A 72089-nucleotide genomic window follows, 5' to 3' on the forward strand; every position below is an offset into this window, starting at 1 on the left:
GTATCGCATTACTGAACATGTGTTCCCTTTGGGAATAGTTGAGAAAACAACAAAATCGGTGGTGAGCTATTTTTCACATTTTATTTATTTTGATAATATAAACACTGATTTTTTTTTTTTTTTTTTTTTCGTCCTCTTTCCATTCAACTTCCCTGTGAAAGAATGTTGCAACGTTTTGAGCGCATGAAATTCTTTCTCGCGCGTATGATGTGCGTGTTCGGTTATATACAAGGCCAGACGGTAATACAATCACTCACTATACATGTACATGCAATGGTCTCAAGAGAGCGCGGTGTAGCCCTATCCAGCTCTTTTATATCGATGGTACAAACCAGGGGCGGATCAAGGATTTCCCAAAAGGGGGGCACATTTTACCGAGGAAAATTTTTACAAGCAAAAAAAAAAAAAAAATTTACCAAAAATTAAGAATATTTCGTCCCCGAAAAAAATTGACCAGCAAAAATAAAATTGAAATAAAAAAAACTTTCAAAAGAGCGGCGGGCACAGTTCTGGTTGGACGCTCGGGTCGGCTGTGCCCCCCCCCCCCCCCCCCTGGATCCGCCAGTGTTACAAACCTGGTATAAAATTGTCACAAGAGAGCGTTGGTGCATTGAATGAGATGTGGGTGTGAAGCCAAAGGTGTATAAACATCGATATCGATTTTTTTATTATTTTTTTTAGCAATAACCCTCTTGATTGAATCACAATTGGTTACAAAAATGTCATTTTTACATGTTCAGGGAGGATTCAAACAAGTCATATTAAAAAATGGAAAGTGAACTTAATGAAATATTCTCATATAACATTGTACAAAATATAGTGCTTGCGAGGCTACAGGCTTTGTCAGACCGTCATCTGAGATGGCCTAGTTGCTGGTGATTCGTCGTGCTGCATTAGCTACTAAGTCATTTCGTAGTTCCATTCTGCGCATGATCAGGAGAACGTCATTTGGTACTAAAGTGACATGGTGGTTTAATATCTAATGAGATAAGCACCAACTCTGCTGTCTTGATTATTCATATATTTTTGGGAATTGTGTTTTCATTAGATCCACAAAAAACAACAATACGTTCACTTGCGACTGGTATTTCACAGTTGGCCAAGTGCACTGTTATAACAACATGCTAATGATGTTATAAATGTGTTTATGCTCTTTGGTGTTTATTTAAGAGGCATAAATTAAGTTCTCTTGAAAATAAAGTTTACTCATGCATAAGACAAATGGTAACTTGAGATTATTACCAAAAAAAATCCATATACCATATATACACCAAACATGATCATGAAAACAGAAGTCGAATAAAAACTAATTCTGTCAACTATTCAATATGCCCATTTCTAAAATTTGGTGCAATCCCTTTGCCACCATTGAGAAAAAAAGGGATCAGTACTCGCTGAAAACGAACGATTACTTGTTTTTTGGTAATATCTGCTCCCGAGTGAGCTAAAACAATTGCACCTCAAAATTGACTAATAATGTAAATTTCGGAATAATTTTGTGCAAAATTTATATAATGTGATTTTTCGTGACAAATTTCAATAAGAAAAGTAGACGTATCACCATAACTACAACCACAACCCACTCCAATATCAATTTATGATTTAGGTAGGGGACCGTGAGAATAACCAAAACTAATTGACCTAAGGGACCTGTTGCATAAAATAAAAACTGTGGCTTTTTGCCAGAGTTCTTCATGTGCTGAGTGACAATGGCATAATTTTGTTTGCCAGAGTTTTGTTCATTTGTCAGAGTTTTCTTTGCAAGGTTCAATTTGTTTAGATACGAACCAGCAGCCATCGATCTCTCGTCCTAAATTACCCAACAGTCTATATAGACAGTGTATTTATCCACAATACAGCATTCTGATCAGTGCATATAGTCTTCGAATGTATGCCCGTTTGAATCATAAAACACACATTTACCAAATTTATGCCACATTAGTTCTGTTACCAAGTAGGTACAACAACAAGTATAGGCCTACTTTTCCCCTCAAAACATTTATTGTAAGCTCATTTTACATTCCCCGTATTGTAGGTATCTTAAATTGTGTATTTTAAGACAAGCTTTTTATAACTCGTGGTAAAAGATAAATTGATTTTAAGATCCTCTTGCTAACATTCCAATGTTTGAAGAAATCAGCTCCAGTTTATCTACAATAGCTGATATCAGAATATTCACTCTCCCGCAACTTGTGCTCGAGAAACAAATCGTTATCAATAGTTCCTGCCACCAATACCATGAATACACAGTCTTATGGTTCACGATCTTTTCCCTCACCTCTGGAACAATCTACCACAAAGTATAAAGCAAGCAGATTTAACAGAGAAATTCAAATCCATGTTAAAAACCTACTTTTTTAAATAGCCTTTCCCTTCGCACGTGAAGCCCCTCAGCTGTCTACAGTCTACATGGTCTATACTGCGAACTATACTTTAATGTGTGTTTTTTTTGCTGAAATTCCTTCTCTCTTTCTAATTTTTCCTAAGCGCTTAGAGACATGTTTTGTGATAAGCGCTATACAAATAATCTTAATTATTATTATTATTATCATTTTTATTATTAAATGATAAACAGAACGCATTGATTATCAGCTCGCTCCACCGTAGAATAATAGACTAATACAATATTGCAATCAATTTGTATCGGTGATGAATATCGTCATTGGTACTCCGGCTGAAGACGAGGAGTACGCACTCCTCAATCGGACTGAGAAAGCAGCTTTATACGTTGTCAGATCAAGGAGTTGTTTTGGTCGTCCATCCAAGATTATGTAAATGGTTGACTGGATAGTAGCCAGACAAGGTATCTTTCCGGTTTCACCATGTAAGGTGATGTTCCTAATCGCAGGTGTGTCCAGGTTGGTGTGCTGTACGGCGGCGAGGCGATCATGATTATTTGACCAATAGAGACGACGCTCTGTGATTAGAAACAGAGGGGGCGGGGGCATAATGAACAACAGCGAGTTTTTGCAGCGCCGCGCGGAACGAATACTAAAACACGGTTAATGTATTGAAAATGCCCGTCAAGTCACCATGAACAGCTGACGGGTCTTCGTCGAAAATTGGTCAACCGGAACGGGCAGTGCGTCCTGCGCTCCGGAAGTGACGAAACGTTGCAAATTATGTCGTTTGTCCAGAGTCCAGGACGAAACAGCTATTTTTGATTGACCAACATTCGACAAAGCCGCCCTAATTGCCATGAATGGCACGTTACAATACATTCCCTATGTTTTCGAATCCGCCGTGGGTGCGAAAACTCGGGTCTGTACAGAGAAAGAAAACCTACATGATTATGATGTAAATAAAGCTGTAATTAATGAACATTTACACTCTAAAATAAAATTAGTGCTAATTTTGAACGTAAGGATCTTGTATAGTGACTGCGCTTCGAAGTGCTGATGTTTAGTTCAAATTTTAATTACTGAATCAGCACTCTGTAGTGCAGTCACTATACAAGCTCTGTAAGTGCTAAATTAGTATTTCATTTTTTTTTAGAGTATAATAAAGAATATGAACGGAGAACAGGGCATCAACCTGAACGATCGGCGACATAACCTCCACCAGACATATCCTGCTTTTTTGCAAGAGGGCTTATTATTACTACATACATACATCCTCGTGCAAACACACCCTTACACACGCGCCCACATACGCAAACACACAAACTCAAAATGCCTGCTTACATACAATATGTATTATGTTAATACAATTTTTACTTTATCAATAATGTAGAATAAACCAAATTCAATGCAAATAGTATCCTTAAAATCAGGAAATGAATTGATTAATCTACTCACATGAAAAAAATGAAAATGAAAATCCATAATTTATTGTTCGAAATAGACATGAAATGAAATACTCCGAAAATTTGCTTTGCCCAATTGATCGTGGGCCCGGCAGCCGCTGTGCAGCGCCAGATCGACGAGGCTCTATCCCTTTAATCGTTGAACGCCAAACAGGGTAGCAGCAACTCCCATCTTTTAACGTCTTTTGGTCTGACGCGGCCGGAGTTTGAACCCCCGACCTCCTGGTTGTGAGACGGACGCTCTACCAACTGAGCCAAAACACCGGTGATGCAATGTCAGCATATATGTTTATAAGTTAATATTATAGCCAGTGCCTGTCCTCAATTCCTTCAATTGGTGGCACGGCGCCTGGATATTAGCCTATTTTTGCAATTATTACGCAGACGCCTTCTACAACGCACCAATTCCTGTGAAATTGCAAGTCAAATAACAATGTTCTCATTTTGTCGAAAATCGGTGGACCGGGGCAGCAGACCGTCAGGGGCCAGTTGCAGAAAGAGTTGCAATCAATCGCAACTCTTAGAATCACTCGCAATTTGATTTTCAACCGATCAACATCGCGTATTTGGGACTTGCGATTGATTTCTTGGCTTGCGTTTAAACGCAACTTTTTCTGCAACGGGCCCGTGGGTTCAGACCGGACGACAAAATGCCAATTGTGTCATTTGTTCAGAGTCCTGGGGCCCGTCTTACAAAGAGTTACGATTGATCCAATCAATCGTAACTCTATGGAAATCCATCAGTGTCATAATGTTTTCTACGAAAAAGTTTGCACCATGTCCTTTGTTGGCAAAGAGAAGCGCAGTGAATTCTAAAGAAAACAAAGAATGCATGACTATACATCATAGCTGGAAAAATATTTTGAACAAACGTGCATAATAGATCTTCACGTTGCTGGCCGTCCATAGTTGCGATTGATCCAATCAATTGTAGCTCTGTGAAAATCCATCAGTGTCATAATTTTTTCTACAAGGAATTCGCAAAAAAAAAAGGAGAACACACCAAATTGTCAAGAATCAATGAATTTATGGATATACATTCATATCTAGATTTTTTTTGAACAAACATGCATTTTATATGTTGACTTTGCTGGCTTTCCATAGTTGCGATTGATCGGATCAATCGCAACTCTTTGTAAGACGGGCCCCAGGACGGCACTGCTGTTTTTCTTTTCATTTACCGATTTTCATTAAAGGTCTTTGGCAAAAGATTATCCGCGTTATGAAAGTCGTCTGCGTAGTAGTTGCAAAAATGCCCTATAACGATCGGGAAGGGGTTGAACATGTTAAAGGAGAATGAAACTCTTGGAGCAAGTTAGCTTTTGTGAAAGCAGAAAAATCAAAGAATAAGATCAACAAAAGTTTGAGTAAAATAGGACTAGCAATAGAAGAGTTATGAGCATTTGAATGTCGAGATCACTAATGCTATGGAGATCCTCCCATTGGCAATGCGACCAAGATCTATGATGTCACAGATGAACAACTCTCCCCCTTTGGACACTGAAAATATACCCCAAAAAAACTCTTTTTGCTCATTCTAATCATATGACAAACGATTCATCAATGATATAATGTTGTGAAACCTCTGTACTTGTCCTCTCATAAAGAGAACACCTCACCTTGTGATAGACTCTATAAAAGTGAGAATATAAGTGAAATAAGTACTAAAGTAATGAGGGAGTTGTACGTGTGTGACATTACATATCTTGGTCGCATTGCCAATGGGAGGATCTACATGGCATTAGTGATCTCAATATTCAAATGCTCATAACTTTCTTATTATTCATTCAATCGTCCTCAAACTTTCAACTGATATGTTTCTTTGATTTTTCTCTCTGATATGGATTCAGCTGGTTTCAAGGGTTTCATTCTCCTTTAAAGGCGGGGGCAAGATGATCAAAATATGAGGTTACTTTTTCTCAATTAAATGTTAGGGGTATTAAAAAGCTGCACCACCTGTGAGGGAAAATACTTTCCTTCTTTGTTATGTTTTGTTCTCGTCATTTATTTTCTTTTAATTTAAAAATCCGATAGAGGGTTGCCTACTGACTCCATTACATGCCCAACTTTGGCAAAAGGAAGCAAGTGACACTCACTTAAATTTCAGTTATTGTATGTTGCACGTTCGGGCAAAATTTGGGGAAGAAATTATTGTTCTATGGAGAGATATTGAAGATAATGTGCTGTTGAATTGCATTGACGCCTACGTAAATTATGAACACACATTGCTTATTTACAACAAATGATACTTTTGTAACTTGCTTTCTTTTGCCAAAGTGCGGAAGTATAGACCTTACCACGTTTGTGGAAATATAAAAACGAAGCACGGGTATCGTTTAGAAAGACTTTGGACTGGACGGTTTGTCCGCTGACATCGATTTGAATGATATTCTCCGATCCTCCGAGATATACTTTTCTGTGATTTCAAAGAAAAGAAAGTTACTTTTAAAAATGCAAAATATCAGAAGGTTACAGCCACTTCGGCGTATCCAGGTATATTTTTTGTTTATTTATCAGAATTTATTTATTCAGGTACAAAAGAACAGTAACAAGTTGTTTTTCATCAATGCCCTGATGAAACAAGAAAGTCACGATACTTACAATCAACTTAACCGTTATACATGTAAATAAGATGTGCTAAAATTCATCATTATCTAGGTAAAGCTTAATGAAATAAGTAAATATATATATTTGCATAAATGATAACAAGAAAATTAATGTTTAAGCTATTACAACGGAATTTCTCTTAACTGAAAAAATCCACTGGAATGAAAGTAATGAAATAAAAATGGAAACTTTATTTTTTTCGTATGAAATTAAAGTTTACTTCCCTTCGTGTTGTATTGACTAAAGGTGATACACAAAGGATAACATTAAAGTAGGGCACCGCCCCCCCCCCCCCCCCCGGACAGCATTAAAGTATCTCTGTTGTGGAATTGGCAAGCTAGGTACAACCACCAATCGTAAACATTCAATTTACATTTTAATATGTAAAAGGCAATGTCTTTCGTATTTTGAAAATGCTTTCATATAGTCTCCTCGTCTTTCTTATTCATTATTACGTTGTTCTTACATTCTTTTCAGTTACATGCCTTCATTTGTTTTATATTCTTACTTACTCTGTTTGTTTTTCATGTTATCAATTTCGAAGTTCTGTATATTAAAGTGTGCATGTTAAGAGAAAAGAAAGACATAAGTTTGAACTTTAAGATGAATAAAATGTTTGTTATTTACATCGGAATTGTTAGTACATGATGAAATCCTCTGGAATGAGAGTAACGAAATAAAAATCCTAGCCCTAGCCCTACGCCTACGGTATTAATTTCGTTCGTATGAAATAAAAGTTTATTTCCCTTATGATTTATATTGAATAATGATGATAGACAAAAACAAATTTTAAATATTTTAACAATTACTGTGTGATTCATGTTGTAAACAGCTGTGTACCTGTTTCATATGAAACTGGCCTTATGACTGCTTTCAATGTTTTTTTTTTCTTTTTTCTTCTTCTTACCGTCTGTAACTGTCCATGGCAAAGCACTCCCAGTCATTGGTTGGATCGATGCTCAACGTAGAGGGCGAGCTACCGTCAAGAAATGCCTTTTTGAGGTGTTTTTCAGTTCCTTTATCCGACAGCCAATATATTTCGCGCGTTTCTTCAAGCACGTGAATGTATAGAGCTCCTATGACAGATAAGGAAAGAAAGGGAATGGAGGGGGGGGGTATATGTGTATGTGGGAAGAGATAGAGAGGGAGGGAGAGATCATGATATACAGTGCGAATGAATAAAAATTAACATTTTGAAAAAGTCCTGGGAATTGAAAAATATAAAACATGGGGATAATTTTCAAGAATATATTCTTGGGTTTGGGTTTCATCTATCATTCAATGAAAGTAAAACTTTTGACAGAACGATACACTTTAGTGAGCACTGTCCATTTTTGTAAAGCTCGCAGAAATCGGTTTTCGCTGAAAATCCGGGTGAAAATCTCATTTTCACGCTGTGTCAAGGAAAAAGGGCGAGAACAAACTGACCGTAGGGTACTTTCTCATACATTTATCTGTTTATTTTGCATTGTAAGCCAATGAAAATAAAACAGATACATTTAAACGTTGAACTTTGCCACCCAAATTAACACTTTAACCCTAGGTAAGCACAACTTTTACATTTTGTGCCAGATGCACCTAAGGACATAACTGAAGGTAAAGTTAACAGATGTTTATATCTCCAGCAGTTTTTTTTTTTCACTAAGGTTTTATCATTTAAAGTGGGTTTACATTTCATATATCATTAAATACTAATTGTTTCTCCACACTTTTCCCAAGCTTGACAATGATTAACAGAAGGAGAATCAAGCCTGAGCCATTTCATTTGAGTCACTGCTCCGTGTAAAGCAGATATTATTACGATTGCCTCGATGTGAGGGGAGGGGGTGCAATGGTGATCTATGATGTGTTTTGGGCAAGGAAACAAGTTTAAAAGGTAAAATATATCTTCTAATCAATCTTCCTAGCTAAATTCATGTGTTCTGCATGATTAACGTCTACTTTTATTCATATAACTATATTCGAGTTCTGCGCAAATAATTTTTCAGGAACTTTTCAGAAGTAAGTGGTGCTCACTCAAGCGGAAAGATTTTTCTACAGTTATATCGTAATTTGCTTTAAGAGATCTGGGGCCTGTTGCAGAAAGAGTTGGGTTTAAACGTAAGTCAAAATATCACGCGCAAGTCCCGAATGCGGGTGCTTCATTGGCTGAAAATCAAGTTGCGCAAGATTTTTGAGTTGCGTTTGATCGCAACTCTTTCTGCAACGGGCCCGAGTACCGATGTTTAAATGTGGAAAAAGCTTCAGTATATTACAAATATATAATTTTACAGGATTATTTCTACGTTGAATTTTTTTATGGTACGCACTGTATAAAGAGGGAGAATGAACGTGTGAAAATAGTTTATTTTTGAGTTAGGCCAAATAGGTTTCAAATCGTAGCCAATTTCACGATTGCTATGACGTCATTGAAATCATTGTATGAATTTATATTTGCAAAAAGGAAGAAATTAGTGAAATGGAAGAAAATAAATGTTTATATAAAATACGACTAGATATTTATTTCGCTTTCATTCTAGTAAGGATGGAAGCATATAGTCACAAATTTGAACACAATTCGTAGGAATATTTAGAACTTTAGAATGATAAGAACTGATGTTCAATGTTTCAATTTTATTCGCATCAAAAGCTTTAAGATACGTTTTATTGTGCGGTGAACTTTAAAGGGAAATGAAACCTTTGGAACAACTTGGCTTATGTCGTAACAGAAAAATCAAAGAATAAGAACAAAGAAAGTTTGAGAAAAATCGAACAAATAATGAGAAAGATATGAGCATTTGAATATTGCAATCACTAATGATATGGAGATCCTCCGATTGGCAATGCTACAAGGATGTGTGATGTCACATGTGAACAACTTTCCCTTTGATCGACTATAAAATACCCCCAAAATTTATCTTTTTCCTTTTTCTTATGGTGATACAAACTCTTTATCCATGATGTATTCTTTAAAAATCTGTATTAGATTCTCTCCTATAGAAAGAACACATGATCTACTGATAGATGTGATAAAAGAGGCAGTGTAAGTGAAATATATTATACCCAAGTAATTGGGAGAGTTGTTCACAAGTGACATCGCACATCTTTGTCGCATTGCCAATGGGAGGATCTCCATGGCATTAGTGATCACAATATTCAAACGCTCATAAATTTCTCATTATTTGTCTGATTTTTCTCGAACTTTTGTTGAACTGTTTCTTTGATTTTTGCTATTTTCGCACAAGCTATCTTGTTCCAAATGTTTCATTCTCCTTTAACGTACTTTCCGATGTCATGACGGTTTCCGTCCGAGTCCCATCCCCGATATCGCTCCTCACAATGGTCTGTTCAGACAACACTGTCCAGTATACTCTCCTTTCCAGGGAATCGACAGAGAAATGCATTGATTCGATCTTTTCTTCGTATTCTTTAAACTTCATGTATTGAGTAGTTATTGGAGTCTCCTTGGCACTTAGTTTGCTGCTAACGATCAACCTGTCCCCGGCAAGAAAGACGTATGTTCCAGAAGCTATGATGATAAGTGAAGATGAACACACTGTTAAAAAATACCCTGATTTTACACCCAAAAAAAAAACAAGATTTTGCAAAAAGCAATAACAGAATCATTCTGTAAATTCATGAACAGGAATTTTTCAGCAATTTAACAGAACAGGTCTGTTTAAAAAGGGGAAAAGGGTGTTTTCTTAAAGGAAATTTGTAAGGTTCCATACCCCAAATACCGATTTCCTGTAATTTTACATGATATAATGTAAGATTATGCAATCTGGTATACAGGCGTTCTCGAGACTCTGCTGCAGGAACTTCTTTTATTTTAAGGATAAATTTTCTAACAGTGCAAGATAAGACAGTGGAGTAAATCCCTGGAGGTGGGGTGTAGCGTGTAGGCCTACCCGCCCCCCGCCGCACGCATGCAGTCACGCAAGGAGGTTTTCGTCAGTACTTGTGCAACCAACGCAAGAGGGCAGTAGCAAAGACGATATAATAGGGTTTATTTCTTTACTCAGACTACGCCTCGACTATTCATGGAACACGAAACGGTAGGATATAACGTATATTGGTGTGGCTCAATCAGGGTCCTGTTGCTTAAAATGTACTATTGGTAACTTTGCCATCCAATGGTAACTACCATGGTAACGCTGATCAACAGCCAATCAGAATCAAGGATTCCATGCAAGTTACTATAATGGTAACTTTTATGCAATGGTCCCCAGTGAGCCAATGCTGCGTCAATTTCACGGACGTAGGTTCGATTCTCGCTTAGAACGATTTTTGAAAGAATTTATCATGATTTAAAAAAATAGGCAAGACTCCGAAAAAATACAAGTTCAATATCTTAAATCTGATTAAAAGAATCCAAAACAACCTATTTTATCCTCCTTCCCATTGCCATCTCGCGTCGGCTGCACAAGTACTGACGAAAAAATCACCTCCCGGCCGGCCACAGACATACATGCAATTTTTTTTAGACAGACGCGATATTTTTTTATTATCAAAATATGAGTAGGCCTACTTAAATGTTCAGCACTTGATCAGGGAAGCCGTGCGAAAGCCTGGTTATTAGTTTGCAGCGCTTAGAAACATTATATTAAGCGCTTATTGTTAATGCTTAATTATTGATCTTTAAATACCGTTAACATATATGTTTAATTGGCCCAATTTTGCATTCTTTAACGAATTATTTCTATAATAATAAAAAGAATGGTTATAATGAGGCTTTTTTTCGATTAAATTTAAATAAACATTTATTTTCTTCCATTTTCACAATATATCGATTTACAATATTATAAACTGAATGAGTCTAAAAACTTTCAAATGTGGTTATAACCTTAATTATAAACCAATTGATTTAACCTTAATAACACTCGTGGATAGGGAAAGGGGGCACTATCATGAATATAGGCACTTCGTGCTTCAAGGAAAATTTGAAAGTTACGGATGACAATGAATGGCACTTACATATTAATTTCACTGTTAAAAATAATTCAAACAACGCTGTTTACTATGTGAGTCGCACAGTAGTTTAAATATTTTAAACAAGTGCTTATAATCTTAAACAACAAAGTTTGAATTCAAATATTTAATTATCAATAATTTAAGCATGGTTGTTTAAGATTTTAAACACTAAATCAGACTATTTAAACAACTACTGTGCGATTCACATAGCAAACATCGTTGTTTGAATTATTTTTAACAGTGTTTCTATGTTCTTAAAAGCGTCCTGCTTAGCGGAGCAAAAACCTCCTTACCCGGTCTCACGCAACGTGAATACCAAATACGATCTGGAACCACGGTCGTTCCTGGCCTAGGAGCACGGCTCAGAGTGACCTTTGTTCCTTCTATCTCTGCACATTGCTGGATGGGACATATCTCGTTACCTGCTGCTAAGAAGAAAAAAAATATTCCATGACACTTGCTCCGGCGACAATATTTCCGCTATTAGTTCCAAACGCTAATCAAATGCTCCTATCTAAACCCAGAAGCGGATCTAGAGGGGGGGTTGGGGGGTTGCAACCCCCCCAAAAAAAAAAATCCGGGGACCATTTTTTTAAATCTTATCTTTTTTTTTAAACTTGTAATTTTAGAAAACGCCATTTTCACACACAGATTTTCAAAAATTTTCCCTACTGTGGGAGGGGGAACACCCCCCTCCCACACCCTCCCCCCTCGCTCGCTCCGCTCTCTTGGACTCGATCGCTACGCTCCCTCGCACACCACCCCAACCCCCCCTTTATAAAAAGCTGGATCCGCCCCTGAAACCCAGCCCTAAACCTTAAAAACCCTATTGAGTGCAGGGCCCTGGGAACGATTTCTTTTTTACTGGGGGTGCTGATGTAAATTTGAAAGAAAAAAAGGAGGTTTCCACTACAAAATGGAGGTCATATTGGTCCCGAGAAATTTGGAAAGCAAAAAAAATGTTTTCGCTACAAAATGGAGGTCACATTGGTCCCGTGAAAAGCATAATAGAAAAAATAAAAAGTATCACAACAAAACGAAGGTAATTTTTTGTTACATTTTTCCTTTAAAGACATCTTCCAGAATACCTGGGGTGCTGCCTATGGAAAATAACACACACAGCACTCCCAAGGATTTTTTTTTTTGGGGGGGTGCTGATCCAGAACACCCGCTTCACAGGGCCATGACTGCATGCAAACCTAACCGTAACCCTGCATCTTAGACGAAATAAAGCCTGGGGGCCGTTTCATAAAGCTGTTCGTAAGTTAAGAGCGACTTTAAGAACGACTGGTGAACCCTTCTTACGCGCTAAACAATCGTCAATTCAATATATAATTTACCACAAGAAAGGATCACCAGTCGTTCTTAAAGTCGCTCTTAACTTACGAACAGCTTTATGAAACACCCACCTGGAACAATAAACGTGTCACTGAAAATAATGTTGAAATATAATAAAAGGGGGGAACATCCACATCTGTTTTCTCATGTTTCAGACACACGAATGAAACCCACTCCAAACCGAAAGATGGTATGCCATATCTGATCAAACACAATTGTAAAAAAAAGTCACAATTATTTGTACAGTCTAAAAAACGAAGGGCTTATTTAGCTCTTAAAGAGCGTGTATAGTGACTGCACTTCGGAGTGCTGATTTGTCTAATTCAAATTTAAACAAGAAAAATCAGCACTCTCCGACTATACATGCACTTTAGAGGTAAATTAGCTCTTCGTAGCTCTTCGTTTTTTAGAGTGTTAGCCTCTTGTTTTTTGAGAGGGTTGGCAGATCCCCATTTCATTTTCATTTTTACTTTTTAATTTATTATATTTTGTATCATGTAGGCCTATATTTTTTCAACCGGGAATGAAATAAATGCGAGTTGAATTGAATTGAACTGAATTTAAAATGGAACAATAATTTACCAATTATTGGTTATTTGGGCAAATCCCATAAAGCCCATCGATCTCATTATATGACCATAATTATAAAGATATACATGTGTGATACTTTGTGTAAGTAAATCATATTACCTATCCGAGCAGAAACTAGGTAAGATATTCCCATCTGACACAGAACAAACTGAAATCAAGAACAACAACAAATTGAGAAAATAGGTAGCTGATTTTGATTAATTCCAATTGCTGCAATTACAGTTCGTCATTGGAAATACGAAAATGAGATTTGTCGATGATTTTCCACAACCTAATCAAAAATAATATATAACTATTTTTTTTTTCAGAAATTAACATTATTTTTTACTCTTTTTTGTCCTTTCCTTTATTTAATCATTTTATTGCTAATGGCAGAACTTTGTTTGAATAATAATAATTAATAATAGTAATATAGCTGGATTTATAAAGCGCTTTTTGCCTGAGGATACAAAGCACTGCTATCATTACACCGGCTTTAGCTCGAGCTACCATCGCCGGCGCTCAGTGCATGCAAGGAATTAATCCTACCGGGTACCCATTCACCTCACCTGGGTCGATTGCAGCAGTGTGGATAAATTTCTTGCTAAAGGAAAACAAGCCATGGCTAGGATTCGAACCCACGACCCTCTCTTTGAAAGGCGAGAGTCAGAACCACTAGACCACGACGAGGGGGGGGGGGGTCATGAGCCGCTGAGCTCCCCTCCCTTACAATGTATCTGCCCGCCAGCGCATTAAACCAAAATGCCTCAACTTTTTGAGGAGTTCCTTAGAGGGGAAATTCAACCTGAAAAAAGGTTTAATGCAAAATTAGCAGGAAAAAAATGATAAAAAATATTGCCGAAGGTTTGAGAAAAAGCCATCAAGGAATTAAAAAACATATTGGAATTATAATTATTTTATTATTACATATGCGAGCAGCTTTCTACATATCGTATGGTAAAAAAAATCAATGACATGTCACTTTCTCAAAAAATTGGAAATGGTTTTTATCGTTAGTATATCAATAGACAAATCATTTCACACCCGTTCTTAAAAGAAAACAAAAATATAATTCATCACAAACCACTAAAATAAATCAAATTTATGCATATTATGTTACATAACATATGGGGCAGCCGCTCGTTTGTGACGTCACAAATTCAAAACTTAAAATTTAATAGCTTTCTTAATCTTTAATGGATTTCCCTCAAACCTTGACCAATATTTTTATTTTCCTGCTTATTTTAACGACAAACTTTTCTTCAGAGTAAACTTCCCCTTTAAGTAAATATCAGAAAATCCCAATTCATATAATGAATATCAAACACAAGGGAAGAGAGAATCTGAATTTTAAGTTTTGAATTTGTGACGTCACAAACGAGCAGCTGCCCCATATGTTATGTAACATAATATGCATAAATTTGATTTATTTTAGTGGTTTGTGATTAATTATTTTTGTTTTCTTTTAAGAAAACGGGTGTATAAGGTTTAATACAGTAAAGTATTATAATTGCGATGCTAATATGGAAACTTACCCCTCTAATAAAAGGCATCTCAAATTCAACAGCTTGATGTATTTAGTATAAAGTTAGACGAGAAGGATACTTTGTAACGTAGGTCAAAATGTTGATTTTGGGAACTGATGATCTCAGGAAATAATGAAGATGATGTAAATAAGAGTATGACGATGACAGCGGTGACGACGGATATGATAGCGGCATCGTTGACGATAACGACGAAGTCAACGACGACGATCAGTATTATTATAAAGAGGATATAAATAATGACAAGAATGCAATGGACGGCGGTGATGATCTCAACACCCAAACAAGAAGTCTGAATGAATTCTTTAACTAGGCTTTAAAGAATAGAAATAATCAATTTTCACATCCCGAATCGCAGAGTTTGGTTGCGAACTTATTTTTTGTTGATTTTTTTTTTCCATTGAGTAAAAGGGTTTCCTATTTACCTTAAAGGATTTTTAACACTAAAACAAAATTAGATTGACTATCACGATTTATTACACACAGAAAATAGATAATCCCTGCTATATCAGTTTAAATGTCGACTAAAGGCATTCAACTCGGGCAATTAAAAAGAAGTAAAACGAGTAATTTCATGAATCAGATCTAGTTTTATTCTCCATTGCGTTTTATGGACCAACCATCCCGGGGGGGGGGGGGCACTTCCATTCACGAGTGGATACCATGCGCGACCATTGGGTCTCGAAAAGCACCTTAAACACGTATTTTCCATATACTGAAAATGCACCCCTTAACAAGTATTGGCGTGCAAAACCCTACCCTTAACAAGTATTGGAAACAAAACGGTACTCTTGGCAAGTATTCCCTGAAATTAACCCCTAAACAAGTACAGCAATATTTTATTGTTATGTCACGGGTCCTTCGTCGATTTTACCTTTACACATCATTTGGTTTAGTACGACCCCACCTTCCACACCTCGCGAAAATCGGACTCTAAACACGTAGTGTTGGGGCAAAAAGGACATCCTTTATAAAACATTTTAATTTTGTTTTATCATCCCCACAAATTTGACCCTAAGCACGTAACCTTCCTAGCGAAATAGATAACCTTTTTTCATTATTTTTGTGTTTTTGACACCCTTATCACGTTACGTAAGTAACGTGCCCTATCTTGAAAAGACATCCTTTTTACGGTTTTTTTTTTGGTCGCGCATGGTATCCACTCGTCAATTTAATTGCCCCCCCCCCCCCCTGGGCCAACCATTCAACTTTATCCAAAGTCGCTGTCAGACACGAGCATGTCAGGGACGTCATGGGGGTGAGGTGTAATTTGCTCTCAATTACTTTTTTCTGTAAAACTTGAAGAAAAAATGTCGTTCGGCTGGTTTAAAAAAGAATGGAGGGCGGAGGAAGGAAAGAACAAATGAAATGAAAATAACAAATGAGGACAAAAAAGTAGTATTTTCCGCCTTTTCTTTACATTCTCTTTCTATTGTCTTACATTCATTCATCTTGGACTGTCTCCTTAATTTTGATTCCTCTCATTCTTAGAGGAAATGACCCTTAAATTTCCCACTCTCTGTTATTTACTTTTTATATATACCCCCTGCACCCCCCCCCCCTTTCCTCCTCCTCGAAAATGGCATTCAATTCGCCAACAATAACTCAAAAGAAATGAAAATCCTCTTTCCGCGCTCGCTTGCTTCGATAGTTCACACTGCATTTACATCGCATTCAGACTTTTTTCCGGTTATGTTGAGTAAAAAAAATGGTGCCAAAATTGAGGCTGCCTTCTGTATATCAAATTTATCGTTATCATATTAACAGTATATTCTCTGCTCTTTCTGCAAATAAAAAAAAATGCCTCTTTGCCATTACAGTTGCTATGACGACTGATGGTATTAAAATGGCGCGAAAATAAGTATCAGAATTCCGTGATTTTATTCGAATTTGATAGGATTTTAGATGCCACTTCCTTTTTCGTGTGTAGACTATAAAACCAAATCAATTTATTTGACTCCGATAATTCAAGGGGCGTCGCAAGATGGAAGGGGTGGCGGTAATGAGGGAAGGTGTTAGATAAACTATTTGAATGTTAATTTTTATTTCGTTTAATTGTTCGGCGATATGACAATAAAAAGACTTACATTGGCATGCAGCACAACTGTCATAGTTCTGGGAAGCGGTGGTATTAGCGGTGCTAAAGCATGCAGGGGCCGCGGAAGCGGGGGGGGGGGCTGGGGAGGCTTCAGCCCCCACTTTTTTCAAAAACCGTGTACAAAAATGTAAAAATGACCATAGGATTGTAATTTTTTGCATGGTCAGCCCCCCCCCCCCCCCCCCCCCCACTTTGAAAACCGTTCCGCAGCCCCTGTAAAGCACCGCTCCCATGGTCTTATGAGGGTGCTGTGTATGATGATAGTTTGATACACCATAGGCAGCAATCAAATATAAGGTTGGTATGCTAGCGATTGTTCCACGTTAATTTCCATTTAGGAGCGAAAACATGTTTCTTTTCATTCCTTGTCAACTGTTTAGTCACCAAAATCACCTTAATTGTGTAGCGAAAGTTTTTGGGGTTTGATTGTCAACATACGAGCACCCCGCCCCCTCTTTAAAAATCGTCCCCAGGCCTGCTAGCACCCTCGAGACTCCCTAGCAATACCTGCCTCTACTCGGTTCAAGAAATGCATGCTTTTCCACATACAGAACAATTTCACATTATAGAGGCATATACTTGAACACACCCCTATTTAATAGCAATAACAACATCCCCTCACTGTTTCTCTCTCGCATCCACACACAATCACTCAGTGTCCTTTAAACAGGGTTCACAGCTTTTCAAGAAAAAAAAATTCCCTGATTTTTCCCCGAAGTTTAAAAATTCCCTGATAATTATTCAAACTCATTCCCAGATTTGCATGTTTTCTAAGTTGTTGCAGTGAATTATATGGATTTTCAGTATAAAAAAATATTAAACTAATTAGTACCACCATAACCAGTCATTCAATGGATGTTGTTTTGATATGCAACAAAATATAACAGAGTCTGACTGACTATTGAACTTTCGACTTTTAGGCCGATCAAAATTCCCTGATTTTTCCCTCATTTGAAGCATTTTCCCCTGATTTGAGGTATTTTTTTTAAAAATCAAACTCTGATTTTCCCTGACTGGAAAAAAGTAAAATAATTTTCCCTTATTTCCCTGATGGGCTGGGAACCCCGTTTATAGCAACAACGAAACAAAAATCTCACTGGACCCTAGCTGACAGTGACACAAACCTTAACACAATCTTACAATGAATCTTTGAAACACAGTTGACATAAACACCACTTGACACCTTGCAAACATCACCCTGTCAAGAACCTTTACACAACCTCACATTCAAGAATCCCTGTAACACCTTTTACTTATAAACCATCGACACCTTGCAAACAGCTCTCTGTCAAAAACCTTTACATATCCTTGCATGCAAAAATCCCTGAAACACCTTTGACTTATAAACCGTCAACACCTTGCAAACATCACCCTGTCAAGAACCTTTACACAGCCTCACATGCAAGAATCCCTGTAACACCTTTTACTTATAAACCATTGACACCTTGCAAACAGCTCTGTCAAAAACCTTTACATATCCTTGCATGCAAGAATCCCTGTAACACCTTTGACTTATAAACCATCAACACCTTGCAAACAACACCCTGTCAAGAACCTTTACACAGCCTCACATGCAAGAATCCCTGTAACACCTTTTACTTATAGACCATTGACACCTAGCAAACAACACCCTGTCAAAAACCTTTACACATCCTTGCATGCAAGAATCCTACAATCTTACAATGAATCTTTGAAACACAGTTGACATAAACACCATTGACACCTGGCAAACAACACCCTGATGAAACACCTTTGGCTCATAAACTATTGACATCTAGCAAACAACACCCTGTCAAAAACCTTTACACAATCTTGCATGCAAGAATGCCTGATGAAACACCTTTGACTTATAAACCATTGACACCGGGCAAACAACACCCTGTCAAAAACCTTTACACAATCTTGCATGCAAGAATGCCTGATGAAACACCTTTGGCTCATAAACCATTGACACCTAGCAAATAGTATCCTGTCATAAACCCACAACCTTGCTACAATCTCTGAACGAACTAGCACCACATCGACAAACAGAATTCTACACCAACCTAATCACAACCTTGCTATGTGAAAAAAAACATCAGGGTCCCGTCTTACGAAGAGTTACGATAGATCCAATCAATCACATCTAAAACACAAGTTTGCTCAAAATATTTTCTAGATATGATGTATATTCATACATTCATAGTTTTCTTGAAAAAATCAGTGTGGTTCTTTGTGTTTACAAAAGTCATTGTGCAAATTTGCTGGACAAAAAAATATGTTGATGGGTTTCCATATACTTGAGGTTGAGCGGATCAATCCTAACTCTTTGTAAGAAAGGGCTCAGGAATAAGTTTCAACTCTTACAACAATGATGCCAAGTAAACGTCCACAAATTAGATGTAACACATTTTAATGTATGCATATGATGTGTTTCTAGCACATAAGAATGAACAAAAATACAAGACGTAAATGTGGATATTCAGAACAGTGTTGTCAGAAAACCTGGTATACAACCTTGGTTTAACCCTAATAGTAAAGCCCACCCCCCCCCCCCCCTCCATTTCCGCTATTCAATTCCCCTATTCTCGTAAACTATGGGATGCCAAAAGTATTTTGAATTGTCTTTAAAGTTGTAGATTCTTACATGAAACTAGACTGCTTGCTCTGCTTTCACAAAAGTGTTGCAATCCCAATCAAAGAAAGTATAAATCTCTAAATTCTTCATTTAGCAAATACATTATCCAATTGTTTACATGCATATAAAATGTCAAACATAAAAATTTCAAAATGATAAGTTGGAGGAAAAAAAGGGATACATATAGCTACAGTACTAAATCCTGGATAACTTTTTGTTATATAGTATAAGGATTGTAAGATAAATTATGTGTTTATTTATTGATTTAGTTTTTTTCTCTAAGGAAGTTCATTGCATGATAAGAATATTCCAGAATGTCAGTTGAGCTTTGCTATGTACTTGCATATTTATTGAGGCACTGCAATGTCTGGTATTTCCGTAATTTACAATAGTGGCTGCCAGCAATGAAAAAGGACAATAGGTACCGTGTTTACAATTAATCGGCATTTGGTTCTGAACCAAATGCCGATGCAGAATCGGCATTTGGATTGCGTTTACACGTTGTTACAGCTCGCGGTTCAGAACCGCGAGCCGATGCAAAAACTTGAAATGATACGCATACCTACAATATACGTCATAATAAAGACAACGCTGGATCAGTGCGCTAACAATTACGTCACAATGGTAAAGTAATTGAAATGCGCACAAATTGCCGGTGCAGAATTGGCTTTCTGTTTACACGTAGTAAAAAAGCCGATTCTGCATCGGATTGCGGTTCAGAACCTACTACTTTAATTTGGTGGTGCAAATTGCCGGTTCTGAACCGCGAGCCGATTCAAGTTACTCGCGTTTACACGCTATGAAAAAGCCGATGCTGCATCGGCTCGCGGTTCAGAACCGCGAGCCGATTCAAATGCCGATTAAGTGTAAACACGGTAAGGGTTAGCTATGTTGTTTACATTGTTCACTTCACTGAGGTAATTTTAGAGTCTTCTAGAGTGGGACTGCTCTAGAAAGAAGGAGAATGTTGTTTTTAAAGACAATACTAGAAGCTTCCATAATAGTGGAAATCTATATTCCGGTATATATATATATATATATAAGCTGGCAGTTTCTTCAAGGACATCATATCAGATCAGAACTCAAACAGTTTCACGCCAGTCTTCATGTCAGAGCCTTGTTCACTTAGAATGTGAAATACAACATTATCTTCTGTGGAATTACTTGCACACCATCAATTAACTGTTTGCGGTTATTTTGAGAAACGGATTCTCAGTTCTCGAGATCATCAACCTGATCTAAAGAACATTTTTCAACCCATGGATTGCTGAAATCAACTGTTTATCATCATCATCTTTATTTTCATGAACATTTCAACTCACTACAGTGACTGTAATTATTCACTGCGTTTCAACATCAATTTCATCTTTACCTGCATTATGGACTTTAATCTAAGGAATCGTTGCCAACCAATATGGACATTATACAGATTTAATACAGGACATGACTTGGAAATACTCAGAACTGACTCTTCAAGATATGTAAGATAATATTAAATTTTTTTTTAGTATATGATCTATGTCCTTAAATTAAGAACGGAATCAAATTTAGAATCTAAATTATTATTTGTTGCAGTATTGCAATAAACATGGTGTCGGTGGCTTTCCATATTCTAGGAGATAAGATCAATCATAGTTGTTTTTTTTTTTAACAGGGCCTTGTGCTTTTGACGCTTCACTGTCAATAAAACTATTGCACTCATCATTCCTATAAAATAGTTCACTTTTGCTTTAAAGGGATGGTCCAGGCTGGAAATATGTCTTTATGAATATTCACTAGGTGGGCTGATGATGTCATATCCCCACTTGTTCTTTTGTATTTTATTATAGGAAATTAGTTTTTTTTTTTAAATTACCAAGAACTAAAACAATTGGATTGATAACTGTTTAAGTGCATTAGTTATTTATTGCTGCAACTTATTTCATCATAATGGAGACACATCATTTACACATGTATAAAAAAATGAAACATTTATGATTTCATGTAATAACATTAGAAAAAGGAAAGTGGAGATGTGACATTATCAGCCTACCTAATGAATATTCATAAAGACATGCCTAGAACCGTTTCACCGGAAAAATGCAAATCTTTAAATAACTTTGTTATTTGTTATCCGATTTTGATGAAATTTTTAGCATTTTGCTCTGTAAATTTTACTCTATTTATTTAGATATAAATATTTTCAGCTCGGACCATCCCTTTAATACATGTACTGGTAATTCCAATACCTACAATTAATCCTGACTCTGATTTGGTTGTTGACAGCTTGATAAACCATGAACTAACATCTGTTTCTTCGATACATACTTTACATTATTTACAAACTTAGCTTTATTTTTCTTTTTAGAATATTAGGAACATATCCTAGATGCTATGTACATTTATGATACATGACTCATATATATTTTTTTCTAATGAATACAGATATACATGTAGGATTTTCATTGATTTAAACAAGTAGTTTAATTATAATTCCAGGTTACCGCATGTACGTCAGGAAAATTTCGAGACTGATATCAAGGATGTACAATTATTATCATTATTCTTCTTTTTTCAGGAAATGAAGATAATACATAGTAACTCCCTGGAATATGTCAGGGGCAGAAATAGTCAACCTTATTCATAGAAAAACTGCTGCTCCACTTCAAGTGGTTATAAAGATTAAATGAAATGAATTTCAAAATACTTTTTTATATAACTAAAATGATATAATTTGGGGTTCCGTTACAGTTGCTCCGGCGACAATTGCTCCTCTCTAAATTCCACACACAGTAATGGAATGACTAACTTCAATCCTGGGTTAATAATAATAATAATAATAGGCATTTATATAGCGCCATCTATCTAGAAATATTCAACTCTGAGGCGCGATGTTATTATTATTACCCCAGCTTTAGCTTGAGCTGCCTTTCTGCGTTCATGCATTCAAGGAATTAATCCTGCCGGCTACCTATTCACCTCACCTGGATCGAGTGCAGCACAATGTTGATAAAGGGCTGGGATTCGAACCCACAACCCTCCGTTTCAAAATCAGAAGACTAATCCACTGGGCCACAATGCTCCAACACTATACCCTACCCTATACCTAACCCTAACCCCAACATAAAACCTTATTGCAACCCTACCCCTACATCTCAGATGAGGAATTGTCGCAGGAGCAAATGTTGTGTCACCGACTAATTCAGAAACATTTTACCCCACCTCCAGTGGTTATAAACATAAAATGACATTTTACTTTAAAGACCTTCCCTTATTGCAAACAAAGTAATAATGTAATTTGGTAGCCTTCAGTCATCAAGTTTCTTCATTACAATTAGAAGAATATGCAGATATGGTTATTGTCGATGTAGATCAGAATCTATTGACTACCAATTTCCCAACTGTGGTGAAAACTGGCATCGACTGATTCCTGTGAACAACAGGAAAATAGGGTACTTGCTGCAAAAGGTTTCTAAGACTAAACCTGCTAAATTCCGATGACATCTGAATAGGGCATTCTTCCAGAGGAATGATAGTCATCATATCCGGTCGATTGCTGTAAATTAAAGAGACAAGATGACAGGGAATATTATGAATATATATGTATTCAAATACAATTGTATTTCAATATCAGAGATTCGAGGGTTATACTACAATATTATCAAGTCAGAGTTTAACCTTAAATCTTATATTGAAGAGTTTTGGAAAATTTCAATTAAAAAAAAATTATTGGCAGATACAAGGGCTTACATTTACAAACTAGAGTTAGTCAGTCATACAGACATGATTGCAGTACCTACATTGTGTTTTCACATATGGAATCTACTAAAGGAGAAGTGCAAACAATGCAATATGTATTAACAAAACTAGTTGATTTATTTGAGTATAAGTGTTAGTAGAGTGTTACATATTGCAAAGAATTATTTACGATCCTACTTTGAGGTACATGTATCTATGCACATAAGATCTTAAAGTGTTAGTACAGTAAGCTGCTACATACACAAAACGGTATTTTAGACCCTGTGTTGACGTATCTCAGTAAACAGGGTCTTCGTGATTTGGATGCTGATTTAAAGGCGGTTCAATGCCTACATCAACTGGTCCTTGTGCATCATCTATGATATCAACAGCCTTTGCCATTGCAACAACTTCATCAGTATCATCACGGTGTAGGGCTAGTGCGAGATCTGAGCATGCATACATACACACACGAGAATACCAGCAAAGCATTGGTTAGTAAAAATATATCACCATGCATACATACTGGTAACATAGGTTAGTAGAAATAAATTACCATGCATATCATGGGTTAGTAAATTTAGAAAATATACCACCTTGCATACATGCATTACACATTATGCAAGAATAAAATACGGTAAATAAAAAGTATAGGTTAGTAGAAATATACCACATCTACGCACACAGGATTTAGCAGCTTTGTGTGAACCAAACCAATTCATCAACTGAGGTTGAAGTCACTAAAAAAGTATTCTTTTGAAGAGGGGATATGGATATACAATGTAGGTTTCCTATTTTGGAAGAATGGTTTGTTGTTTATTTGGGTTGCATTCTTTAGGATTTCGTTGCTCCGATGACGGTAGTGTTAAGAAGCAAATAATAATAAGTTAGTTCAGTGTTTCTGTGCATGTACATTTTTTATTGAAGGATTGTTACTGGAGTGCTGGAATGGCAGGGGAGGGGGGGCGGAATGTCTTTTAAAGAGGATATGCTAGCTGGACACAGAAGGACCACTTACACTTTTCAAATCTAAAGTCTTTCACAAGTATTTTTCTTGATGACTGAAATACTCATCTTTTGTCCACCCCCTCCCCCTACCCCTTTACCAGATGATGGAATTAATTCCTAAATAATAACAATGAAATAGGAAATAAAGAAATATATAAGTAGATGGATTATTAACAACACAAATGAACTATATCAATATACTATTGTTTCCCCTTTCCTATTTTAGTATGATATACAGTACCCAAAGAATGCAGGGCTATACTAGATATGGTATTAAAGAGACTGCCACACCAAGAGCCCATAACACAAAGCTTAGCAATGATCGTAGAACAAATTTTCATGATTGATTGCATTGACTACAATGAATGTACAATTAATCGTAAAAATCAAGCGTACGATCAATCGTTATGCTTTTGTTACGGAGCCCAGGTCGTCGTAGCCAACATAGGCCATTGCATATATGGGAAGCCATTTTAACATTAAATCATATTTCTTGAAATCAATCATAATTCTTGATTTCAGTTTAATTCCATGACCATGTTTCATCAATATCTGTCATCCGGCATGCTGTCAGACCTAAAATCTTTCCTTGATGCTATTTGACTGAGAATTATGGTAACTGCAAGTCCTGTTTATCCAACAGCCATCCTTGTAACAGTGCTTCTCAGCCAATCAAAATCAAGGAAAGTTGTCGGACAACAAAAGCTGCTACAGGTAATGCTCAGGAGCCCGTAACACAAAGCTTAGCAATGACCGTATAACAAACTTTCACGATTGGTTGCATAGACTACAATGTACAATCAATTGTAAAAATCAAGTGTACGATCAATCGTTAGGCTTTGTGTTACGGAGCCCAGAAGATGTCAAGAATTCATTTCATAATGGCCAAAACTTATTTGTGCTATTATGCTATTAACCACTGACGGATCCAAGGGGGGGGGGGGGCACAGCCAGCCCATGGCATGCCCCCCCCCCCTTCTGAGAAGCAAAATTAAAATTTGTAATGTAAAAATGCCATTAAAACAGAAGTGTGACCCCTCTTTTGAAAGTGAAGACCTTTTTTTGTGTGTTTTTTTTTTGCTTGTAAAAATTTTTCTTGGAAAAACGCCCCCCCCCCCTTTGGAAAATCCTGGATCTGCCCCTGCAATTACATGATACCAAGAAAATATGACAAAATGGCTTGCCATAGGTACATCAGCATATGCAGGCTATAATCGTAAGGACCAAGGAGTGACGGAGCCTTATATAGCAGGGTCATACCGTGAAAGACAGTGCAAATCATAACTGCATCATACACCTATAAATGGGGATTCGCAAATAAAATAGAACATTCAAAATAAGGCACAAGAGCAAGGCAGGTTAGAATAAAGCATGGCAAATGCATCTTAGTAAACTCATATGTGCATATTGTTGTGCATAGAAAACACAGCAACATGGGGAAAGTGACAACATTACATGTATTTGATCGCTTTAATTCTAAAATCATGAAAGGGGTTCATCTATTTCTTTTGAAAAACAAAATAATTGAATGTTGTTGTTGTTTTTTCCTGGGGGGGGGGTAATTCGAAACTTCTTGTTCCAACAGATTCACAGATAAAGGCAAGATTGACACAGTATTAAACTTAAAAGGGGTAATCCAGGCTGAAACTACATGTAATATGATTTGAACAGAAAAGAAAAATTAGACAAACAAAACATTGAAATTTTGATAAATATTGGACAAGGAATAGCAAAGTTATGGCATTTTAAAGATTTGCATATTCCAGTGAAACAGTACAGGTACTTAAGAATATTGAATGAGCACACTGATGATGTCATATCCCCACTTGTTCTTTTGTTCTTTCTCATGTGAAATAAGGTTTATTCCATTTTTTTTTCTTCTCAAACTAAAAAAAAAATTGGAATGGCAACTAGTGCATTATTTATTCATTGCTGCAACTTATTTAATTACAAGGGAGGCATATCATTCACACAGAATGAAAAGATGACTTAAAGAGAAATGCCAGTAGTTGCAGTAAACACTGATTTCATGAGAAAGTCTGTAAACCAGGCTTAATTGTCAGTATATCATCGAGGATCTAGATCTGGTACAGTTACATAAACTGAACTTTGTGAAATCATAAAATCTAAGCTGAAATACGATCACACTGAAGATCGCCAACACAGATAGGCACACGTGGGACAGTGTATTATAATTGCCGGAATAAAGACCCGACGGAAGTGACCGAATCCGCGCTTATTTTGCTTATTTCTCAGCAATTACACAATTTCTTCCAGAATCCTTTGGCACATATTTTTTATTCATACAAACAGACACTTGGGTGGTCATTATATTAGATTCTGTAAAAAGTCATTTTGAGATCGTTACCAGAACTGGAATTTACCTTTAAGTATGATTTCATGTAATCACATAAAAGGGAATGTGGGGAAGTAAACATCATCAGCCAACCTTATGAATATTCATGATGACATAACTGTTTTCACAATATATTGCTGAAATTGGAAAGTCAGTAACTTTGCTGTTTGTTATCAGATTTTGATGAAATGTTGAAACATTTTGCTCCGTAAATTTTTCTCGATTAATCTAGATATAAATATTCTAAGCCTGGAGTACCCCTTTAACTGCAGAAAAATATTAATCATGCACTATAAAACAGCAACGTGCATGTGAAAATATTCTCTTTTCCATAAACAATGACAGACTATCAGTCGCTATGGTATAACTGTAATTAAAGGACAAGTCATCCCAACAAAAAGTTGATTTGAATAAAGAGAGAAAAATCCAACAAGAATAACACTGAAAATTTCATCAAAATCGGATGTAAAATAAGAAAGTTATGACATTTTAAAGTTCTGCTTAATTTAAAAAAACAGTTATATGTCCATCCTCGGCAGTATGCAAATGAGAAAACTGATGACGTCATCCACTCACTATTTCTTTTGTATTTTATCATATGAAATATGAAATATTCTAATTTTCAAGTGAAACAACAATTAATTACTCCCTAAACATGTGGAATTAGCACTGTTTAATACTATATGGTTCAGTCAATTTGGTCCTTATTGTCAAATCTGTAAAAAATGAAATAATGTATAGTTCAAACAATAAAAAAAAAAAAGAAATAGTGAGTGATGGACATCGTCAACTGACTCATTTGCATGTCACTGAGTTGTGCATATCATTGTTTTGTGAAAAATAAGCGAAACTTTAAAATGCCAAAACTCTCTAATTTTACATCCGAATTTGATGAAATTTTCAGTTATGCTAGTTTGATTTTCTCTGTTTATTCTAATCAACATTTTCTTGGGTGGACTTGACCTTTAAGAACAGCATTGTGGAACAAGTCCCCAGCTCAGAAACAAAACAGTTTACTGCACAATAAAAAGAATCATACACTAGCTACTCATAAGTCATTCTTACCTTCAACTATCTTATGATAAGAGAAATGGAGATAAAGGAGGAATAACAGATGGATGGAGGCGACGATTCCTGCTATAATTAGCTTCTGAGATTTAGCTGACGTTCTTGAAATGTAAACCATAACCTATACAAAAAACAGAGGCAGTGGACTGTTTTCAAAAAGTTGTACCATTAGATGACAAAGTTATCCATATTAATCAGTGCAGGAAATACATCAGGGCGACAGGCGATTCTGCACTTTTGATTGCCCAAATCGCTCCTAAACTATGCAAAATGGAATATTTAGAAAATCAATATGCTCCATACACCCGAATGATAAGATACTTTTACATCATAAATAAAAGTAGTCCATGGAAGTGAAGGAAATGGCCTCAAATTTCAGCAATTGCAAGAATGAGACCAAAAAATACACCCCAAAATAAGATTTCCTACCCTGACATTAATATATTTAAAGACACAGGGCACTGCAGTGTTTTGAAAAAAAATATGATTTTAAGATAAAATGAATGAACCTCACCAGAATTAGCCTTTTGACAAGTACTTGTGACTTGGCTATTTTCCTCGTCAAGTAGTGACCGAGACGAGACTAGCAATCGAAGAAGAGAGTTTGTGAGACCCTGGTGAGTGTGAGAGCGAGCGCTTCAGTCAAGAGGCCTTTTGGAACATTAAGGGGACGTGAATGTATGAACTATTCTTGAGCATGCCAATGTGCCAATAATATTAATAATAATAATAGGCATTTATATAGCGCCATCTATCTAGAAATATTCTATTTATTTATCAAGGCGCATTGTTTATTATTATTATTACCCCGGCTTTAGCTCAAGCTGCCTTTCAGCGCTCAGTGCATTCAAGGAATTAATCCTACCGGGTACCCATTCACCTCACCTGGGTTGAGTGCAACACAATGTAGATAAATTTCTTGCTGAAGGAAATTACGCCATGGCTGGGATTCGAATCCACACCGTCAGCGTTGATGACATCATAAAACCAGGAATATTCGCTTCCGTGGTAAGGGTCATGCAGGGTTCATTGATGCGAATGATACGATCACTGATTGGCCGCTATCTCTCAGGTAGTGATCGTGAGTCGCAAACAACGATTAACATAAGAAATCCTAGACATGTTCCTAAAGGCCATGTTACTGGGATTGCAATCCTGCATTCAACCAATTCAATCATTCAGTCGGTAGGCGTTTGGGATTTACATCATAACAGACACCTAAAGGCCTTCGCTAAAGGCTACAAAAGAATATACAAATAATTCAAAAGTGTTAAGAAAAGGGTAATCTTACCATTTTAGCTGCTGATAATCCTCCTAATACACCCCACATGGAGTAGAATAATGAATGGGAATCACTGTGAAGAGCTGTACCTAGAAACAATACAATGCAGTATGATGACATAGCGTATCCCTGAAAGAGAAACAGAGACAAAGAAAAAGATCCCTATTAACTCTGATTCTTCAATCATTTTTACATGAATATATCCTGTGATTTGTTATATTTTGGGGGTTATTTAATATGTATGTACCTTTTTGTATTTAGTAGTAACTGAAGATCTCTTCGTTCACACACATATCTGGAGTTTTTTGTATTTATCCAAAGGAACTGCTGCTGGGCTCGAGCCATGAGTGTCTTCGGACGGTGTGTGTGCTCAATAAGACATCACCAGTATTATAATTATTATTATAGACCTTATGAAAAAGTTAAAGAAACATGTTTGTCGCACATATCACATTAAGTGTGAGCTTAACCAAACTGCCTTATGTGCAGTAAATAAAGTAACTTTAAAAATCAAAAGAATCATGGCATCAAACTGTTCAATATTAAACCTAGGACGTAAAGACAAACAGCCCTTTGAAATAGATAATTCCTACCCTGGTCAAAATTAACATTCTATTGAGTACTTACAATCGATGTGAGGACTTGAGGATATTGACAAATGTATTAAAGATGTAAGAAAGGGTGTAAAAGAAAAGATATTTGCATTAACAGTCAATGTGAGGACTTGTAGGAAAGTGTTGAATGTGGGAAGACGTGTAAAGAATCGAAATGTGTACATGTACTTGCGTTCAATGTGAGGACTTGCGGGAAAGTGATGAATGTATTGCAGATGTAGAAAGCAGTGTCAAAAATAGACATGCATTACGTCAAACCCCCGTTTGGAGAAAGACCGCAGTTCAGATTGCAAACTGCGGTGTTATACCCCATTTTCCATTTGGGATCTCCCAAAAATCATTTCCAAGCCCTTATCAACCGCGCTTGGCCAGGTAATCCAGGGGTAATCCCCGCTGTCTCAATTTCACCTCCACAGGCCAGTATATGAGCGTTGAGCAAAGGACGAAAAGATAAATAACAGCTTTGCTATTACGTAAGACTTCTCTGCCTGTAGTAGGACCTTCGGAATGAAATTATTGTATTTGATATTTAATCACGTTTTCAAAGGCATATTGTATTCAGTAATCCAATGTTAGTCAATTTTCAATTTCGAACGAAGAAAATTGACCTCGAAATAACGAAAGTAAGCGAATAAAATTGACGGCATGCTTTGCAGCTAGGGACCGCACTCAGCGCTGCACATGCATCCCATCATGTGTGGCCCCCTGCTGTGACTGTATATATGCCGGGCTGTTGTGTTATCTTCGGACCGACGTCAAGAAACAGGTGTTTTGATACTTAAATTGCTTGCTTGGGGCAGTTAGGGTTTGTCGTACTTGGAGAAGAGAATTGATGAAAAGGGAAACTGGGGTAAAGTGTTCTCAAATGGAAGTTTTCTGTCATGTGTACATCTAGTGATTTTGCGTAGCCGGACCAAGCATTATGGAGATCGGGCTTTTAGCCATGTAGCCCCAGTTATGTGGAATAGACTCCCAAGCACTTTCAGGAATTTGAACAATCTAAAGACATAGTCTGCTGGGCAAACCCTTCACTCGAGTCAAGGGTCTGAATGTGCAGCCTACTCATGCCTTGTGTACTGAAGGCCCTCTCGTTCAGCAAGTTTTGTATGTGCTAGTATTTGCGTGGAGGCACACTTGTTGATCAAAGTTCCAATCAGGGTTTGTGCCTGCAGACTACTAAAGACATTCCAATCAAGAGTCAAACATTACCTTTTTACACAAGCATACTAGAGTACTTATTTTTCCCTTACATATATATATAATTGATATATATATATACATATATATGAATGTTAAGTTTGATGATTATGATATTGATGATTTCCAATGTTTTTGTTTATTTGATATGTAGCGCCTGGAGTAATGATTCATTTGAAAGTGCCCATTAGAAATAATTATTATCATATATCATTATGTACTGACAGTCAATGTGAGGACTTGCAGGAAATTGATGAATGTATTACGGATGTAGGAAGCAGTTTATAAGAGAAGAGATGTGTACTTACAGTCAATGTGAGGACTAGCAGGAAAGTGATGAATGTAGATGTAGGAAGAAGTGTAGAAGAATAGAAATGTGTACTTACAGTCAATGTGAGGACTAGCAGGAAAGTGATGAATGTAGATGTAGGAAGAAGTGTAAAAGAATAGAAATGTGTACTTACAGTCAATGTGAGGACTTGCAGGAAAGTGATGAATGTATTACAGATGTAGGAAGCAGTATAAAAGAGAAGCGAAGCCAGGAACCAGTAACCAAAACAGATCCCGACTGATGACCCCATCAAAGTCCCTTCTTTCTGTAAAAAATTAACAAAAAAGATATTGTTAATCCACAGCTTTGTGGACAGATACATATCACAGTGTGAACAGATACATACCACAGTGTGAATATATCCATACCACAGTATGAATAGAAACATACCACAGAGTGAACAGATATATACCACAGTGAGTGTGAATATGTTCATACCACAGTGTGATCAGATACAGACAACAGTGTGAATAGATACATACCACAGAGTGAACAGATACATACCACAGAGTGAACAGATACATACCACAGTGAGTGTGAATATGTTCATACCACAGTGTGATTGATACAGACAACAGTGTGAATAGATCCATACCACAGTATGGATAGATACATACCACAGTGTGAATAGATACATACCACAGTGTAAATAGATACATACCACATTGTGAATAGATACATACCACATTGTGAATAGATACATTGTGAAAAGATCCATACCACAGTATGGATAGATAAATACCACAGTGTGAATAGATACATACCACAGTATGAATAGATGCATATCACAGTGTGAAAAGATACATACGACAGTGTGAATAGATACATACCACAATGTGAATAGAAACATACCACAGAGTGAACAGATACATACCACAGTGAGTGTGAATATGTTCATACCACAGTGTGATCAGATACAGACAATAGTGTGAATAGATCCATACCACAGTATGGATAGATACATACCAGTGTGAATAGATAAATACCACAATATGAATAGATCTATGCATATCACAGTGTGAAAAGATACATACCACAGTGTAAATAGATACATAATAATAATAATAATAATAAAAAACAGTTCTTGTATAGCGCATATCACAATTATGAATAATGTCTCTATGCGCTTCCAATAGATACATACATTGTGAATAGATCCATACCACAGTATGGATAGAAAAATACCACAGTGTGAATAGATACATACCACAGTATGAATAGATGCATATCACAGTGTGAAAAGATACATACCAGTGTGAATAGATACATACCAGTGTGAATAGATACTTACCACATTGTGAATAGATGCATACCACAGTGTGAATAGATACATGATACCACATTGTAAATAGATACATACCACATTGTGCATAGATACATACCAGTGTGAATAGATACATACCATATTGTGAATAGATACATACCAAAGTTTGAACAGATACATACCAAAGTGTGAACAGATACATATCACAGTGGGAATAGATACATACCACAGTAAGTATGAAGAGATATATATTCCACAGTGTGAACAGATACATATCACATCGTGAACAGATACATACAACCGCGTGAATAGATACAAACCAAAGTGTGAATAGATATATACTAAAGTGTGATTAGATTTCACAGTGTGCACTAAACAAGATACATACTACAGTGTGAATAGATACCAAAGTGTGTCTAGAGTCTTTCATTCCATAGAGTAATGCAGCTATCAGAGACACACACACAGCTATACATACCACAGTGTGAACAGATACATGTACATACTACAGTGTGAATAGATACATATCACAGTGCGAATAGATACATACCACAGTGTGTCCGGAGTCTTTCATTCCATAGAGTAAGACAGCTATCAGTGTGAAAACTACCATAAGAGGGCCATACAGTTCACCAACTACTTTCTGCAAAAAAAAATAATGATAAAAACAATAAAGAGTTTGAATTATTACATCCAAAATCATCTTACTTTTATGTAGGACAATTCAGGCAATCTAAAATACACTAATAATATAACGTACACTATGTATTCTTTCCTGGGAAATTGTTGGTCCTGAAAAGAACACCCGAACTCAAAGTTTTGACAAGTGTGCTACGATCGTCTTCAAAAGCAACAAGATAAAACAGTCACTACGATATTAAAAGCTGGAAAATATATTACTTGGACGCTCTGCATATACTGTATGTTTTAAGTGGTGCAAAACTTACTAGAGCTTGATTCTAAGAAAATCCCACAATACTCAGGAAGAAATTGTTCTAATATCTAGAATGATGACAGATTCACCTTACCTGTGGATTCCCAGTTAGCTTCCTTGGAACGAACGAAAATAGTAGCCTGCAAATTGGCAACAAAGAAAAGAAATTGTGAAATTTTCATGAACATTAGATCAATGATGTTGTTTTTACTATCATTATGATATTAATTATAAATACTATCACTGATATTATCATGATCATCATCACAATCATTATTATCATAGCTAGTATTATAGTATTTGCATTAATTATTATTATTCCTACTAACATCATCATGACCATGATTAGCTTATGAGTACAGCATCAGGGAAGGTATTTCCTGAAAGAGGGCTGATTTTAATTCTGCATGCCAAAATGACACTTTTTGCATTCAACAATTTTGATATGCTACAGTATGTAATAGCCCATTGTTACAGGCTCTTGGCCCTATTACCTTGCTACTACAACCTTGGGTTCAACATCAAAGTATGGTCGGAGGATATCTATGTTGCCATAAATGTCAAACGCCTTCCGGGCTTGCTGACGACTAGCTTGCCAGACCTGGATCAGGTCATTAATAAGAGGGGCGAGAGGAGATCGAGAAAAGGGGAGAGAGAGAGAGATGAGAGTAATGGGAAGGGGTGCGGAAGGGAGAGAAGAGGGAGGTGAGAAAGAGAGAGGATGAAAAGAACGAGGGATCAAGACAGAAGGTGGGAGAGATTTAATGACAGAGATGAAGAGAATGGGTATGGATGGGGAGAGGAGAGAAAGGGGAGGCAAGGAGGGAACAAGACATAAGGGGGAGGGGAAAAGAGAGAAAGAGAGGAACACATTTTGTCATTATAACAACGTACAAGAATTTCACATAATTGACAAAACACGAACTAGTAAACCTAAATAATAAATCAACTCAGTTTAAAAAATTTGAATTTGGAAAGGCTTTGTGCAGGTTTTTGCACAAATTAGGTATCAACACAAATTGAGGCACATATAGAACCGAGTCCAGTCTTAAATTTTGCTTTTTAGATTCAAATAGCATCTTACACCTGGAAGGCATTTTGTATTCTAAAAAATGTCTACTTCACTGCATTAAAAATATGAAACAGAACAAAATCTATAGTGTGACATGTTCCAAAGATATTTATAATTATTTTTTCCTACATGTTGTATACATAGCATGAACAAGTATGGAATGGCATTTCTTTCCAAATTTTAATCCATGACAATCGGAAGTAGGAAATGATTGTATGGTGTATTTCTTCTCTTTTTTGTGACAAAGCCAATAACTGATTTAAATTTTTCAGAGGAACATACAAAAATAAGCAGAATGTCAGCCTGAGAGTTTCAGTTGTTATTTGTTATATTTGAATGTGAGTAAATTCCTTATTTAAGTTATATTCTATCATTTCTTTAAACATCATAAATAGAATTTGATAGCTCACAGAGATTAGTTCCATCTTTAGCATGTTTGTTTAACGTCAATAGAAGACATGATTGAGTTACTTTATGGGGTGGAACAAGAAATTAAGACAATTATACCGAATCTGCCATCTGGCTCTTCATTGCATCCATGAAGGTTGCTTCCGACGGCTTTGCTGATTGGCTATCTCCGTGCTGATCAGCTTCACCATTGGTCAGTTCGGGTGGTTGCTGTACCAACGAGGGCGTGGCTTCATTATCCTTCTCAAGGTAATTGGCATCAGAGAGATCAATCACAGCTGATGCGTTCTGTAGAAGAAAAAACATTTTAAAGACTTTCTGCAAAAGGTGATTGGTTGATATATATTCACTTAAAAAATTATTCACTAAAAATAATGACATATTTTCATTAACAACCCTCATAACCATCGCAAAAATGCTTGACATGATGAGGACGGTCAAGGTGATGATGACGATGATCATTTCAATGACAATGTGTGTAATTATAACAATAAAAACTTGAAAACTTGAAACATAAACAGTGTTCTATCGAGACCCATTTTAGTGGTGGTCACGATTTTTTTTTTTAGGCTGAGTTGGCAGTCTTTAAGCCATGAGTGAAGGAACATCAATGTAATAACTATCTGACATTAATTTGCAAATCTTTGTAAATGAACAAATAAAACAAGATTAAAGATAGAAATGAATGCAGGTCAATTTCCTCTTTTCGAATAGTTCATTTTATACACTTTCCATTTGGAATTAGTGGTGGACGGGAGCAGTGTTTTTCAGGATGAATGGTGGTCAGAAATCTTCGGTGCCGGTTGGGCCCGACCACTGCCATCCACTGTAGCGATAAGTTACAACACTGATCATAAAAAGGCCTAATCAATTTTTTTTTTTTGCCAGCATAAATATAAATTTTTAGCAATTAAAGTCTAGATCTAAAATTCAATTAGAATCAATGTTAAAATATTTTTTGAAAATTTGTATCAAACGTGTGCTAATTTAAAGGGGAATCCAACCCAAACAAAAACTTGTTTTTATAAGGAAAAGAAAAATCAGACAAGTTAATAGGTGAAAGTTTGAACAATATTGGACAAACAACAAGAAAGTTATGAATTTTTAAAAGTTGTAAATATTGGTAATCACTATACCCATGGAGACTTCAAATTGGCCGCATATGGGATGTCATAGTGATGTAAGGCAAGAACTACTCTTCCATGTACTCCAATACATATTATGGCTAAAATGTCATTTTTCCCAAAAGTTTTATTTCAAATTATAAAATTATATTTTGCTTTCATGAGGACATAAAACAATATACTTCCTGGGTTATATTTAGATTACTGCCCCAGGGGGATGGGTACTTAGGAGAAAACCACAAATCCCTGATAATAAAGTACATGGCCTATGGGAAAGTTGTCCTTGCATGCCCCTTGTCATAATTTACTTACCCAGTGGCCAATTTGAAATCTACATAGTATTAGTGATCTCAATTTTAAAGCAGCTATAACTTTCTTATTGCTTGTCCGATTTCTTTCAAACTTTCACCATTCTGTTTAATTTATTTTTCTCCTTCCCAACGCAACATTTTATGGCCAAGGCTGGATTCCCCTTTAAGAAATGCTTTTTCATAAAGGCAAGGGTCTGAATCCTGCCTTTAATAGACAATAGGCAGTAGAGGCACTGTTCCAAAAATTGAGATTGTCCAAGAAAACAAGGATATATCCTCATAAACCAGGACAAATCCTCATAAACCAGGACAATTACGTCGCCATCTTGATTTCTATGTCTTTCGCCAAGCGAAAGACAAAGAAATCAAGATGGCGACGTAAACAAGGCCGTAAGCTCTTCCCATCTTAACATTTTTCTCATTTTTTTATGAAATCTTGTTTAAAAATGAAAATCAATATCGTAGAAATGTCAGAAATGAAGGTGTACCCCATGTACATGATTTAGGGCTAGATCTTTTAGAGGGAAAGTAGAAATCTCGGGGGCGAAAGTTTCAAACTTTCAGGTTTTGGGACGGTACCGGTATGTGTAGCCGTATGGGAAGCAATTCCAGGCTCCATGGGGAGTAAGCCTACGTATAGTAGACTGATTTTTACTCTCCAGGAGCCTCTATGCTACGTGGCAGTGGATCTAGACTATATAGTCATACTCATATTTTAGTCTTATTTAGGGAAATTAGGGCCTAACTAAATACTAACTTAGTTGTTTATATCAGCGGACAGCGGTTATTAAATTTTTGACTGGACGTTGACAATAATTTCATACATTTTTTTTAATTAGACTAAAATTTTGCTTAGCCTCTTAGTTTTTACAGAGACGGCTTCAATTAAAGTCAAGCGCTAAATAAAATCGATGTAACGTTAGAACTAACGTTAGAATGTAGATCTACGAATGTGTCCCAGCTCAGCGCAGCACGCAGCGGGTGGGTCCGGGGAGAAGATCTGTCGGATTCCGCACAACAACACGCATCCACAACACTAAACAGTCACAATAATCGGCTGCTAGCTAGCGCATTTCCACCACACAATCAATCATCTTATCATCAATCATTCCCAACATGATAGAAATGTAAAACACACCAATCGTGGATTACATTAGTATTGTGGAAATGATGGATAAATACCCCCAAAAATTAATTATAAAGCATTTTTCTTACCATTTCGTCATTTTTTGCGTACCACTCGGAACTCGCCATGGTGGCAGTTTTTCATGTTAAATAACGTAGAGGGCGTCATACGACTTTGATGAAATGTCATGAACAATATTCATTGCGCTATAAAAATAACAATTCCAATTCATTTTTAATTTTTTTTTAAATAGAAAAGATCTTCGTAAGACTGCCTGGACTGTCTGAATAGAAGGCGTATACATACATATATATATATATATACTCTAGCGTACATAAGGGGGGCAGGGGGGCAGACTGCCCTCCCCCCCCCCCCCCCTGACGAGTCACAAGGAAAAAAAAAGCGAAAAAAGGGAAAGAAAAAAGAAAAGAGGAAAAAGGAAAGAGAGAAAAAGGGGAAAGGGGAAAAAGAAGAAAGAGTTGAAGAGAAAGGGGAAAACAAAAACTGGACTGCAGACTGTCGGAAAAAAAATTATAAACTGTCGGGCACACGGGGCTGCTCCAACTGATTCGGTTTTTTAGTTCCACCAGCTTTGTCGGTAAATGTCAATTAAATTACTGTACACTTTTATCGGTAAATTGTGATTTTTACGCAATGCGACCTTTAGAGCTCTCTGTACCGATAGTGAGGACGGACTGGGCTGACCAGTCCAGGGACAGGAAAAAGTTAGAGAACAACTTTTAGGTAACATAATTATAACAATGCAAATTTCGCGCGTAGCGCTCGCATAAATTTCTAAGTTGGTTACTTAAGATAAATGTCTAGTTTTCAGGCGTCAATTGATTAGTAGGCCTAAGAGCCGGAATATAAAAAATTTCAGCTCGCGCTTCGTGCTCAAATATAACTGTTCAAATATATCCATCCTGTTCATAGTTAAATGAAGTGCTTAGAATGTCCGGTTTTCAGGTCGGAATATAAAAATAAAAAATATCAAAAATATATCATTAGAAACCAATGTGTTCACGGTTACAAAAATTGCTTAGAATATCAAGTTCTTAGGCCGGAATATCAAAAATTTCAGCTCGAGCTTAATTCGCACTCGCATAAAATTCCATCCTGTCCATAATTAAATGAAGTGCTCAGAATGTAAAGTTTTCGGGTCGAAATATAAAAAAAAATTTAGCTCGCGCTTCGCGCTCACACCAATTAATTGTTAGAATGTCCACTTTTCAGGGGGGAATATCTCAAATTTTCAGCTCGCTCTTCGCGCTCGCATCAATTAATTATTCAGTTAGAAACAACTTTGTTCATGGCTACTAAAAGTCCTTAGAATGTCCAGTTCTTAAGTCGGAGTATCAAAAGTTTTAGCTCGCGCTTCGCGCCCGCCCGACTGTTTAGAAACCCATCCTGTAACTGCTTAAAATGTCTAGTGTCCAGTTAGGAATATCAAAATTTTTAGCTCGCGCTTCGCGATTGCATAATTGATTAAGGAAGATACCCATTCTATTCATAATTAAGTGCACAAAATGTATCGTTTTAGGTTCATTTTTTAAGAAAAAATTCAGCTCGCACTTCGCGCTCGCAATTATTAGTTTTTTATATTATTATTTTTAATTGATTTCAATGTCAAATACCTCTTTTATAACGTCTCCAAATGAGCAGAATTGGGAACATAATTATATGTAAACACCTTTGAAGAGGAATAAAAGAAGTATTATATAATAGTATAATAGTATAAGTATAATATAATCATTGCAACTACCACTTGATTAGAAATATATCGATCACGATCCAATACATTTCATTTCTGGAATGATATACAAAAAAGGAATTAATTTCGACAATAAAGTGCAATCACCCGATAGCAAATATCAGTAGTAGCAGGATCGAGACTGTTTTATTGGGCACCCCTGGGTAACCTTTCCCACCTTTAGTGCCACTGCCAGAGCTACACATCTAAACGTGTATGGGGGGTGGGCTGCAAAATGCAGGACAACGAGGACTGCGAGGTGCCCAAATATCCTCGTGTATTGGTAATTTCATGACCGAATTTATAATTTCTGCACGTTTCACATCATGTAAAAATGCCAAATAATAATTGAAAAAAAATTTCGCTCTCTTCGCTCGCTCGAAAATTAAAAACTGTGAAGTTGGTATTTGGGCAATGATTATCAGCCCCCCCCCCTTGAAATTGTTTTGCCTTTATACGTCCATGCCTACTATCTCCCCCCCCCCCCCCACCTTACTCATCCTTGTCGCTTGCCCCCCTGACGAAATATGCCATGTACGCCACTGTATATATATATATATATATATATATATATATATATATATATATATATATATATATATATATATATATATATATATATATATATATATATATGGGCAATTCCACAGGTTGATGGACATGAGCTTAAAAATTCAAATTCAATATTTTCTTGATTTTTTTAATACTTTAAGTCCTTCATGCTTGATAGTTTCAGGAACAAGAAATAAAAAGTTTATTTTCATATGCATACTTTGGAAAAAAATGGTCAAAAGTTGTGTCTTCCATTCTGTACCAAAATACAAGAAAAATAGTGAAAAATGAAATATGCCTTATTACCATTTTGTTATTGCAACAACATACCACTTTATATATTTCTGAAGTTTAGAAGAGTCAAATTACCTAAAATACACAACAGCTTTTCAAGTAAATTTGTAGTACTCATTCAAAAATGAATATTGCAACTTGCTCAGGTGATGTAACGTGAGTAACCGAAAAAACTGACTTTGTTTTCTGAGAGAAAAATTCTTCACAGTTAATTGGTGGGATTTTAAATTCTCTTCCTTCAAACAATCTTTGACACAGTGATGACTAACAAAATCATTACAAAGTACAATTTTTTATAAAAATGATGAAGAAAAACTGTAACGTGAGTAACTTTGTAACGTGAGTAACCATCATGTAATGTGAGTAACCAGTAAAAATTATGCAGTTAGGTAACATTTTCTGTGGGATGTCAAGTTTTAAGTCTCATGGTGAGTTGTGAAGTTATTTTTGATTAATTAAAAGCAAAATGAGGGTACACCTCTTTGATGTGACTCTTTGTTCATCAAAATATCAGTGGTCATACAATCACACAAAAAATTGAATATTAGTAGAAGTATTCACAATGCGAGAGTGCATTAGTAAGACTTGGTTTCAATTAACCAAACTTTAAAGAGTGTTCGAACAACACATTGAATGTCCTTACCTGTAACCCTATCTAGGCTGGGGTATTTTGGGAGTTAATATGGCCCAAGGGGGGGGGGGTGTGAGGGGGGGGGTGTGGGGGGTTTGAGATCTCGGCCTCTGGCCGCCCGATCACGCCGAAAATTTGCATGCAGGTTGTCTTGGACATAATCTACAATACTATCAGTAATTTATTTCATGCAAATTGGTGTTAAGCAATTATGCTAATTTATGCATAATTAGTAGGCAAAATCATACTTTTCCCTCTTACTCCCTAATAAAGCTCCAATTGTTCCATTTTTTTGTATAAAATCTCTTTTTGATGTTCCTAGCAATGAATTTTACACACATTATTGAATTTTTAATGACATTTGTGTTGTTAACCATACATGGACAAAATGTAATGTGAGTAACCGTAACGTGAGTAACCATATTATCTGCACCCCAAGTAAAAACCATGTGTTCTTTATTTTTTTGATTATGTACAAAGTTTGTCTCCCTAATATACTTCTTTGAAATGGATATAATCAACTTTCATAAAAGCCTTGTATGAGGAGACTTTTCACTTATGTCGACTTTTCATTTTATGCATGTCCAAATCATGTAATGTGAGTAACCGACACATTCCAAAGATTTGCCAGGAGCATAATAAAATTTCCCAAGTTTTGTTTTTATACAAAGGATAGTCAGACTGTGTACTTTGTTGTGATAAAGAGATGTTTAGTTCCTATCAATAATAATGGAGTTACAGCTCCAAGTATGAGTCAAGGTGTCTCCAAATGTAACGTGAGTAACCGTGGAATAGCCCATATATATATATATATATATATATATATATATCGACGAAGGCCGATGATGGCCGAAAGCTTGCAATACAAAAGGAAACTCGAGAGCTACGTCTCACCCGTCGTTATTTCTGTCTTCCAAGTTTATTTACACTAAATGATGAGTACCTGCACTACTCGTTGTGCTGAGGGCCCCCTTACATTATATATATATATATATGTATATACATATATATATATATATATATATACTTTTTATGTGAAGAATGAATGAATGTCATGTAATTTCCCTCTAAATTTGTATTATATAAAATTATAATTATGTTTTCCCCCAAGAATTTAAAATTGTGATTGAATACTGTTTTATTGAGTACAATATAGGAGCATTATTGATGAAACTTGTTTTGTAAGAAGGGATACAAAATGCCATGCGAGAAAATAATGCGCACCATCCCCTTAAAAATAGTTCGTATAGTATTGGCTTTGGTTGCACTTGTTAGTGTGATTTGGTTACACTTCGTAATTCCGAAGGTTCGTAATTCCGAAGGTTCGTAATTCCGAAACACGTTAATTGCCTATACCTCGATGTTCGTTAATCCGAAAACATAAAAGGGTTCGTTAATCCGAACATTTGTGGCGTTATTCCGAAGGTTCGATAATCCGAAAACGAAATAAGGTTTGATGTTCCGAAGGTTCGATAATCCGAAAACGAAATAAGGTTCGTTGTTCCGAAGGTTCATTAATCCGAAAACGAAATAAGGTTCGTTGTTCCGAAGGTTCGTTAGTCCGAAAACGAAATCAGGTTTGTTAATCATTTCGTTTTCGGACTAACGAACCTTCGGAATTACGAACCTCATTTCGTTTTCGGATTAACGAACCTTCGGAATTACGAACCTCACTTTGTTTTCGGACTAACGAACCTTCGGAATTACGAACCTCATTTCGTTTTCGTACTAACGAATCTTCGGAATTACGAACCTTCGGAAATACGAACCTTCGGAATAACGAACCTTCGGAATATCCGAACCTTCGGAATAACGAAGCTTCGGAATTACAAATGTATACGGTGTGGTTTCACCAAACCAATCATCTCCCATCGGGGGTTAAAAAAAACGTCTGACAGTGGCTTGAGTTGTCACTCTATCTCTCCCCTTCTCCTGCAAATTCTGAATATCATATAGTTAATCATTTTTGTCTGAAATTATCTTTTTAATACTCTTTATTTATGATTCATGCCAAAAATGCTAACATATTATGTTTATTATGTTATGAAAAATGTATTATACGAATGTTATGGATGCAGAAGAAAACAATAAATCAAATCAAATCAAATCCCCCTCTCCCCCTCTCTCTCTCTCTCTAAGCGTTATATTGCATGTCATGTTTATATAAGGATATTTTTATAGGCCTATGGGTCTATAATTATTAAGAGTCTAGTTGCAAAAGGGGTTACGTCCACTTTGGACCATTCCGAAAAAAAAAAACACTTTTTTTATTCTCACTTATAGCAATATTCTTATAAACTAAATTGTCATGATATATTACCCTATCATGTAAACATAAAATTGGGTATAAAAGAAATCTACATGTCTTCATTTTTTTTTCTATATATTAAAAAAAATATCATTGTGGACCTAACCCCTTTTGCAAACAAACTGAAATGAATCCGATCTGTTTTTATTAAAAAATTGATTTTTCTTTGCCACTTTTATTCACGTTTTCATTTGAATTTCAAATTTTCTTTGGTATCATCAGAGCGATGATAGATTTACAGGTTTTGAGATAGAAAGCAATAAAATTAATGAAAAAGTGGACCTAACCCCTTTTGACAAATGAGCTCTTCGGAAGAGTTTGGTTGCAAAAGGGGTTAGGTCCACTCCAAGAAAATCATTATTCAAATTCTCCAATATTGCAATAGTCTTATGCGAAAGTAAATTTCATGATACCCTAACATGAGAATATAAAATTTGGTATAAAAGAAATCTACCTGTCTTCATATTTTTTTTAATATTATTTTCCAAAAAAAATCATGTGTGGACCTAACCCCTTTTGCAACCAAACTAGAATGGACCTAACTCCTTTTGAAAAAAAGGGATTTTTCTTAGGCATTTTAGTTCAATTTTTAATGGGAATTTCAACTTTTCTGTGGTATCATCTTATACAGCTACTAAACATCTATACATTGAGACAAAAAATGAATTTGATGAAAAATGGACCTAACCCCTTTTGCTAGTGAGCTCTTCATATACTAGCCATTTTCTTTTCTCTTGTTTTTTTTGGTAAAATGTATAACTTATTTTAAAGTATCAAAGGCGTATTTCACTAAGCGAATATCACATCTTTCTAACAAAAAAAAATATTATAGCTGCATTCATGAGTGTCTATAAAAAAATAAAGAAATTTGAAAATTTTACATCCAGTCACAGCAAAGTGGAAAATCAAGTGGTAGGCAGACTTGCCCCGGGGCGGATTAGCCCCGCTCTCCTCCTAGGCGAGTGAACAAAATGAATTTTAAGGGTTTTAAACAACTTGTTCATATATTTAACGTGCCAAAAAAAAATAGAAATACAAAATTTACCTTCATTTAAAGCAATCCTTTCATAATAATTATTATTTTAGAGACCTTCACGTAACGGTATAGAATATGAAAGGAAATGGGGGTTAACTTTATAGTAAATGTCACCCCCCCCCCCTTCCCCCTCCCCGCCATATTACAATGGAATGTCGTGACCAGCGATAAGTGATTTTTCGTTCATGTGTCTTTTACCCACAATAATAATTATTGCATTGCAAAGCCTTTTCAATAATAATATAGTTCATCGTCGTTTGGGATTTTTTTTTTACATTTATTCACGTGTCGCGCCTCCCCGCCCCCGCGATTATGTTTCAAGGGGGTACATGCCAGTGGTCCATGAGCCAACAATGTATTAATTGTATTATTAAATTGTATTTGTATTTGATTTGTATTACTTTATATTACTTTGTATTATGTTTTGAATGGAAATGGAATAAAGAAGTGAATTGAATTGAACAATGATTTGAGGGGGCTGAAATCACGTCCCGTTTTTAAAGGGACTTTCCCGTACATCACAATTTTTTTCCCGCGTCCCACATGCTGTGTATAATATTTCACCCCTTGATCTTTCGTTTTTTCTTTTTTTTTTCTCTTTTTTTCTTTTTTTTTCTTGGCCTTATTGGATTTTCCCCTTTCCCAAAATGCGCCATACTGGCGCCCTCATCCAGCGTCATCAGTCATGATAAATATAGCCAGGAAATATTGTGGGCTTGCACCTTAAAAACGCTGTTTAACATTTCTAGCAGGTTGTTAAAGCCTGTCACTCTAACATCATTTGTTTAAATTTTGAAACAAGTTGTTTTATTTTTTTAACAAGATGTTGAAAACGTTTAAAGAATAAAAAAAAAACAGGTTTAAACAATTGTGTAAAAGTTTGAACAACTTGTTGTATTTAGGGGGTGTTGCAAGAAAATGTTTGCGATCAATTGAAAATATTCTGTTCCAATTTCACCACTGATAGATCAACGTTAGCTGTAGCAAATCACGTTAAACGTCTTGTTTCAAGGAGAAGATTAGCAATCAATCACGAATTTGCAATTAACTGCAAGACATAGGGACCAAAAATAGATTTGCAATTGATCGCAAGTTTCTTGCAACACCCCATAATAGAGTGACGGATTCAAATAGCGTGATAAAAAAAAAAAAAAACGTCTGACAGTGGCTTGAGTTGTCACTCTATCTCTCCCCTTCTCCTGCAAATTCTGAATATCATATAGTTAATCATTTTTGTCTGAAATTATCTTTTTAATACTCTTTATTTATGATTCATGCCAAAAATGCTAACATATTATGTTTATTATGTTATGAAAAATGTATTATACGAATGTTATGGATGCAGAAGAAAACAATAAATCAAATCAAATCAAATCCCCCTCTCCCCCTCTCTCTCTCTCTCTAAGCGTTATATTGCATGTCATGTTTATATAAGGATATTTTTATAGGCCTATGGGTCTATAATTATTAAGAGTCTAGTTGCAAAAGGGGTTACGTCCACTTTGGACCATTCCGAAAAAAAAAAACACTTTTTTTATTCTCACTTATAGCAATATTCTTATAAACTAAATTGTCATGATATATTACCCTATCATGTAAACATAAAATTGGGTATAAAAGAAATCTACATGTCTTCATTTTTTTTTCTATATATTAAAAAAAATATCATTGTGGACCTAACCCCTTTTGCAAACAAACTGAAATGAATCCGATCTGTTTTTATTAAAAAATTGATTTTTCTTTGCCACTTTTATTCACGTTTTCATTTGAATTTCAAATTTTCTTTGGTATCATCAGAGCGATGATAGATTTACAGGTTTTGAGATAGAAAGCAATAAAATTAATGAAAAAGTGGACCTAACCCCTTTTGACAAATGAGCTCTTCGGAAGAGTTTGGTTGCAAAAGGGGTTAGGTCCACTCCAAGAAAATCATTATTCAAATTCTCCAATATTGCAATAGTCTTATGCGAAAGTAAATTTTCATGATACCCTAACATGAGAATATAAAATTTGGTATAAAAGAAATCTACCTGTCTTCATATTTTTTTAAATATTATTTTCCAAAAAAAATCATGTGTGGACCTAACCCCTTTTGCAACCAAACTAGAATGGACCTAACTCCTTTTGAAAAAAAGGGATTTTTCTTAGGCATTTTAGTTCAATTTTTAATGGGAATTTCAACTTTTCTGTGGTATCATCTTATACAGCTACTAAACATCTATACATTGAGACAAAAAATGAATTTGATGAAAAATGGACCTAACCCCTTTTGCTAGTGAGCTCTTCATATACTAGCCATTTTCTTTTCTCTTGTTTTTTTTGGTAAAATGTATAACTTATTTTAAAGTATCAAAGGCGTATTTCACTAAGCGAATATCACATCTTTCTAACAAAAAAAAATATTATAGCTGCATTCATGAGTGTCTATAAAAAAATAAAGAAATTTGAAAATTTTACATCCAGTCACAGCAAAGTGGAAAATCAAGTGGTAGGCAGACTTGCCCCGGGGCGGATTAGCCCCGCTCTCCTCCTAGGCGAGTGAACAAAATGAATTTTAAGGGTTTTAAACAACTTGTTCATATATTTAACGTGCCAAAAAAATAGAAATACAAAATTTACCTTCATTTAAAGCAATCCTTTCATAATAATTATTATTTTAGAGACCTTCACGTAACGGTATAGAATATGAAAGGAAATGGGGGTTAACTTTATAGTAAATGTCACCCCCCCCCCTTCCCCCTCCCCGCCATATTACAATGGAATGTCGTGACCAGCGATAAGTGATTTTTCGTTCATGGGTCTTTTACCCACAATAATAATTATTGCATTGCAAAGCCTTTTCAATAATAATATAGTTCATCGTCGTTTGGGATTTTTTTTTTTTACATTTATTCACGTGTCGCGCCTCCCCGCCCCCGCGATTATGTTTCAAGGGGGTACATGCCAGTGGTCCATGAGCCAACAATGTATTAATTGTATTATTAAATTGTATTTGTATTTGATTTGTATTACTTTATATTACTTTGTATTATGTTTTGAATGGAAATGGAATAAGGAAGTGAATTGAATTGAACAATGATTTGAGGGGGCTGAAATCACGTCCCGTTTTTAAAGGGACTTTCCCGTACATCACAATTTTTTTCCCGCGTCCCACATGCTGTGTATAATATTTCACCCCTTGATCTTTCGTTTTTTCTTTTTTTTTCTCTTTTTTTCTTTTTTTTCTTGGCCTTATTGGATTTTCCCCTTTCCCAAAATGCGCCATACTGGCGCCCTCATCCAGCGTCATCAGTCATGATAAATATAGCCAGGAAATATTGTGGGCTTGCACCTTAAAAACGCTGTTTAACATTTCTAGCAGGTTGTTAAAGCCTGTCACTCTAACATCATTTGTTTAAATTTTGAAACAAGTTGTTTTATTTTTTTAACAAGATGTTGAAAACGTTTAAAGAATAAAAAAAAAACAGGTTTAAACAATTGTGTAAAAGTTTGAACAACTTGTTGTATTTAGGGGGTGTTGCAAGAAAATGTTTGCGATCAATTGAAAATATTCTGTTCCAATTTCACCACTGATAGATCAACGTTAGCTGTAGCAAATCACGTTAAACGTCTTGTTTCAAGGAGAAGATTAGCAATCAATCACGAATTTGCAATTAACTGCAAGACATAGGGACCAAAAATAGATTTGCAATTGATCGCAAGTTTCTTGCAACACCCCATAATTAGTAGAGCGGATTAGCTCCAAAATCACAACAATTGTGCAAATTTTGACTAAAGCATGAAACTTTCACAAGTATTAGTATATGCCGTAAGATTTATTTTAAAGATGGGAGGTAAATTTTTAAATGCCATTTTCGGCCGTTGCCATGGCAACGGATTAATTTCTCCAAAACAACATACATTCCCATGAAAATGGTAAATAAACATGATATAGATGACCAAAATGATAATTTTCAGGCTCCCGATTGAATACATATGAAATTTAGAAATATTCAAGATCATCAAGATAGTTCCAATTGGTCCGTTGCCATGGCAACGGCTTGTTTTTCCCCAGAAAAATAAAAATATTTGTTTGAAAAACCTTGTAGAATATGATTTATCTTTAATTTCCCCCAATTTTACAGTGCTTAACAAAGATATTTTGGTTGCTAAATGTGTAAATTACATCTCAAGCCATTGCCATGGCAACCAAATATAATCTAGTTTACAAAAATAACATGGTTGACAAGACAATGGACAGGTGGAAAATACAATTGGAATTGACTTTAATCTGTATGCTTAAGTTTTGACCCCCTCATTTGAACAAAATATACAAAAAGTGTTCTGCAGGAGTTCTTTATAAAGATAAAAAATGATGTTCCCTTGGTTATGCTTGAATTAAATTGAAAAAGGAACAATTTTACAAAGGGCCTGTTGCCATGGCAACAGCTTATTTCTCTCTAGAAAGGTAAAAATATTGATAAAAATGTAGAATACATACTTGTACGGTATGATCATCATTCCATTTTCCCAAATTTAAAGGTACTAATCGTGATATGTTTGTGACTAAATTTATAAATATAACATCTTAAGCCATTGTCATGGCAACCAGATAATATCTAATTTGAAAAAAAAACCAACAACATAGATGATGAGCTTATGAACAGGTAAACAATATAATCAAAATTAACGTGTACATACGCGTAACGTTTGACCTACTCAAATAATTTAGGGGAAAATGATACAGTCGGTGTTCTTCATGAACTAATTAGAATGATAAACATTGATGTTGCCTTGGTAATACTTGAATTCAACAATAAATATCAATGTTCCAAATGGCCTGTTGCCATAGCAACGGATCATTTAGTACCAGTTTTGATTAAAAAAGGGACTGTAGAATTTGATTTTTCTTGAATTTGCCCTAATCTTAGTGTGCTAAACATCGATATGTTTGATGCAAAATGTATAACATCTGAAGCTATTGCCATGGCAACCAGATAATATCTAATACAAAAAAAATATAATTGGGATGACAAGATTATGGACAGGTGTAAAATACAATTACAAATAACTCAATATGCGAAAGGTTTGGCCAGTCATTTAATTTTTGAACAAAAATTTCAGTAAGAGTTCTGTATGAGTTCATTAGAATAATAAAATGATGTTGCCTTGGTAATACTTGAATTTAATGACAAAATATTAGTGTTTCAAATGTACCGTTGCCAAAAAAAAAAATTGTAAAATCTGATTTTTATTTCATTTGCCCCAATTTTAGGGAGCTAAGCATATATATGCTTGCTGTTAATAAATAAATAACATCTTCAGCCATTGCCATGGCAACCAATTAAGATATAATTTTTAAAACAAACTAACACAGTTGAAATGATAATGGACAGGTGGAATGTAAAGTAAAGATTTACTTAATCTACATAAGGTTTGACCAGTCATTAAGTTTTGAACAAAAAATACAGTGTTCCGCATGAGTTCATTAGCATGATAAAAACTGACAGTTGCCTTGGTAATGCTTGAATTTAATATTAATGTTTGCAAATGTGTGTTCTGTTCCCATGACAACGGGTCATTTTATTCCCCCTAAAATACCATCTTTGATTAAAAAATGCCTTGTAGAATCTTATTTTTCATTCAATTCTACTAAGTTTAGGGTGCCAAACATACACGTACATCTCTGTTGTTAAAAGTATAAATAACATCTTAAGGCATTACCATGGCAATAAAATAACATTTAATTTTTCAAAAAAATAACATGGCTGACAAGATAATGGACAGGTGGAAAATACAATAAAATTAACTTAATATGTGTAAGGTTTGACGTACTCTTTTAATTTTAAAATCACATTAAGTGTTATGCATGATTTCATTACGATATGTTGATTTGGTAATGCTTGAACATAATGATAAATATCAATGTTGCCAATGGTCCCTTAAAAGTACAAATTTTTATGAAAATAATATGTTTATTTTTATTTCCTTTTCCCTTATTTGAGGGTGCTGAACATAAATATGCTAAATGATAAGCACCAATTTATTTCATTATACATGGCATCGAAATAAGACCTACAAAAATCATATCAGACTTTTTTTTGGCTCAAATAAATTCCCGAAACTCTGATTTCGACGCTGGTCAATTTCGTTCAAAGTATTCGCAGGCTGCCATTTTGAAGAAAGCGTCTTGGTGTGATTTGTGCTTTAAGGCCGTTTATCATATCAATATATTAGGGGATTATAGGCGTTGATAAATCAAAATCTTAAGTCTATTTGAGGAGTTGACATGGTCTTGAGCTCCTAATCAAAGTAAATACAGTAAATCAACTTTTACATGGAAATCATTAAAATTTTGCTTTGTCTGACTGTTTTAGCATAATACTTGGCTTGAAATTTGAAGGCAAAGAATTATCAAGTATCATCTGCTAGGGTATGCATTTTAATTTCTGCATAGAAAATTGTTACTTTTTGTAAATTCCCATCATTTCTTGAAAATTGCCGAAAATTCCAAAAATTCCCACAAAATTCCCGTTTATACCCATGAAAAGATTCAATTCAATTCAATTCACTTTATTCACATCCATTAAAAAATATACAACATACAATATTATATGAACAATAAGAAACAATCAATACATAAACAAATCAATATAATTACAAATAGAAAGAGTAGCACCAACATGCAGTGGATGTAGGGGATTGGCAAAGGCCAAAGACCTATCGAGGCCAATCCCCCTTGGTTCCGCACATTGGTTAAAATATAACAAATTAATGGTGATTTAACAGTTATAACATCAACATAAACAAACAAAAGAAAAACGTTTAAAAAAAAAACAAAGAAAAAAAACACACAAGGCTCCATTTTACTTAAAAACTGATGGTGAATTGGCAAGATATGATTTATATTTACGTTTAAAAGTGATTAGTGAGGGGCAAGTTTTAATTTCAGATGGCAAATCATTCCAGATGACAGGTCCTTCGTATCCAATAACAGTTCTAGAAAAATTATATGTATATTTTGGCAGATAAAAGTTATTGATATTTCTTGTTGAATACATATTTATACTACTATTAAGGGTGAAAAAATCATTAAAAATATCAGGTAAAGTCCTTTTAGAATAAGAATACATAAAACAAGCAACAAAATAGCGATGTAAATCATATATATTCAAAATTGAAAGCTTCCGAAACAATGGGTCTGTATGGGCAAATAATGTTGAATTGGTGATTATTCTTATTGCACGTTTTTGTATTAAAAATATTTTTTTTAATAAATAAGATGCGGTGCTTCCCCATATTATATTGCAATAGGTTATATAAGGCAAGATCATTGTATTATATAAATTAGTGAGAATAAAAGGTGGCAATGTGAACTTTAGTCTACTTATAACACCAACAGCACATGACATTTTATACAATATTTCATTAATATGATCTTTCCAAGTAAGGTTATTATCAATTTTAACACCAAGAAATTTTAATGAAGTTACCTTATTTATTTCTTTGTTATTGATATGCAATTTAATCAAGTCTTCGTTAATTTTCCTGTTTTTTGTTTTAAAAATTATATAATTAGTTTTTTCAAGATTTATCAATAATTTATTGGCAAGAAACCAGGAATGCACTTTACTTAGTTCAGAGTTGATTAAAAATCCTACGTTTGAAGGGTCATTACTGGCAAGAAAAAGGCTTGTATCGTCAGCAAATAAGATAAAAGATAAAATATTGCTAACGTTTGGCAAGTCATTTACATATAAAAGAAACAATAAGGGTCCTAGTACTGATCCTTGAGGAACACCAAGTAATATGTCTAAAGAAGAAGAATTAAAATTATCAATATTTACAAACTGTTTTCGATTATTTAGATAATCTGTAATTAATTCTAAAGCAATACCCCTTATACCGTAAAAATACAATTTTTTAATTAAAATACCGTGGTCAATACAATCAAATGCCTTAGAAAGGTCTAAAAATATACCAGTTAAAAATTTCTTCCTTTCAAAAGATTGAGCAATTTTTTCAGTAAAATCAATAAGTGCATGGAAAGTACTATAACCTTGTCTAAAACCATATTGCCGACGATATAAAATGTCATTATAATCAATAAAAGATATCAAATTATTGTAAATTATTTTTTCAAATATTTTGCTAAAAACTGATAAAACTGATATTGGACGATAATTAGTTAAAAGTAATCTGTTTCCTTTCTTAAAAATAGGTATCACCTTGGCAATCTTTAACGAGTCAGGAAAGACGCCCTTCTCAATGGCAAGATTGATAATATTGCACAAAGGTTTAACAATTGCATAGCCTGATTTTTTAAGAACTTTTGGATGAATATTGTCGTAGCCTGGACTCTTATTTGGATCTAACTTATCTATAATTGATATAACATCATTAGTAGCAACAGGTTTGATAAATACAGAGGATCTATAATTTCCTTTTAACCACTGTGAAATATCTATATGCGTATTATTTTCAGTTTCTGTGCACGTAGTACTGAGTTTATCTTGGACAGTTTGACCAATATGTACAAAAAAATTGTTAAAGGCATTAGCTATATCGAGTCTGTCTGAAATATTATCCCCATTAACTTCAACTTCTCGTACACTGTTCTGTTTTGTTTCTCTTTTGTTCAAGACATCGTTGACTATTTTCCAAGTTGCTTTCATATCACGCTTAGCGGTGGCGAACTTATTACAATAATAAGTGCGCTTTTCACTTCTTATTTTGCTGTTCACACAATTTCTACAACATTTGTATTTTTCATGCAGGTCTTGGGAAGGGTTTTTTACAAACTTCTTAAATATCCTATTTTTACGCTTTATCAATAATTTAGTCTCTTTTGATATCCATGGTTTAGATTTCTTACAGTGCTTCAATCTATTGCGAACTGTAATAACAGGAAAACATTCTTCATACAATTGCTTATATAAGAATATAAAGGTATCATACCATCAAGAAAATTCCCGGGAATTCTGCAATCCTACTCCACCCCAAAAAAATCATTACCAAGAAAAAAATAAAGAGAAAGTGAAAGAGAGATGGATAAAATATGATTATTTTCCGAATACTATACCCAAAATTTTATTTTTGTAAAAAAAAATGAAAAATTTCGAAGGTTTTACTCTTTCGCTGGGCTAGCTGACAACTTTTAAAAATACATTTCACTCGATACATCATATCTGGACCCCTCCAAATTACGCTACTGATTCTGACGAAGAAGATTTTGAAATGCTGTGATAATTTTTAGATTAACATGATTATGAATGGAATCAACATGAAGTATAATCTATTCACTGCTAATTTTACATGACAAGTAGACTTATTAAAATATTTAAAAAATTTGAATACCCTTTATACTGGTTGAAAGGTTGAAAAGAAAAATTAAGTACTCCAGGGTAACAGGAAAATCCAAGATGGTGCCCTCACTGGCTGCCGTATGCTAAAATCCACAACTCATCCATTACTTCATAAAATGGCTTTAATTTGTTTTTTATTCATTGGTTATTAAAGGAGAATGAAACCCTTGAAACCAGCTGAATCCATATCAAAGAGAAAAATCAAAGAAACATATTGTTGAAAGTTTGAGGAAGATTGAATGAATAATAAGAAAGTTATGAGCATTTGAATATGGAGATCACTAATGCCATGTAGATCCTCCCATTGGCAATGCGACCAAGATCTGTGATGTCACACACGTACAACTCCCTCATTACTTTAGTACTTATTTCACTTATATTCTCACTTTTATAGAGTCTATCACAAGGTGAGGTGTTCTCTTTATGAGAGGACAAGTACAGAGGTTTCACAACATTATATCATTGATGAATCGTTTGTCATATGATTAGAATGAGCAAAAAGAGATGTTTTGGGGGTATATTTTCAGTGTCCAAAAGGGGAGACTTGTTCATCTGTGACATCATAGATCTCGGTCGCATTGCCAATGGGAGGATCTCCATAGCATTAGTGATCTCGACATTCAAATGCTCATAACTCTTCTATTGCTAGTCCTATTTTACTCAAACTTTTGTTGATCTTATTCTTTGATTTTTCTGCTTTCACAAAAGCTAACTTGCTCCAAGAGTTTCATTCTCCTTTAAGGATCAAATAGTACATAGGGCCAAGTTACAGGGACAGCCAGTGGTCTGGAATGTCCAAAAACATAAGATGGCTTCAAAAAATTGAATCTAAAATGGTTGCTGATACCTTAAGTGGACGTAGCTCATTTCATATTGGCCTTGGGGAAGTGATTTTGACTCTAAATCATTGGTTTCAAGAGTCTAATAATATTAGGACAAGTTACAACGACAGACAGGTATGTCCGAAAATAATTATAAAATGGCTGCTGATACTTAAAAGTGGAATAGTTCATTTTATATTCACCTGTGAGATATGATTTTGGTGTCTAAACTATGATTTCAAAGGGCAATAATTATAAAATGGCTGCTGATACTTAAATATGGAATAGCTCATTTTATATTCACCTGTGAGATATGATTTTGGTGTCTAAACTATGATTTCAAAGGCCAATAATACATTAAGAAAAACTTACACGGACAGTCGGTGGTCTAGTATGTCCAAAATTCCAAGATGGCTTCCAAAAATGGGGTCTAAAATTGACTGTTGTTACTTAAAAATTGGCATAGTTCATTCTATATCCGCCTGTGAGATGTGATTCTGGTGTCTAAACCATATTTTCAAGAGTCAAATAATAAATTAGGACATAGTTTGTTCAATATCTGTCTGGGAATATGATTTTGATGTCTAAACCATAATCATAAAACCATGGTTTAATGCATTAGAACAAGTTACGAGGACAGTCAGTGGACTGGTATGTTAAAAAATCCAAGATGGCCTTCAAAATGGGGTCTAAATTGACTGTTGGTACTTCAATATGGACATAATATAGTTCATTAATAATATACATTGGGGATATGATTTTGGTGTCTAAACTAGTATTAAAAGGGTCAAGTAATACTGTACATTTGGTCAAGTTGAAACGACAGTCAGGTGTCATTATTGTGTCAAAAAATCCAAAGATGGCTTAAAAAATGGGGGTTTTAATGTTACTTAAAATTGGACATAGTACATCAAAAATACACCTGGGGATGTTATTTTGGTTTCAAGGATCAAAATATACTTTGGGACTGGTTACAATTGTCCATTTTGCCTGAAAATCCAAGATGGCTTCCTTAAATGGATTCTAAAATGACGACTGTTACTTTGAAGTGGATGTAATATCCACTTGTGAGAAATAATTTTGGTGCCTACATTAAAAATGCAAGCAGGTATGAGTTGGCAACAGCACCCATGTTGATGTAATTTTAGAATCTACCTTGGATTTTGGACAAAATTGATAACTAATCATCCTTGCTACTTGTCCTTATGTAATAGTTGACCCTTCATACCACAGTGTAGACACCAAAAATATTTCTCACAGGTTGATGTTGTATGAACTCAGATAATTTCTGAGTGATAGAAGTCATTTAAGACGCCATTTTGAAAACCCTCTTGGATTTTTTTAAGAAAAAATGGACAACTGGATATCATTGTAACCAGTCTAAACATATTTTTTAAACCTTGAAACCAAAGTGTGAACACCAAAATATTTTTACTTGGTGGATTTTAAATGAACTATGTCAATTTTAAAGTAACAGACTCCGATTAGACTCCAATTGTTGGAAGCCATCTTGGATGTTTAGACATACTGGATTACTGACTGTCCTTGTAACTTGTTCCAATGTACATGATGTATTTACTGACTTTTTAAACCATGGTTTAGATATCAAAATAATATGCCTTTGGCATATATTACACGAAATATGTCCATTTGTTAGTAACAGGAGCTTTTCCATTTTTGGAAGCCACCTTGGATTTTTGGACATACTTGACCACTGACTGTCCTTGTAACTTGTCCTAATGTATTATTTGACCCATTCAACCATGACATAAACATATTCCGGGATATCAAACAAACTACGTTTTTCAATGCAGCAACAGCAATTTTAGACTCCATTCTTGGAAGTCATCTTGGATTTTTTATATACTGGACAACTGACTGTCCGTTCAACTTGTCATAGTGTATTATTTGACCATTGAAACCATGGTCTAGACACCAAAATCATATATCTCAGACGGATATGAAATGAGCTATGTCCATTTATATATCAACAGCCATTTAAAACTCCATTTTTGGAAGCCGTCTTAGGGTTTTGGACACGTCAGACCACTGGCTGTCCTTGTAACTAGTCCCAATGTACTACTTCACCCTGAAAACCATTGAATAGAAACCAAATTAAGCCACTAAATTAGATGTTATTTGGTTGTCATGGCATTGATGGCAATGGCCTAAGTTATTTGTACATCAACAGCAAACATATCTATGCTTTGCACCCTATAATTAGGGGAAATTTATGACAAAATGCAGATTCTAAATTGTTTTTCGATCAAATTTGGTGCTTTTCTTGGGGGAAAAAGAGTTGTTGCCATGGCAACGGCCCATATGCAACATTGATATTTATCATTAAATTCAAGCATTACCAAGGCAATCTCAAATTTCATCATTCTAATGAACTAATGCGAAACACTGTAATCTTTGTTCAAAATTAAATGACTGGGTCAAACCTTGAGTTAATTGTTATAAATTGCATTTTCCACCTGTCCATTATTATGTCAACCATGTTATATTTTTTTTTCAAATCAGATGTTATTTGGTTGCCATGACAATGGATTTAGATATTATTTGCATGTTAACAGCAAACATATCTATTCTAATCCTAAAATTAAGGAAAATGAAAGAAAAATCAGATTATACAGTCCTTTTTTAAATCAAAACTGGTACTGTTCTTGGGTAAATGATCCGTTGCTATGGCAACAGGCCATTTGGAACATTGATATTTATCGTTGAATTCAAGTATTACCAAGGCAACATCAATGTTTATCATTTTAATTAGTTCATGCAGAACACTGACTGTATTATTTTCCCCTAAATTAGTTGAGTAGGTCAAACCTTACGCATGTACATTAAGTTAATATTCATTGTATTTTTCACCTGTTGTTAACCTTATCATCCACTTTAAAAAAAAAATTAGATGTTATTTGGTTGCCATGGCAATGGCTTAAGATGTTATATTTATAAATTTAGTCACAAACATATCACGATTAGTACCTTTAAATTTGGGAAAATGGAATGATGATCATACCGTACATGTATTCTACATTTTTATCAATATTTTTACCTTTCTAGAAAGAAATAAGCTGTTGCCATGGCAACAGGCCCTTTGTAAAATTGTTCCTTTTTCAATTTAATTCAAGCATAACCAAGGGAACATCATTTTTTATCTTTATAAAGAACTCCTGCAGAACACTTTTTGTATATTTTGTTCAAATGAGGGGGTCAAAACTTAAGCATACAGATTAAAGTCAATTCCAATTGTATTTTCCACCTGTCCATTGTCTTGTCAACCATGTTATTTTTGTAAACTAGATTATATTTGGTTGCCATGGCAATGGCTTGAGATGTAATTTACACATTTAGCAACCAAAATATCTTTGTTAAGCACTGTAAAATTGGGGGAAATTAAAGATAAATCATATTCTACAAGGTTTTTCAAACAAATATTTTTATTTTTCTGGGGAAAAACAAGCCGTTGCCATGGCAACGGACCAATTGGAACTATCTTGATGATCTTGAATATTTCTAAATTTCATATGTATTCAATCGGGAGCCTGAAAATTATCATTTTGGTCATCTATATCATGTTTATTTACCATTTTCATGGGAATGTATGTTATTTTGGAGAAATTAATCCGTTGCCATGGCAACGGCCGAAAATGGCATTTATAAATTTACCTCCCATCTTTAAAATAAATCTTACGGCATATACTAATACTTGTGAAAGTTTCATGCTTTAGTCATAATTTGCACAATTGTTCGGCTAATCCGCTCTACTAAATAGAGTGACGGATTCAAATAGCGTGATATATAATTGTATTTTATTGTGTACATGTCAGTCATTTTGGCCATTTTATCTAGATTTCTTTCTTTTTGCAGTCACCAAGTTTTAAATTGACATATTCAACACTAATACAGTCGATTTAGCGAAACGAGCTACACCGATGAGAGTATATATGAGTGTTTTATTATTATTATCATTATTATTGTTATCATTATTATCATTATTATTACCATTATTATTATTATTATTATTATTGTTGTTATTATTATCATCATTATTAGTATTATTATCACTATTATTATTATCATCATTATCATTATTATTATCATTATTATTATTATTATTGTTATTATTATTATTATTATTATTATTATTATTATTATTATTATTATTATTATTATTATCATTATTATAATTATTATTATTATCATTATTATTATCATTATACGGTATGTTCATGGGTCCATTTAAAAATGTTTGATAGACGTCGAACAAAAAACTGTGGTGTTAAAACTGACACCAGTTGGTGTTGATAGAGGACCACGCCCTGAGGTGTTAAAATCACACCAAACATATTGAACATAACACCAAAGAGTGTTAATGTAACGACTAAGGTGTTGTAATAACACAAATAGGTATTAAACTAACACTGTCAATTTAACACCGGTGTAAAATAACTGGTGTGGTCCTCTATGTACCCCGGTTAACAACACAGTTTTTGCTGTGAAACAATCATGTTTGAAGATCAATGACCTACATGTAGCTTCAACATGATTACAAACGCTCGAATGTATTTCACCTGCACTGCAAATAATCCGGTGTTGATTTAACACCAGCCCGGAATCTATATATGTCCACACCAGAGAAGTGTTAAACAACACCAGTTTCGTTTTGGTCTAACACCAGATAGGTGTTTATACATCACCAATTAGTATTAAAACAGCATCGGTTTGATTCCAAACTGGTGTTGTTTCAATACTTCTCTGGTGTGGACATATATAGATTCCGGGGTGGTGTTAAATCAACACCGGAGTTTTTGCAGTGTGCAGGGTAAAATTATGGGAATATACCTAAAAGGTGGAAAATGGAATATATCTTTATAGTTCATTGTTAAAAGTGTCAATAATGACCTTCATATATATTACGAACCGGTTTATTAAATATCGAAACAAATATTATTCATGCTCCAACGGTTTTCGAACATTGGAAAAGATTTCACGAATTGATTTCCATTGAAAACATAGACTTTGGTCTCACTTGTTTTTCTTATATGCACTTCAACGCCCCTTTAGAATATCAATGATAAAAAGTATGTATTCATATCATCGAAGCATTTCATGTTTTATTTTCTTTATTTTTTCTTCCTCTTTTTCTTTCTTTTTTCTTCTCGCCCTTTGTCACACTATTCAGTTCTTTCGCTCCGAAAAAACACCAGCCCCTCCCTTTCTCCACGTCAGTCGATTTATTTTTTTTTAATCTGTTTTGTTTTACCTACATCTTCATTTTTATTTTAGACGTTTATTTTCCAACCCCACCGATCCGTCATTTTCAAAATTAATGCCCCAGATTATTTCAATTGTTTGCCAAATTTCTTCACTATATTGATTTTTAGTGTCTTCCAAATATCACATAGAGGTAAAAGGGTTTGGGGGGACATGGGTTCTAAAACTTTTCGGAACTAAGACAAAATAGGAGAAGGCCTAAAAGAGAGAAAAGGAAGGGAAAGGAATATGATTTGCTATATAAAGTGTCAAAATCTAACACAAAATTAGGGTGGGTAGTAAGCTTTTTGGGGGCTCGCTTAGCTAGCTGGCTGTTTTTAAAATATTTTCCTCTTACGTCATGTCTGGCCTCCTCCATTTTCTTTCTTGGGGGAGGGAGGGGGGGGGGGCTAATTACGCCATTGGCATGACATCGAAGGAAGCGTCCCGTATTTCGACTGCCAAAATCTGGTAATCCTTGGCTTGGTGGCGTATCGGGCAAAATTAAGTAAAAAGTTGCAAAAATTTATAATTACAAATATCAAATTTAGTGATAGATTTTTATATAATATTCAGAAAATAATATTACATTTCACCCTTCTCTCTTTCATTTTTCCTTTTTTTTTCTTAGTCGTGAATTCCTCCAAGCGCCCCCATCTGTACACCACCACCACTCTTAAAACAAATCAGTCAAAAATGACTAGTTAACAGGGTCAGTTGGGTGCAACTGTTATTCTAGTCACATTTGACTATTTTCTAGTCGTATTTTACGAGAACAGAGTTATTTCTAACTAGAATATGTCAGAAATGTCAGTTGTACCCAGCTGACTACTTGTCTAGTCAATTTGACTGATTTGTTTTTAGAGTGTGGGGTATATGTACACCCTGAGGAGGGGTTCATGGGTGCAATGATGCTCACTAATTTGTGCATGAACTGTCCTTTATAGGGTGAGCACCCTGTATATAAGGGTGCAGATCCCCGGTTCAGATCAAAATGAGCCATTTTGGTATGAGGTTTGAGTTAAACCTTTTTAACGTCAAACATTATGCACCATAAAAGGTGAAAATTCGCATCTTTTAGGGTGCAAACGAGCATTTCTGGGTGCAGATGATAAATAGAAGGTGCAGGTTTGCACCCTTAGGGCGCAATATCAGGCCCAAACTCCCAAAGATTAAAGCATGTGTTTCATTTAGGGTTAAAAAATATTGCTTTGTGTAGTGTTGTTTTGTCATCATCATTTCACCAACGGAACTTTCAAAAAATGCCCCCATTTTCAGTGGTTAATGAGTCACTATCACAAATATAAGCTAAAAAGTAAATTTCAGCCACTCCTTCACCGACAGCACGGTTCTAACTTGCTCTTGTTCGGATCATCAGCCTTGGAGGCATCCTTTTTTTCCTCCGTTAACTCGTCCGTATACCATGCCGGAATATTGCCACACCTTGAAATAGGATTCTCGACTAAACGTATTCGGAATTATCGACCAACAACAAAATCGCATTGTGATATGCTCGACCCAGAGATATCTATACGCGTGTGGATTTCTGTTATCCGTTTATTACTTCTTTATAAGATCTCATGTGGAGTTCATAATTATTTTGCTGTGTAAATTTTATATGACAGAAAGGAATTTCGATTTTAGATCGCCCGGCCGGTTTGAAACGGGTCGAATACTAGCAGGCCAAACCCAATTAAGTTTAGAAACGGTGAGGAACACCATCTATTTTGCACGGATAGAAATTAGTTTCAAATTAATAACGACCACTGGCGTAAATCCCGGGGGGATGGGGGGATATATCCCCCCATTTTTCGAGGAGGGGTGGTGGCCTGTACAAACATCCCCCCCCCCCTACTTTTTACGAAAGAAATGAAAAAAAATCACAAGAGATAATTGTTTTATTGGTGAAAATTCTTCATAAAATACCGCTTAACAAATAAAACAATATTATTGAATCATAAAATGGAAATAAATTGGCATGGTAGTCTGATTCACTGGCGGTGATTTTTTTTTGATATTCAGATCAGAAGAAGGGACATTTTAAGGAATGATTTTAGGAATTCATGAAGAGCAGACATATCTCACCAATCCACTAATGCGAACGTAATCACGGACAGGAAATTTTTCATATATATACGAAAACCTTAACATGGGGCAATCACTTTTTGAGTCATGAAAAAGAAGCATATGTCACTACATAAAACAATGATAACTCAAGTGCTAGGAAATATATTTGGTTTATATTGAATTGAAAACGGGATGTTTTAGTACAACATGATTATATATCTCGTTAAGCAGACAATGCGAGCACCAGGAACAATGAAGACGTAGGCCCTGGGCAAATTATGTTTCATAAAGTTATGATAAAAATGTTTCTTATGTAATGTAACATAACATAATTATGATATAATATAACATTATAATGAATAACATTTTCTTTTTTTCCACTACGTTTCTCTTCCTTTCTCCCTCTTTTCTCCTTTTCCCCCTTTCCCCGTTTTTTTTTTTGGTCAGCCGATGGGGGAATGTGCCCCCCATGCCCCCCGTAATTACGCCACTGCATGTCCATATGGCAAATACCCCTCCAATATTATTATCTTTTTTACCCGACGATGGTTCAATGGTTTTATTAGAGATTTCATTCAATTTTTTTTGACATTCCATCTTATTCCCTTCCCAAAGACCCCAACATTGATGAATTGGAAGAAACGGGGGTTTCTCTTAAATGTTATAATAAGGACATAAGTATTTCGTTTGGAAATGGTGAACTGGCTCTTATTTGCATTTTATGATTCAATAATATTGTTTCATTTGTTAATGCTTTGTTCAGTGCATGTTTAGTTATCATAAATTTTCCAGTCATTATTATATGTTTAGCTTTTAACATTGATAAATCATGTATTCATTTTCTTGTGCTCGATTGTCCATTATAGAAACATGTATTTACTTTGACATTTTACTTTTTAATGTTCACATTTACTATTACCATGTATTCACCGCTTTGTTCGAATTACCGATAGATATTTCATGTTGTATGTTATTGATGTTTTTGAGAACGGTATATAATTTCTTCGCCTTCTTCTTATTATCATTTTCTTCTTCTTTTCTTCTTCTGTTATCTTCTCCGTTGTCCTTTTCTTCTCCTTCTCACTTTTCCCTTCTTCTTCTTCCTTTTTTCTTCTCCTCTCCTCCTCTTCACCTTTCAATGATTCCTTTGTAATATTTCATTGATGCTTCTGTTTAGGTTAACATATTCTTTTCATATATATTGTTCGTTAAACACTGGTTCTAAAATGTTTATTATGTCAATTGTATATTATGTTCCACACGGCCCCAATGGAAATCAGTCTGTGAACTGTTTGGGCTTTTTAACCGTGTATAAATAAAATCAATCTTATCTTATCTAAGTGGTATTTTAGGAAGAATTTTCACCAATAAAACAATTATCTCTTGTGATTTTTTTTTCATTTCTTTCGTAAAAAGTGGGGGGGGGGGGTATATCTCCCTATCCCCCCGGGATTTACGCCAGTGGACTGTGGACAGAAACAGAATGTATCCGTGGACATGGTGGATGATTTATTCATGAATTCATTTTGAATGTAATCTCTAATAAAACCATTAAACCATCATGGGGTAAAAAAGATAATAATATTGGAGGGGTATTTGCCATATGGACATATCAATGACAATTCCTTGCATATCTAAAAACATGATTGCAAAAAAATGCCAAAATATTTCAATCATTCCCCCACCCATTAACACGGATTTACGCCAGTGATAACGACGTATACGTCAATAGTTTTAACAAAATATTTATAAAAGGGAAATGATGATTGGGCCGCCGCCCTGACAGAGCTAGGCCACGAAGTCGGGCGGTGAGGGCTGGGAACGTGTACATGAAAAATGTGACAAAAGTTATCGTTAAAATTTTTTGCAATAATGAGACGTACCCCCCCCCCCCATTTTCCTTCAGTTCAGAAAAAAAAAACTGAAGGTAAATAGGGAGCGGGCGGGTATATTTCTGCCAAGCCTTCTGGTTCGGGTGGGCCCCTTGGGGAAGTTTGTTGTAAACACAGATGAAGGTTTGGAATACGTCATTTACGATAATCTGCCCTATTATTTTAGGTAATATAAAATGCATGAATTTTAGGATTTTCCAAAGGGGGGGGGCACATTTTCCCCGAGGAAAGTTCGACAAGCTCTCCCCCCCCCAAAAAAAAAAAAAAAAAAAAATCTGCCCTTTTGAATAATTGGTAATGCCGAAAAAATATCTCTGCCTGGAATCGAACCTGGGCCCTCAGCTTTGAACGCCGGTGCCTTAACCACTAGACCACAGAGACGGGTTAGTGGCTAGGGCGACCCCGATCCGATTGACCGTCAGATAGACAGATTTTTGACACTATACCAATTATAATTTCCTTTGTCGGGTGTAGGTGGATTTTGAACAATGACAAGCCGCCTACCATTGTTCTCTTCGTCCATTTCTTTCACAGTATATTTAAAATAAAAGAGTTGCCAAAACTGTTGTACATGTATAATTTCACACATTTGTATACTTTATCCCATACGTGTACTCTTCGTCAGTCCCCATGATGTGACAAAAAAGAGAATTCAAAATCCGTTTCTGAAACAGTCGTGAAAAACACGTCTGTTCATGGGCATACGGATTGTGAAACTCACCTTTCAAAGAGTTGGGAGGAAGTGCACTGTATAAAAGACGCATCTAAAGACGCGTTGCCATGAATGCAAGATGACAATGGCGAATCTCCGGCTCCAAAACAGGAAAATCTATTTAAAAAAAAAAAATATATATATATATACATATATACAGTGCGTCCCAGAAAAAACGAAACCGAGATTTAGCGATGATTTATCATAACTTAATCATAAATGAAATAGACAAATGACCTACCAATGTAAAGCTTAGAATCTCTTCTTTCATCTGGTATTACTTAGATTATTCCTCATTTACGCATGATTGAGCAAAAACAATTCGAAGAAAGGATGCCAAAAACTCATTTGGCGGGGGGTATCTGAATTTTAAAAAGAAAATCACATGACTAAAAAGTTCAATATCTTCTCTTTTCTTTGATACCTAAATCACAGAAAATGGTCAAGTAGTAAAAAAGTTATGATCCCTCGAAACAATGCTTGTATTTCCATAATTTAATTAAATAAACGTGTTTTCACCGGTTTCCCAGCACAGAAGCTATCGCACGTAACAAAGGACTTAATGCATGGCTGATCGTCAACAAAACGGAGTGTCGAGTGAGTTTGAACGCTAGCCTGTAAAACCTCTTCATTTTATGAAATTATTGAAATTCAAGCCTTATTTCAAATAACCAGAACTTTGTTATTTCTTGACCATTTTCCGTAATTGAGGTATCAAATTAAAGAGCAGATATTGAACTTTTTAAAAATGTGGTTTTCTTTTTAAAACCCAGATACGGCCCGCCAAGTGACTTTTTGGTATCCCCTTTTCAAATTGTTTTTGCTCACTCATGCGTGAATGAGAAATAATCTAAGTAATTTCAGATGAAAGAGGAGATTATAAGCTTTAAAATGGTAGGTCATTTGTCTATTTTTTTTGCGATTAAGTTATGATAAATCATCGATAAATCTCGGTTTCGTTTTTTGTGGGACGCACTGTGTATATACCAGAACTTTGTTATTTCTTGACCATTTTCCGTAATTGAGGTATCAAATTAAAGAGCAGATATTGAACTTTTTAAAAATGTGGTTTTCTTTTTAAAACCCAGATACGGCCCGCCAAGTGACTTTTTGGTATCCCCTTTTCAAATTGTTTTTGCTCACTCATGCGTGAATGAGGAATAATCTAAGTAATTTCAGATGAAAGAGGAGATTATAAGCTTTAAAATGGTAGGTCATTTGTCTATTGTTTTTGCGATTAAGATAAATCATCGATAAATCTCGGTTTCGTTTTTTGTGGGACGCACTGTGTGTATGTATATATATATATATATATATATATATATACATATATATATATATTTATACTTTTCTTTGTTTGAACCTATTTATAATCTCCGAGCAGATCATTTGACTATATATATATATATATATATATATATATATATATAATAAATTAATAAAAGTCCTCGCTTTCAAGGGGGAACACTTGCGTTATTGACATTGCAAATTTCGATTGTGCCTCACAAGGGAGAGGGGGCACAGCCGGCTGTGCCCCCCCCCCCCCCTCTGGATCCGCCAGTGCCCTGAACAATGAGGTGTCGGACGCAATGATTTACGCCATAGTCCAGTTATTTTAGCCCAAATTTTGACCAAACTTGGAACAAATTGCAACATAATTTTTTTCACCACAATGCATTTCTGTGAGGTTCCTATAGTACAACATACTTAAAATCCAAAACTATCCGAATAGAGGAAAGGCATCTAATTTGCATAAATCCAAGATGGCTGCCAAAATTAATTGATATGCCTTATCCTTAATATTTTTTGCACAGATAATGGGAAAATCTTGAAATGAATACGCAATTTACTATGATATCATAAATCGATTGCAATCGTTTTTGGGACTGTCCGCTTAATATTTTTCGAAAAATGTGAGAATTTAAGCCAAAATTTCCATGTTTTCGGTCAAAAATTTGCATGTGCGTTGATATCTTTCTGTTTTATCATTAGCATCAACAACTAAATTATGCAAAATATCAGCATGCGGCAAGAAAGGGATATATCAACGAGAAAATTGATATGCATCATAACAGTATTAATGTCTCAACTTGATTAGATTAAGGGCAAATACATCCGAATGTATTACTCGATATTGCAATAAAGTGACACCAAAAACCAATCTCCGTGTCTTGGTCACCATGGTCACACTTTTGATATCGACTACAACGCGATCGCTTGCATACCTTTAAAAGAGAGTACAATGAAATCGGTCTTGCCTCGCCTTTGTTGGTGTGACTAACACGCATAAATACATGTGTGCGTATACAGCGATAGAAAGGTTTATATTGATATGTGGGCAAAGGGCCTTTTCTACATATTAAAGCAACTTTTGTGTAAATGACATCTCTTAGAAAAGTTAGAGGATGCATTTCTATGCATGCTGCATGCAATTACGTTCAAGAACATTATAGCAGTCCCGCAATAGCCTGTCGAAGGTACCCCCCCCCCTTATCCGTAGCTTAACTATCAAAATATCGTGCTTTTTGGAGCCCCCAATGTGACAAAGTAGTGTTTTGCTACAGAGAAAAACAACTTTTATTGTCTTGAAGTCACTTGGAGGCAAAAGAGTAGGCTTTTCTCTATCAGTTAGAAATTATAAAGAACTGATGGCACAGCAAATCCTACCCCCCTTAGGGGTCTGCCGAAATCTTTGTATTTTGCCTATTTCTTTGAAAATTCGTCATTTTAGCCCCATTGAGGCAAAAGGCGTTTCCCCTTTGCAGTAAACCACTTTTATTGTTTTGTAAGTACTTGGAGATGAAAAAATAAATTTTCCTCCATCAGCTATACATACAAAGAAGTGCTGGCAAAGCAAACCCTACCTCTCAAGGGTTTGCCGAAGTCACCCACCCCTTTTCCATATTTTGCCTATTTATGGAAAATCTACCAATTCGGAGCCCTCATTATTTGATTATGCCGAAATGTTTTTCTGATATTGTTTCGTAACCATTTGGAGATTGTTAAAAAAAGTAGATTTTCTTCTGTCAGCTATACGTAAGAAGTGCTGGCTCAGCAAAACCTACCCCTGCAGGGGTTCCCGAAGCCTCCCCACACTTTTTGCCTATTTTCCCCATTTTTAATTTATAATTTATGGGAAAAATCTGCCAATTTGGAGCCCCTATTGAGGCGAAACGTTGTTTCTGTTCTATAACAAACTTTTTTTTTGTTTCGTAACCACTTGGTTATAAAAAAGTAGATTTTCCTCTATCAGCTATATACGTGTAAAGAAGTGCTGGCTCAGCAAAGCCTAACCCCTCAGGGGTTCCCGAAGTCTCCCCACCCTTTTTACCCATTTTCCCTCTTTATTAAAACAAAATCGCAATTTTTGACCCCCCCCCCTTATTCAGGCAAAACCCCGCAAAAGGCATTTCTGCTATGTGGTAAGGTCATTTTATTATTTGAAACCACTTTAAAGATAAATAGCGCTAGGTTTCGTCTATCAGCGCATCGACCCCTTCCCTTGTCAGGGGCTCCAAATTGACAGATTTTCCCATAAATTGACAAAATGCGGAAAAGGGGTGAGTGACTTCGGTAGTATACTAGGATGTGGCAGGTCTAATAGCTACATTTCATTTTTCTCTTTAACTCTGAGATCAAACAGGCAGAAAATGTCATTATTTTGGTGTATACAACGTCACGTGACTAGCATAATAGTTTCCGTGCCTAGACCCCATAATGTTAAACAATATTAATACAGTCCTCTAATCGCATTTATGCATTTAATGTTAATAGTAACAATGTTCTTGTAGTTTAAAATCTTTGCTTAATGATATTTATGATACAGCTATAGTTTGAGAAGGCCAATGTTATAGTAGTATCGGGGCCGGAATTGATATGATTTGCAATCGGGTCTGAGTACATGCATACTATACACAAGCGTCGTCTGCTACGTAAACTAAATGAGCGAATATGACCAAAACTAACCATTGGTTTATGCAAATTAGAACACTTTTCCCTATTCGGATTATCTGGGACTTTTAGTATGGTCTTCTATGGACCTCAAAGAAATGTTCTGCATTGGAATAAATTCTGTTGCAATTTGTTCCAAGTGAAAAGTTAAAATGACTGGACTATATACCAGTGGTTCATGATGATGAACACTGTGACGGTGGATATCTTCTCTCTCGATCTCTCTCTCTCTCTCTCTCTCAGGCTCTCTTGAGCGGCAGCGGGTGTGAAATTAAATCTGTTAAGTAAAATAAAAACCGAAGCCTATACATTTTTTTAAAGAGAATGACATTCCATTGACTTTTTATTTCACCTTGGAAAGCTACTCTCAAATAACGTCACCGTGAAACAACAGATATAAGTTTCTGATAACTGTTTTATCATCTTCTTTTTTCTTCTTCTTCTTTGCTCATGTCCCATGTCCCACCAACCCCTGATCGTGTACCGTCACTGAATAAGGCGAAGAGGTGGAAGAAGAGTAAAATATTTGCCTTCATCATTATGTCCAAATTTTGGTGGTCAAAAACAATATGTTTATTTATTTATTTCGATATCCGGTGGAGTCGAGGGCTAGGTTGGCCGATCTTTATTTGGCCGAGGTGAAGAGAAAGCGCGGGGACATCATCCGGATATGGGGGGGGGGGGGGGGGGGGGTCAGTTGGATGCTCTCGATCTCAGATATAGATGCGCTATGTGCAGCTAGCTAGCATGCATAAAATATGCAGCAGCGCAGGCACGTCACGATCACAGAGCTAGAGCCAGAGCAAGATCGCAAATCAGTACATGGTTAAGGTTGCGCAAGTACGGACGTTGGGTTGTGAAACTGAAAGTAAAGTCAACATCACTTGTGAACATCCCATTTGGATTTACTTTAACATCCATCAATTGAAAACAATTCGTTGAAATGTCTGGTAAGGTATAGTTATTGTATATGCCCTCTTTCACGTTTTTTTCTTTTATAATCTTCACATTTTGTGTTGGAAATAGATCTCTAAAAATACAAATCGCAGAAAAGGTATCCATTCTGCTGTCCACTTTCGCGTTGTAAACCCCTGCCACTGCGTTTACGTTTGGGCAAGGTGGCGCTGGCCCTGTCTCGGTATTTATTTTGAGCGAGCGTTGAACGCCTCTCCGAGTGCCCGTCCAGGGCAGGGGCAGCTGCAGTAGGATGGGGGGTCGGGTGTCCAGACACTTTATATTTTTGAAGCCTTCTTTTTTGTCTTTGGATTACACTAAAAATACGAATTCAATAGTTGTAATCATCTTCTATTTTGTTCTCTACAATATTTCCTGACATTTTGTACTAACAATTGATAAAACTTCCCTTGTAATTTTTTCCAAATGACTTTCTAAAATTGATCGTCCGGACACACAACCTGTCCGGACACACAACAACTGGGTATACTGATGATCAAGTTGATCATGACAGATCATTCATCAAGTACGATGGAAACTGAGCAAAAATGCTGGATTTATTCATCAGGATTTTTAGTTTGGGAAGGCCTCCATAACAAAGATATAGGCCCTAGATTCTGAATTAATTTACTTCCCTTAACTTGAGTCTTGACTTTGTCAAGTTTGTGAAATTATGATTATTTTTATGAAAGTTTAAACTTTCTGACAAGTCACAAGATACTTTAAGTTTAATTATGGATTATGGATATGATCTAGAGAACTGACACTCAGTTTCAGTCTCACTACATTCATGTTAACAGTTAAGACTTAAGTCTAACTTAATCCAATTTTATCAACTTTTTAAAGGTTATTACCATTTTTATTTTTTCACTTCACTTTAATTATTAAACTTCACTTTAATTAGTGAGTGATTTCACAGTCACACCTTTATAAAGTTAAAAAAAATTAAAGTTCATCGAATTTATTGATATAAAAATGAGGTGTGAAAAAAGAAGTCTGATGATTAGAAGGTAGAGGTCTAGATCTAAAGTTAGACTCTAGATCTACCTGACTTGTAAAATTGTAGAATCTTTTAAAATGGCACTGACCCTAGATCTACAGTGTAGTGTAGACTTCTAGATCTAGTCTGTACTGTAGTGTAGACATACGCGTAGGTCTATCCATCTATTCCACACAAGACCTGCCATCTAACATTACACCAGTAATAATAATTTAGTGGACTGTACTTTATTAGAAGATCTCCACAGGCATTTGTTTACCTGTAGGCTGTAGTCTAGGTGTGGAACATCAGTCCTCTCTCTTTTCACCTTCTACTACTAGTACATGTAGGAGAAGGTGAAAAGAGAGAGGACTGATGTACATTATTACATACTACATGTATTTCCAAACAAATTTTAGGCAAGACTTCCATATGTCCCCTCCACTAAAATTGAAAAAGAAATATGGAGAAGGTTTATCAAGAATTATCTAACATATATATCTAAGTCTTAAGAAGGAAAAGTTGGATACATACCAAAATATGGCTTTATTCCGTCAAAATTTTGAGTGTGTGTAATCCGCCCCTGGATACCAGTACTTAATTAAAGGAGAATGAAACCTTTGGAACAAGATAGATTGTGTGAAAAAAGAAAAATCAAAGAAACAGATCTACAAAAGTTTGAGAAAAATCAGACAAATAATGAGAAAGTTATGAGCATTTGAATATTGCGATCGCTAATGCTAAACTATGGAGATCCTCACATTGGCAATGCGACAAATATGTGTGATGTCACTTGTGAACAACTCTCCCCATTACTTTAGTATACATTTCACTTAAACCGCCTCTTTTATCACATCTATCAGTAGATCATGTCTTCTTTCTATAGGAGGGCATGTAATACAGATTTTCAAAAAATACATCATGGATAAAGAGTTTGTATCACCATGATAAGAAAAAGCAAAAAGAGACATTTGGGGGTATTTTATAGTCCATCAAAGGGAAAGTTGTTCACATGTGACATCACACATCCTTGTCGCATTGCCAATGGGAGGATCTACATAGCATTAGTGATTGCAATATTCAAATGCTCATAACTTTCTCATTATTTGTCCGATTTTTCTCAAACTTTCTTTGTTCTTATTCTTTGATTTGTCTGTTTCGACACAAGCCAACTTGTTCCAAAGGTTCCATTTCCCTTTAACAAGTCACATAGCAATTTAAAGGACAAGTCCACCCCCACAAAATATTGAATTGAATAAAAAGAGAAATCGAAAAAGCATAACACCGAAAATTTTATCAAAATCGGATGTAAAATAAGAAAGCTATGGTCAATTTTAAAGTTTCGCTTTATTTCACAAAACAGTTATATGCACATCCTGGTCAGTATGCAAATGAGGAGACTGATGACGTTATCCACTCACTAGTTTTTTTTGTATTTTATTATATGAAATATTCTAATTTTCTCCTCATTGTCAAGTGAAATAGTGATTAATTCCTCCCTCTGAACATGTGGAACTAGCATTTTTTTATACTATGTGGTTCAGTCAAGTCGGTCCCTATGGTCAAATCTGTAAAAAATGAAATATTGTATAATTCAAACAATAAAAAAAAAAGAAATAGTGAGTGATGGACATCCATTGACTCACTTGCATGTCACTGAGTTGTGCATATCACTGTTTTGTGAAAAAATAGCCAAACTTTAAAATGCCATAACTTTCTTATTTTACATCCGATTTTGATGAAATTTTCAGCGTTATGCTAATTAGATTTTTCTCTATTTATTCAAATCAACATTTTGCTGGGGTGGACTTGACCTTTAAATGAAAAGGTCGGATGTACCAAAATATGACAAATGGAACTTCATACTTCATTCCATCAAATTTATGGATCAGGGTCTATACTCTACATGTCCCTCCCCAAAAAATGTTCCCCCTATTTTGTCAATCGTCAAGTAAAATGGCAGTATGGCTGATATTTTAACCAAAAAAAAATTGTTTTTCTACATAATTTGTATTTTACCTATGGATACCTATGGATGCTTCTGAATGCAGTCTAAGACTCTGTTCAGCTCCAAATTCTGTCTCCTCTTTAGGTTGGCTGGATCATGTCCTGGTGGGCCAGCGTCAAACTTGTACTTCACAGGTTCACATCTCCAATACTTATCCAGTCCATTTTCGAAGCTGTGGACACTGGGT

The 72089-nt window shown here is 35.3% G+C and overlaps 1 protein-coding gene across 4 annotated transcripts; it reads right to left on the reverse strand.

The window, feature by feature from the left end:
• Window positions 1-19290: 19290 nt before the first annotated feature.
• Window positions 19291-37504, reverse strand: LOC129263741 (protein YIPF3-like). 4 transcript variants are annotated; one of them, XM_054901647.2, is made up of 10 exons: window positions 37434-37504; window positions 34883-35071; window positions 33798-33904; window positions 33398-33443; window positions 32920-33012; window positions 31239-31370; window positions 28973-29092; window positions 27679-27802; window positions 23512-23698; window positions 20813-23067 (listed from the first exon to the last, which is right to left on the reverse strand). In XM_054901647.2, exons 1-9 carry the CDS (start codon window positions 37470-37472, stop codon window positions 23547-23549), a joined length of 1002 nt encoding a protein of 333 aa, XP_054757622.2. In that variant the 5' UTR covers window positions 37473-37504; the 3' UTR covers window positions 20813-23067; window positions 23512-23546. The 4 variants fall into 4 exon arrangements, 3 of the variants coding, with proteins under 3 accessions (XP_063957141.1, XP_054757622.2, XP_063957142.1); XM_064101072.1 differs by lacking the exon at window positions 23512-23698 and adding an exon at window positions 25518-25554 and having other exon boundaries at window positions 21039-23067; XM_064101071.1 differs by lacking the exon at window positions 23512-23698 and having other exon boundaries at window positions 19291-23067.
• Between the last annotated feature and the right edge of the window lie 34585 nt (window positions 37505-72089).

This window comes from Lytechinus pictus, chromosome 6 (assembly GCF_037042905.1).
Source record: "Lytechinus pictus isolate F3 Inbred chromosome 6, Lp3.0, whole genome shotgun sequence".
In the NCBI taxonomy this organism is placed as follows: Eukaryota; Metazoa; Echinodermata; class Echinoidea; order Temnopleuroida; family Toxopneustidae; genus Lytechinus; species Lytechinus pictus.

Excerpts from the sequence above, each read along its gene's own strand:
- LOC129263741 (XM_054901647.2), bottom strand. The coding sequence starts at position 37,472 with ATGGCGAGTTCCGAGTGGTACGCAAAAAATGACGAAATG. Across the intron at positions 35,072-37,433 it reads ACGCAAAAAATGACGAAATG|AACGCATCAGCTGTGATTGA; the intron begins GTAAGAAAAATG and ends TTTCTTCTACAG. Across the intron at positions 33,444-33,797 it reads CCCAAGGTTGTAGTAGCAAG|GCTACTATTTTCGTTCGTTC; the intron begins GTAATAGGGCCA and ends GCCAATTTGCAG.